Below are 72,089 nucleotides of genomic sequence, written 5' to 3'. Positions count from 1 at the left end.
CAATCCATTAGTAAAGTTCAAAATAGTAGGTGAAAATTATTCTTTGGAACATACCGGAGGCATTTTATAGTATTCCGACGTATCCCGACCAAGCGGCCTTGCATTTGTTGGATAAATATACGTTACAACCTAAGGATCGTATGAAAAGAAAATATATTAGTTCCACAATAAATTAAAAGACTATGCCGCACCAAAGTTCCGGCATGCTCGAACAATGTTCCGACATGCTCGAACTGAACCAAAACCGATGACCAAATTTAAAACTCTTTCCGGCATACACATTTATTTAGAAATCAATGTTGGAAGCATAGGTGCCGGCATGCTCGTTATCTACGGTTCCACGCCGGTACTGTGTTCCAGCGTGGTCCATAATTAATATCCAATGCCTGGATTTAGCTTTGGAAAACACTTCTTCCTGTATGTTTTTTCATAGGTACCGGCATGGTAAGGTTAAAATTGAATGATGCCGGTTAACGTGCCGCATTCATGTATCCTAGTGAATCCACGCCGGAAAACAATGTCATCTCGTTAATTAATCAACTACGCCCGGTTTTTAGCTTTGGACGAAACTGCTTCTGGATGTTTTTCATGCAGTACCGGCATGGTAACCTTAGAATTGAACCATGCTGGTAGCATATTCCGTAAAATATTCCGTGGTAAGTAAAAAATAACTTTTGTACCGGCATAGTTTTTACGTTGAATACTATGCCGGTTTTATTTTCAAAATGAGGGATATCGAGCTGCCGGCATAGACGAAGTATGAATACCATGCCAGTAATGATGCTTCCGGCATTGAATTCATATCACGTCTATGCCGGCACACAGCTTTTTCAGCTGCAAAAATGGTGGATTCAAAGAAAAAAATCAATTTTTCAACATCTTAGAAGCTTTACCTGAGTATTTGGGATGCTTGTATGTTGTGCTAGTTTACTTTCTTGTGTAGGTTCTTCAAAAAGCTCTTCATTCTCATAAAAATCATGATCCAAGGGTGTTGGTTCATCAAAAACTTGCAATTCTGAGTTGTTGTCATTAGTTGAAGATTCAAGATATGCTCCTTGTTATAGTTGAGCTAAAGATTCAGCAGCAACAATTCTCTCTTCACAATCATCCTCCATTCTCACCAAAAAAAGTTCCCTCTCAATTTTTTTCCCTCCTTCTACTCTCACCTCACTCACCCAAATAAAAATAAAAATATACACTAATCAATTCACAAATACTCAAGATTTTTTCTAATTATAATTAAACACTAAACCTGATTAGTGAGGAGTAGATTAGGAATTATATAAAATACTTAGATAAGGGGTGACCCTGATTTGATATTTGGATCCAGTTTTTGTCATTTTCCTCTATCCTTAAATTAGTTTTGATATCCCTCATTTGCGCGTTCTTTATCAATGCCAAAAAGAAGGGTCAAATACCTTTTCAAAAGAAAAGAAAAAGTCTTTCTCCTTTCTTACCTAAAAATTCTCTTAACCACATCCGTAACCAAAATGAGAAGGGAAATAAAAAGGAAAAAATAACATTTCTTTGCGCAACTCTTCCACTATACACCCATTACTCCTTGCCTGCATTTTCCATTTCGAATTCAAAATCATATCAAAAGTCCCACCTAAATCTCCACTTTTGTTTCCATTTTGATTTGTCCCCCACTAAAGCCAAACTAAAAAACTATAAATACAAGAGAAGAAGGGGAAGGAAAGTTCATCAAAAGACATCAGGAAGATCGAAAAACAACACATAGCATCTTCATATCACGAACATATTCTCTTCGCACCACATTCAGAGTTGTAAAAAAGAAAGCGAGCAAAGAAATGGGTACGAATGCAGACAAAAGAAAGGAATCTAATTCCTCTTTGGATCACCAACCATATGTACCTCTTCAATTCTATATATCTTAAGTTTGAGACATTAATTGATGCTTGTGTTAATTAATGTTTTTATTAGTAATGTTCTTCTATTCGTCTAATTAATCAAATATCGCCTTTAAACTTTTAAGAAATTGGCATTAAATTGATGGTACTTTAGTTACTTTCAGCTTATTTGCTGAAGCCAAAAGCCATTGTAAGAAGTCCTCCAAATTTCAACATCATCCTAGGTATAATTATTACCTATTTGTTCCATAAATTAAGTAGTCATGCAGGAACATGATGATTTCCATCTTGTAGTAACACCCTGATTACTATTGTTCCGTTAAGAATTGCGTTTAATTATTAATCGTCCAAGTGGGGTAAATCAAAACGAGGGTATAAAGCGGAATTTTCTCCCACATTAGACCCAAATTCAAAAATAATAATTGGTACATTAACCTCCTGTCCGTTGAGCTAATTTGCAGGTTAATTATTTAATTTCGAAATTTCATCAAATTTCGAATTTTAACGCAGAGTTAATTTAGCTCTAAATGACGGACTAATAGTTGGATTAAAGTATTCACCAGAATTATATTATGCATTGAGTTCTTTGCCATCACATCCGGTTTTGCTCTAAAAACCCTCGCAATTAAGTCTATCGTCGACCTAGACTTTAGATGATCTTTATCATGTTTAGGATTACCCTTAATCCTTTACTATCATGATTAATTTGGAGTCGAACTAGACTCTTAAATAAATGTAGAAGTTGGCCAAATCCCTCTAGACACCTAAAATAATAAGAGTTGGCATAGACTCTTGATCTCTAAATCCATAATCAAAGCTTCGCCCAGCTTATAACTATGTCTCTATTCAAAATAGATCATGCATGAAGATCTATTCTCAATCTTCATTAATTTATGATATCACAAGCCTGATTATGTAATTTTTGGTAAAATAAATTATAAATATTCCTCTTTAATCATTTAATAGAGGACAATCGTATGATTGAGCGGTTGATGGGTGCCTAACACCTTCACATCCCGTACTAGAATCTCCTTACCCAGACTATCTGATAGCAGACGAATGAGCACATAGACATTACTCCTCGTCCATAACCCACAACAATAATAATAATAATAGAGGCCAGCGAGAAAGAGAGATAAAAATCTCTCCGACCCATACTCGACGGACACCCTCTACGGTTTCCACAGTGGCGACTTCACCGGGGATGCTAATAGATTTAGCTTTAAAAAATGATGATTGGGAAATGTTTATAGTTCAATTTTTGTTATATTGATTACCAAAACAAGCTTTACGATTTCAGGTACCCAATCAAAATAAGCAACTTTAACGGAGAAAGGAACTTCTATTCGCAGTTGACGGAGAAAGGGAGGAAGACTAGTTAAGATGCCCTCTTCACAAACCGAGCACGGGGAAACTAGCAATCTCGACGCTCTCACCTCAAAGATAGAACAAATCATTGAGGAAAAACTCGCAAAGTTCTTTAAGAAACTGGAAGATGAGGCCAGAAACAATGTGAACAACAAAAAAGGTTCTAATTCTCATCAACAAACAAACGGTTCTGGACCCGAAGGCGCTCCTCCACCACATGAAGAGCAAAAACAAAATAGGGAATCCAGGTGATGGTAACGAAAATCCACCACCAAACAAATAACACTTGGAATTCGTGATGAAAAGACTGTCGATAATTGAAGATAGTACCGGCGTTGAAAGCGAAGTCTGGTACATTCCACCAAAAGGAAATCTTCTTGAAGGTTTCAAGTTTCCCAAGATGGAAAAATATAATGGTCGGGGACCCCCAGGGTAACACATCATAATATACCTCAAGTACCTAAAGCCCCAAGGGTTAACCGGCGACTGGATGTTAATTTGTTCCACCAAAGCCTGACTGGACTAGCTCTTGATTGGTGTCAACATGTAGAAAAATCAAAAATATCCACATGGCCAATTATGATTAATTCGTTTGTCGAACATTTCACCAAAAGTACGGATCATACTGTAGCCTTACACCTACTTGAGTCCCTCCGACAAGGGACACATGAACGGTTCATCGACTGGATGAGTCGATGGGGTTGGAAAGTTTTCGAAATGTTCGAACGTCCATCTGAGGAAGCACAATTGAAAATGCTAATGAAAAATATTTCGATGTCTTACAAGGTATTTCTCATAATGTTCGCACCCGAAAATATTTCCTATTTTCGAAGAAAATGAGCTAGCATTGAAGACGCGATGAAGGACGATGCATATTCCAGATTTCTTACGGGGCAAAGCTAAACAAAGAAGAAGGAAGTCAACTATGTTAACCCAACCCTTTCCACCTGGACTAATTACATTAAGGCAACAGAGAAAGCACGAGCGACCGAAACGCTTCGTCAAGACAAAAGTCGGCGTGAACGGTACGTCGAGAAAAGATGGAGCAATACTAAGGGTGCACACGGTACGGTTCGGCTCGGTTCTTGACGAGACCGAGTACCTGTACCTCCCTAGCCTCGGTTCCAAAATTTTGGACCGGTACCTGTACCTTGTACCTCGGTTCCGGTACCAGTCGGTACTTTTCCTAACAAAAATATATGTCTTTTTCTCTGACAATCTAAGTACCTGTTTTTACCTGTTTTTCAATATATTAAGTATTACTAATATCTCAAATTCTCATTCAAAGCAACAACTAATAAGTAGCAATATTACTAGCAAACGAAACAAACAATGTCTTGAAAATATGAAAAAAGAAGTGGCAGTAGGCAGTAGTCACAGACACACACACTAAGTCTTGAAAATGAGAAAATCTGAAAAAAGAACAACTAGCAGTGCAGCTAGTGCTGCAGTAGTCTTGAATCTTGATCTTGTAATCCATGTCAGCAGCACTTGGGGTGTCATCAGTATTGATAGGACCAAGTAACGCTGCAAAAACAAATAATAGCAGTTAGTAACTATTAGACTATATCTATCAATGCCAAACACAAGTAATAATGTAATATGTTACCTTCTTCAATTTCAACATCATGTTATCTTGTAATTGCCAAACTAAATTAGCTTATCTATCAACACAAATAGTTAGACCTAACTCACACGAATAAGACATAATACATGTGACCAAGAAACTTGCAAAATAATGCAACTACTCTCTCTTACCTATGTAGAACAAGGTCAAGAAATTGCACCAAGCTCCCACAATGGATAGAACCCACAATCCAGCAATCAACTAATAGAAAGCAACAACCTTAATCAACAAGTTGATAAATACCAGAGCCAAAGCAATTTCCAAATCTGATACAAACTTGTAGACATAATTCTCATGACTACTACTACAATTTCCAAATATGATAACACAATTGAGTTTGGTCCCAAAAGAACAGTCATTTAAAGAAGTTCACATATTCAATAGCATTCAATAAACATAGAGAAAGATATTTACATGTACATATGACAAATGAAACACAAGTATTCTCTGGCACTGAAGATACTACAATGACTGCAACAAAACCACTCATAACATAGAGAAAGATACTAAAACATTGCATTTACTAAAAAAATTAGATGAGCAATTTACTAAAAGTCTAAAACAACTTTATATATCTAAGAAAAATCATTTTGATGAGCAATTTTATCAAACACTATTAGTGCATTCAAAAAATTACAGATTCTTAAACATTGCAAACCCTTAGAAGATTTTGATGCTTAAACATTGCAAACCCAAATGATAAAAGATTTTGATTGCATCCACACCACACCCATCATTAAATCATTCTATTGAACCTAACAGAAACAATCAAGTTTCCCAAAATCAAATCTAAGCAATAAACAAAGAAGAACACATACCCCTCAACTGGATCAGTTCTTCAGGCTTCTCCTCTGAAACTCTACACCCAATATTCTGAAAAAAACAAAAATTAAAAAAAAAAATCCGTCAATCTCAATCACAGGCATACAAAAATTAAAAACAAATTGAACAAAAAAGATGAAACAAATCAGGTGATTAAGAAAGAAAGAAATAAGGAATTTTCAGTAAAGATTACTTACCCCGTGATTAAGATTCTGAAATTGTTCTTCTTATTTTCTTCACACCGGAACTAGAAAACATGCAAAAACTGTAGTACAAAGAGATACGAACTCAGTTTGATGAAGAAACGAAGATTTGAGGGTTTTTTTTTTACTTAACTTTGGTAGAGATTGGGTTAACAGAGAAGAAGTTCTTCTCCTTCTCAGAGAGAGGAGACGAGAAAAAAAAGAAAGAAAGGAAACTGAAACCCTAACCCTAGTATGTTAGTTTATATACCCCCTTTAATCTAACGGCTAATACTGATCCCTTATCCCCTAAATCTAACGGTTTTTATTATTCGGGACTTTCGGTCCGGTACGGCACGGTACTTGTATTGGACCCTGTACCTGTACCTCCAGACCTCGGTTCCTATTTTTTGGACCGGTACCTGTACCTTGTACCTCGGTTCGGTCCAAAACCAGGTACGGTTCCACCGGTTCCGGTTCGGTCTGTCGGTCCGGCTCGGTTCTTGTGCACCCTTAAGCAATACTCGTGTGTTCTCTAAACTAGATGGAGAAATCAGTGATTTCCTTCCCATGTTAGTTAAAGATAAATTGATTCAACTTCGGTATACTTAACCCATGCCTGATCCCAGGCCTCGGAGTTACGACGAATCAAAGACATGCAATTATCATCAGGTCCAGGAGTATGATACTAATTCATGTTGGGTCTCGAAACATCTTATCCAAGATTTATTGGATGAAGGAAAAATAGTCATTGAGGGGGCGTCAAAGCAACCCAATATCCAGCAAAATCCTCTCCCAACGCATCCGGGGAATCAAGGTGTCAACTTCATTGGAACCCACGACACCGAAGAAGGTCGGCCGCTCCCAATACAGAAGGAGAATCCGACAAGCCCAACCCGGGAAACTGAAGAAACAATCCAGGAATGTATGGTTATTACATCCCTAGGGTTGCACTTTCCTAAAAGAAAAAAATTTCCTATGTATAACGGAAGGGGCTCTCCAATTAAGCACCTCAAATCATTTCTATGGTACATGAAACTTAACTGGTAGTGCGTTGGTACGGTATTCAACTAATGACCGCGTCCAGTATGCAACATGGCTGACAACAATCAATGCCTTCTTCGACTATTTTTCAGAGATTCGCCCAGAAGCAATCAATCAAAACCTGGAACATTACTTTGAAGAACAAAGAGAGAAATTCTGGAGGACCAACGCTAGAATGAAGGAGCAATCATACGATGGAAGCATCTGCATGATAATTCCCCACGAAGCTGCAAAGGACGTCGGAACTTCTTCCGACGCCAAAAAAAAAACAACTTGGCAAGAATGGATGATGAGGGTCCACAACTGACGAAGGATGACCCGCAAGAATCCTCGTGGACCCCGAAAGACGGTATTTGTATGTTTAATGCACCTTTAAATTTAAATAAAAATCCAACAACAAAAAAAACTGAAAATTTTGAAAAACTAAAAGATATAGAAAGTGTGATATCATAAATAAAAGAGTTTGAAAACCAATACGATATCTTGGATTTGGAGGATGACATTGCAGGAAATTTCGAGTATGAGGATGAAGAAATGATAACTTGTCTAAAAAATGTTCCTGAAGAAATCCAAAACAACATAGAAAAACATGAAAAGGATCCAGAATTTATTGAAGAAGAAACAATCAACTTGAGGACGGAAGAACAACCACGAAATGTCAAAATCGGGAAAACGTTATCCGCGGATGAAAGGACAGAGATGATCAAGCTACTCACCGAGTTCGGGAACGTCTTTGCCTGGTCTTACGAGGACATGCCCGATTTGGATACTGACTTGGTGGTTCATCGTTTGCCCACTTGTCCTCATGTAAAGCCGGTCAAACAAAAGCTCATGAGACTAAGGTCAGAATGGACCTTAAAAGTCAAAGAAGAAGTGGAGAAGCAGCTCAATGCAGGTTTTCTCAGAACAGTTACTTATACTGAATGACTGGCTAACATTGTACCTTTTCTGAAGAAAGACGGAAAGGTAAGGATGTGTATTGATTACCGCAACTTTAACAAAGCAATCCAAAAGATGATCTCCCATTGCCGCATATTGATATCTTGGTCGACGACGCCTCCGGTCAAGGAAGCCTTTCATTCATAGATGGTTTCTCCGGATATAATCAAATCAGAATGGCAGAAGAAGATATGATCAAAACATCCTTCATCACTCCATGGGGAATATTTTCTTAGGTAGTTATGCCTTTCGGATTGAAAAATGCCGGAGCCACATACCAACGAGCCATGACGACCATCTTCCATGATATGATGCACAAGGAGCTAGAGATTTATGTAGATGACATGGTGGCAAAATCTGCACATCTACCAGTCCTAGTATTTCAGAGAGATCTTGAAGTTGCATTGAGGTCTTCTCTGCAGAGTCTACCCGAAGCTAACCCTAGTTTCATTACTGAAGAGAGTTTAGATGCCATAAAAGTTACTCCAAGTGAAGTTGGTATAACAAGAACTAGCAGTAGGTTGAATAATAGTGAAGGAAAGGCAATCCAAATAGGCGTTCAACTGTTACAATGAGAATGTCAACAGTATCCCTGGTCCCAGATTGGAAGCTAATATATAAACTGAATGTTAGAAAATATCCAGACTTTACAATGATACATTTTGCATTATATGGCACGAAGATACACAATGATATTCAAGATAAAATAGGACAACTTTACAGATTATAAGTAACAAGTTACGCAGTTTCAATCTATAATTTCGCGGTTTAAAATTAAACGGTGTATATGTTATTGAAGGACAAATGCCTAAAAATTTTGGACACAAAATGTAGCAATTACAATGTAAAGAAGCTGTACACTGGTCAGAAAACATCCTCAGGTTTCATCATTAAGACACATTTGTAGCTACTATACAGCAATAACCATCTCTGAGTCTGTGCTGATTAAGCAGGCAAGGGTTCCTCCAATACTGCATTAAAAGATCATAAAGTTAAATTTCTGAGAGAGAGAGTGAGAGAGAGAGAGAGAGACCTTTTCTTCGAGTAGACACTCTGCCTGATGCCTCTTCTCCCCCATCTGCAACCACGACAGGGGTCTTTTTGGGCACATCTGGGAGCGCCAGGTCCTCATCACCGCTAAGTTTCTCCAAGGATGTCGCTGAAGGACCAGGAACTTCTGGCATATCTTGAAGTCCGAGCTGAAAATAAATTATTTTAAAGAGGTTAGAAGAAAATTAAGGTTCTAGGTTTCAATTGAAAATAGGAAGAACAAAAATAGAGATGAAAGTAGATACAGATAATACAGACAGATTGTTATAGTTAAGTGCACAAGCTGGATGTAGATGCAATGTTAGAGAAGGCTAGCTTCGGGCCTTAGGCATATAACACAACTAATCCCATTTAAACTTTGAAGAAACAAGTCTTGTCAAAAGGATGGCTCCGTAACATTATTCCAAGTTCCAACTTAAAAGAAACGAACTTCGAACCTATGTTGACAATAACTACCAATACCAGGTCCCTAACTGTTGGTATATTAGGTCTAGCAGACAACAAAGAGGACACCTGCCAATGGGTTAAAGCCACCTAATCAGATCCTGACATGTAAAAGAACAGTAAAGCTTGTGAAGCCAGTACTGTCAGTAGTTAATATACATACTTCTGTTTCCAAGTTATCAAACTCTGCCAAAACATCTTCTTCGTCTTCAGCTGATAACTTCTCCCCGAGTATCGCATTAATTTCCTACAGAAAAAGGAAAAAAAGTTCTGAGTGCTTTGGGACTAGAGATGATCATGATATAAAGTAATGAATCACATTCTAGCCAAGCCAATACAAACAGGTGAATTATCAACATCTACATAAGGTTAAAGGGAAAATGAGGGTTAACCGGTTAACAAAATTAAGGCTGACTTAGAACGTTATTAACATATTATGCATCCACATCAAACCAGCTGCCACACGTTATTTCACAGTCACTGCACCATTGTCTCAAGCAAATTTCTTATCAGTCCAGAGTTTCTTCCTTGCCTATCTGATATCAAATGTTGCAAACATCTATTTTTGGGTCGTGCTAGCCTTCCTTTACTTGGTGGGTAGTGGTTTTATCAAGTTCAATTTCCAGTTTAGATTTTAGGTGTATTTTCTGCAAGACAACATGAGACTTGCAAGAAGGATTGAATGTGAACAACACAATAAAGGGATAGAGATTTTGGATGAAGTAATTATGTATAAAGCCTAAACTCGAAGCAGACTTAAAGTGGACCTGACTCATCCATCTGGGCAAGCCAGCTGACTGAGATGTTGATTAAAGAAAGAAGACAAACATAACAAACCACACCACAAAGACATCACGTAAGGAAAAAGAAAACCCTAAGCTCGGGCAACACATGATTGTTTAAAAGTATTCTAAAGTTATAAAACTCACATCTTGGTATGTGTGCGCTTCAGCAGTGTCATCCATCAACTTCTGCACATCATCCAAATTGATCTCACCTTGTATAGCTTTGATAGCATTATTTCCTGCTTTCAAGCTCTCAAAGATGGCCTTTTGCTTGCTTGTAAGCTCAATGTCATTCAACTAAACCAAGATCCAAATGAAAAGGTCAAATGTATTGTTTATAGCAAAATATTGTATTCTACGACATAGCAACTTAAGACGAAGTCCAGATTTTACATTTTTGACAACCCCGAAATATTGCAATGCGTTTTGTTTGTGAACTACTTACTTGTTGCTCGACATTCATGATCCAGGTATCAACTTGCTTTAATAATTCTTCCTGGGTCTTTTTCTTCTTTAACGCAAGTAAGGCCCTGTCTTTCTTCTTCTCACGAATTAATTCTCTAGCAGCTTTCATCTCAGCTTCAATCACAGCTTCAAGCTGAAGAAATCACATGAAACAGAAAGATGGAAGAAGTCACACAAAGATATCATTGGTGTTTTCATGTCCTACTTCTCACACAAGAATTCTTCACAAGACTGCTTTATAACTAGAAAAGAAGGGAAGCAATAAAATAGTCCCAGAGTCCAGAAGCCTAGTTCCAGGTTATGGTTTACAATTTAAACAACCCATGAGAAACTCAAACCACAAGCATGATTTTCAAACAACATACTTGGGAAGAAAGAAAAAAAAACAGAAACACACATCATATTTTTATTCATGAGTACTACATGGAAACACTTTTCCAAAACTTCCAAAATACTTGGGCTGAATTATGTGCAACTGTGCTATGGTATGTATGGAAATCCATGTGCTTAAACATATTTGAGAAAGTCACAATGTGTGCAAAGGAAACAGCAAAGCACATTGCTAGCCACATCAATGAGTATTTGGCTATTAAAGAACCAGAGAACAACAACCACCACCATGTGCCATACAACTTTGAACAAGCCCAAAGAAGATTAAATGAATTCAGAATGGACTGGATAAAGCCAGATTTCCTAATTCTAAAAATAAACTGTGCTAGCTACATTAATAATTTGTCAGGTAAAACTGGGATAGGCCTTCTGGTAATTGCAGAGGAGCAAGAAGTTTTTGTATCAGAGGTACTGAATCCCCACAAAATTTGATGGAGATGGCACAAAAAGCTTTTCAATGGGCAACTAAACTAGGAGCAAAATTGGACATTGAACCTTGCTGCAATTGGAAGTGACCTCCCAGATTGTTCTTGTTGGGAAGGCAGTAGACTTAAAAGATCTTATTATTCCCATGTTACCAATTGATGTCTTGATTGAAGTTCCAAAATTGAACTTCCTGTCATTCTTCGGACATTCAAATATAAACCTCCCAACTTCACATGTTATAAGAACACACTTAACACTACCCTATGGTCATCAAACAGGCTCTAAAGTCTTGCCCTAAAACAGTCTCGAACATTTAATAGTTTCAGCTAAATTTAGAAACAAACAAAGTAGAAACAAAGAAGAATTGATTGAGTAAAAACCTGTAGTTGATACTGCCCAAGCTTTCTTCGCTGTGTTTTTAGAGAGAGAATTGCTCTATCAACATCTGTAATTTTCGGTTTCTTCACGAATATATTCCCCATTGCTGTATGATTTATTGTCTTCTTCTTACTAATCTGATGAAGAATTTGATTTTGAACTAGTTTATTCGGAATTTCGGATGAAAATAACAGAAAAAGAAACCCTAAATTGTGAAATTCATTTCTCCCAGACGAAGTAACTTCCAACGTAGCTTCGCTGGAGAAAGAGGGCAGGGGAGAAGAAGAGAAACTATACTGAAAGGATGCGACTTGGTCTCTTAACAAGAAACGACTAATAATCCCTAACCGAGCCTAATCCCAAGACGAGAGAGCTTACACTACAATTTTACAAGGATCGAACAATTATCCGGAGACAAGCCCATATCCACCGAACCAAGTGCAGTAATTCTAGCTAGCTTTGATTGACCGTCTCTTAGGGCAATTCCTATGGTAATGGCCTAACCCATTTTTTTGTTGATCCAGGTGGGTGGGCAAACTGGCTTTCCACTATGGTAAAGCACTGGGCATTAGAGCGTTTGAGACACACGCTAGAGATCTAAGATGAAACGCTGGCGTTGGAAGGACAAGCGTTGAAGCTCAAAGCTTCAATGCGGCGCTTGATCCTAGCACGCTGGCATTTGCAGAAAAAACGCCAACGGATAGTTTTTTTAAAATTCAAAATTTACTTTTTACCTCTATAAATTACCATCAATTTCAAACATCACACCAAAATTCACTTCTCTTGAATTTTATCTTCTAAAATCTATTTCAATGGCTGAAAAAGCGATCACACTTTTTTGCGATGCAAAACTTAAAGCTGTTGTTTCTAAGATATGTGGGAGTTTTAAAAAAGATTGAAAATTGTAAGAGGGAAGTGCAAGTTTTTGAAGTTGCTCCAAGAAAATGTTCCGCTAAAAGGCAAAGAAGAGCTCCGGTTTTGAAAGTTAACAACAAAAAATTGAAAAACAAAGGCGAAACTGTCAAAGAGCGCGTTGAATGGAAGATACGTCAAATGAAGATAAACAGGAGGCCGAAACTTGTACTTGGTTTTTATTGAAGTTGTTCAGTATGTTTTATTTCGATTTTAAAACGTACTAAGTAAACTCCAACTACATTTTATATCTTGTAAAAGAGTTGGCATCAATGAAAATAGTTAGATTTTAAAATAGAGATTTCCACTTCAGATTAAGCGAAATTTATTACAATTTGAACTTGCAAAAAACATCAAACTACATTTCAATAAATTCCAACAAAAACATCAAACTACATCAAATCCAGCGACATTCTCTTCGTAGAGTTCATAGCACTCAAAATGCTTAAACTCTCTTCCGCTTTCTTCAGTAAACTTGGTCTGAGCGATGGTTTTCTGTAAAACAGATAAACAACAAGTGATTACCCTACCAGTGATTACCCTATGAAAAAAATATGCTTTGTATATAGTTATATCATCTTCTTCGATAAACTTGAGCCCACGATTTCTAACAGACATTTCTACAGAGTGAGAGAGATTAAGAGTTTTATAAAAAAAAAAAAAAGATGTGATTCTAGAGATGGGAAGAATGGAATTTATAGGTCGAGAAAGAAGATCGAGTTGTTGGAAGTGTAGGCGTTGGTAGTAAAACCGCGTGGCTTTCCTTTAAGCGCCCGTTTGGATTACCATATGAGTTGGCGTTTGTAGTAAAACCGCCCGTTTGAATTACCAACGCCTATTTTTTTGTTATAAAATATAACACTAAGGGTGGTCTCTCAACCAAACCAACAGATTTATTTCAAACTTAAATCCAAATTGAAGAAGGAGTTATTACACTGCAAGCATTTTGGATATGGAGATCACGAATACAAACATTGTCCACAGAGAATCAGTGGACGCTCAAAGCCCGATTGCAAGACTTTTATGCATTTACGGACTTCTTATGAAGATGACACATATGGAAGGCATTTCTGGGAATGTTCTAAGTGTTTTTTGATGGAGTGGTCTGATTAAAGTTGAAGAACAAATCGATTCACTATGATATTATGTTATTTAGTTTGATGTTTATTTTGTGTTATTACGATTATCTAAAACCATCAACACAATAAGTAATTTAAAAATTTTCTCGATTAAACATTGCACCTTCAATCTCATAAATAATACACATACTGCATTGAACAACCACATCATACATGAGAATAAAAGAAATACATTAGATTAAAATAACTGCTACATAGGCGTCAATTCTTGGCGGTGGTGGAATTCCAAGGGCGATGTAGGGATCGTATATGTTGAGCACTCTGAAAAAGCGGGGATCTAGCAACCTCACCCAATATTTCGATTAGAAATCTGTATGAACTAACTCCAATATACTTTCAAGAGAATCAACTAGACAGTTAGACTCATTCTTAAGAAAGATATATCAAAGAGCTAATATCTCAATTTCTCGATTCAATCCTTACTCAAGCAAACAAAAATCTGCGAGTCTAATTGAATACAAGAGAAATAACTTGGATGGTACCAAAGACCAATATCCAAGGATCAATCAGTTACAATCAACAACCAAAGGTCGTATTTCACAATTGGTCGATACAACGCACAACCTGTGATATTTCTATTATATAACAAAATATAATGCGGAAAAGAAATAACACTGAGACTAGAAGTTTTGTTAACGAGGAAACCGCAAATGCAGAAAAACCCCGGGATCCAGTCCAGATTGAACACACACTGTATTAAGCCGCTACAGACACTAGCCTACTACAAACTAACTTCGGTCTGGACTGTACTTGAACCCAAGTCAATCTTATACTGATCCAAGGTACAGTTCCACTCCTTACGTATCTGATCCCAGCAGGATACTGCGCACTTGATTCCCTTAGCTGATCTCACCTACAAGTAAGAGTTTCTACGACCCAAAGTTGAAGACTTTAATAAACAAATATGTATCACACAGAAAATTATACGATAATAGATAAATCTGTCTCCCACAGAAATGCCTACGAGTTTTGTTTCGTCTTTTGATAAATCAAGGTGAACATGAACCAATCAATAACCCGGACTTATATTCCCGAAGAACAGCCTAGAATTATCGATCACCTCACAATAATCTTAATTGACTAGCGAAACAAGATATTGTGGAATCACAAACGATGAGACGAAGATGTTTGTGACTTCTTTTTTGTATTGCCTATCGGAGATATCAATTTCAAGCAAATCTTACGATTGTACTCGTACGATAGATACAACAAGATCTAATCACACAACTATAATAAAAGTAGTCTGATCTGGCTTCACAATCCCAATGAAGTCTTTCAGTCGTTAACCTACAGGGTCTCGAGAAGAAACATAAGGTTAAAGGAGAATCGACTCTAGCTAACACAACTAGTATCACACAGGAGGTGTGGGAATTAGGTTTCCCAGTTGCTAGAGTTCTCCTTTATATAGTTTTCAAATAAGGGTTTGCAATCAATGTTAGCTTAGTAACAAAACATTCAATATCTACCGTTAAATGAAAACCTGATTAAATTCAAGCTAATATCTTTCAACCGTTATATCGAATCTTAGCTTGTTATACAAAAATGAAATGTATTTCATTTAGGTTTGAGTAACCGTACCTAAACGTGTACACTTAGTTGGTTCACAACAATCAACCAAATGGTTAGCCATATGAGCACTTTCATATCAACCATATTCTTCTTTACCACAACTAGTTCAAATGACTCAAATGAACTAGTTAAAGAGTTGTTCAATTGCTTACATCTTTTGAAGACACAATTGAAACAAAATCGGTTTGATTCACTTGAATAGATTCATGATCATTATAGCCACGGTTTGCAAAGATTGCATTTCTTGTAATGTAAATGTTTAAGTTCATGAACTGGCCGATTTGATAAAGTAACCAGCTTAAGTATACGTACGGGTATACGTACCTAAGCAACCGGATTTGAGTTGGTTTTGGTTTCCAACCTCAGCAGAAATTCTCGGGTAGAAAACTTTCGTCAGTATGCATACGGGTACGCATACTTAAGGTGACTGGTTAAGAGTTTGTCAATTCCCAAACTCAACAGAGATTCACGGACGTGAACTTCCGTCAATACGCATACTTAACCTGTCTCCTTCACCAATTTCGTACACACACATATGCATACACTTGGTTCCCGGTTCATGGATTTATAAACTAATGTGCTAGCACACTATATATGCTTATATCCAAAGATGGTTACATAATCTCAACTCTACACTTCAATCATTGAAACATTCTTAGAGGATGTTATATAGTTGTTATTCACAAACTATTTTTCATCAAAGAGATTTTCAAGATATTGAAATGTCAACATGAATTTCGTCACGAGTAAAGATGAACTTGGCTAAAGCGAAAGATTACCAACACATATTTCGAGAAATGGATAGGCGAGTTAAACTCGGCTCGAAATAGCAAATGTGTATAATTGAAATCTATATACGACTTTTGTCTCAAGAGTAGGAGATAGAGTAGATAGACTTTTGAGAGATAGATAAGTTCAAGTCTCCACATACCTTTTAGTCGATGAAGTTCCACTGGTTCCTTGAGTAGTTCTTCGTCTTCATATGATGATCGCGGTGGAGTCTGGAGCTCAACTACTCTTAATTATCCTAGTACGAGACTTTAGTTATACGTAGACTAGAACTCAAGACATATAGTTTTGACAAACAAGCTTGAGATAACAACGCTTGCGAGTTCGATTGAGCAATGCTCTAACAATCTCTCCCTTTGTCAATTTTAGTGAAAAAACTATCAATACATATGGATTACAAAATAAGTAAAACTTTGTAGCTTCTCGTCCACATGCATGATCTCGTTGGTTCTTCAACATTACTCGAAATCTTAGTCACTTCCAAGTACTCCAATGATTCCAAAGGTTGTAAGTTCAGCATTATCGCTGTAGAAAATATGTATCCATAACAATAAGAAAACACAAGCTCTCAATCATTGTTATACAGTGTCATAGTATTATTACACAGCATCAAAGTTCAATTGTATCACAACTTCGACAACAATATTATGGTGATATGTATCACTCCCCCTTAGTCAATACTTTCATCTCAACATGAAAACCACTCCCCCTTACATAATGATTCGAAAATCATATGTATTTGTAGTGTGAACTACACATTAATTTTCCTCCTTTTTGTCAATAAAATTGGAAAAGGTACGAAAAATAGTGGGATCCTAATGAAATTTCCATGGAGATGCTTCGAGACCAAAGAAAAGAACATATCAACTTGTTTAGATGCAATCATAAAGCCGAAGCTAAATGCATTCATCAAGGAGTTTATAAAGATACAAGATAACCCCTATAATATTCCACAGCCGCACTCCCCACAAAGATATAGAAATTAAGCACAAGTTCAAAAAGAACTGTCCCCCATAAAATTTCATTCCCGAAAGAACAACAAGAGTGACCTTACTTTTTACTAGGAAAGAAGGAATTCTTTGGACTCCAAAAATCACAAAGGAAATGATTTTGTATCCAAAAATCTCAACTAAACTAACCACGAGAACCCATGATTAATTTAATAGGAATACTCAACCAAATTAACTACAAAAGAATTCATAATTAATCTAGTTGGAAATGCTCACATAAGAGAACTTACGGAGCCACACAGTATTTACATAAAATATGGATCATGGAAGATCGATAATGCGGAATAGACAAAGATTCATTCTATTTTCATAACGACATATAATAGACATAATCTTTGTAAACAAAAATTCAACCCATCTTCCATCAATTATTTGCATAATGACACAATAGGTTCAATTTTTGTTTGTCAAAAGTTCATCGATCTTTTATCAATACATGCATATCGACATATGAAAGAGATAACTTTTGACAAAGTATGGGACAATCAAAGTTCACGGACGCAAACACATATCCCATGGAAAATTGCAATATATAAAACCATAAAGATTAATACTGTAAAAATCATCTTCTAAACAACCTCTCGCCTCTCTGATCACCTTAAATAACATGTTAAAGATCGTAAAAACAATGAATATTATATAACGACTGCATTTTTTTTTGAGAGAAAACAAAAAATTAAAAAATAAAATAAAAGGGGAATGTTGTTGAGATCCACAACCACAAATTTAACCCAGTTTGTTGAAGCTGGTAGTGTTCAAATAAAAAAAATATTAAGTTCACGGAAGATTTGTTTTAAGTTGAGAGAACGAAAATCCAAAAGAGGGTGAAAACAAGTGGAAATATGATTAAGAAAGAAAAAGGGGTTATAATTGAGAAAACTTCTAAAGAAAAACAGAGAGGTTTGAGTTTCGAACCCAAAACTAAAATCACCATCCACAGATTACTACTCATAAAATTAGGTCTCTAAAATCTACCATTAAAATCGTGTATAACTCTATTGTGTATTTATAAAATGAAGAGCAATAGTTCATCGAATGTTGCTTTCGATTTAGGATCAGGATCCAAAGTATAATTGAAGCTATAATTGTTTGGATTGGGATTTTATGTTAATTGATTCAGAATTTATCATATATTTGCTGGACCGTAATGACTATATAAACATAAAATTTCGTGAACATTATCATGACCAGTGAGAACCATGAAGACAACCGTGTCATATTAGGCGTTGTTATCTATTACTTAAACATTTTTTAGAGAAAACAGGTGGCGCACTGTCAATGGTTGGGTGACGCAATGTCATGATAAAAATAATAGTAAATAATGGTTATATAAATACGTTTTTATTAACTAATACTTAGATTTGATAACAATTATATAAATGTCCATAATGGTGGATATGGTGGAGTTGATGAGCAATGGAGATGACCAAAACGTTATGGTGTTATGGAAAATGGTGATGGAAGCTATTTCGGTAACAAGAGTGGTGATGGATGGTGTTTTGGGGGTGGTAACTATTGTTGAACAACCTTGGCCGGTTAAAAATAAAATGCACTCATGTCCTTCAACTATGCTAGCGGGTATTTGATTAATATCTTTTTTTCTGTTTTTCCAAATCGAGATAGTTGCATAGTCTTATATGACTTTTTTGCTTGCTCTCACATCATTTTTTTTGCTTTTTTTTTATATGACTTTGAACCTCAATCAAAATAAACGACAAAAAAGGATAATTATGGTTATTTCATTGAACATGGTATGGTTTTAATTTTGGATGTTCTACCGGGCTTTCGACAAGCACAATTGGGGGTGATGGGTTTAATCTCAATTTTTCAATGGATTATGTTATTTTTATGAAGTTCATTTCCCCGAAGATGTATTTTTCATTGTCGCTTTATTCTTTATATTCTCAAACTTTGATCATATTGCTAAATATTTTATCTTAACTTTGTTGTTATGGATTTTAAAATTCTAGGCTTTTGTGTACATGATACCGTGGTTTTAAAACAATACTATTATAAATTATAGAACAATTATTTCTTTTGCGTACATGTTTACTACTATAACTCTATAAGATGGTGCAAATAAGATATTGATAACGCACACATGTTTACAAATATTATTTTGTCATCGAGACTCTTTTCCTACCTTATTAAGAGGTTTTCTCAAGCGAGCTTACATGATTTTAATTTTTCAGGAAACAAGCGCAAAAATAATGCCAATTGATTGTAAGAATTATTGCGCATCCAAGAGATTTATAAGGCATTTCACACTAAAATATCCCTTACTAAATGTTTTGACGCTATTTTTATTCAATGATGGATATAACATAGTCTACTATTATTCAATGTTTTGACGTTATTTATCTAACCATGGTTTCATCATTTTTTATGCAGGGAATAACCTCACATTTGGAAAGTCAAGATCGTAGAATGTATATGAGCTTTGAGGAACTGGAGATCTTATTGAATTCGTAAGAACATAGAATGTGATATTTATTGTTGAGTCTGTACTGGGTTTTAATATTTTTGGACTATATTTAAGGGGGAAAAAGTTAACAAGGATCTGGACATTTTTAAGGCCTACCCAACTATCCAGGACAGATGAACTCAGGCGACGTAATTCGATGTTTTGGTTTTGCACGGACATTAAAATCAGGTATATTCAAAAGTGCAATATCATTTCAAATGACCCATAAAATACCTTTGTAAACTTTAAAACACATAACATTTTTTTATAGAAAGAAAGTGTGAAAATTAATTATGATTAATTCGTGACTTGAGGATACAACTCCAACATATTTGGGAAGATGTAAAAGTGTCAAACATACTAGAAACCAATCATATGTGAGAATATGAAAAAGGATTTGTAGAGTAAAGACCAGAAATATCAATCAATTTTTTCTTTACTTTTGATAAGGAGGGCAGGACGACAAATAATTAGTATTAGTTCTAATATCGGAAAATGATACTATCAAATAACTATCAAATGACTAAAAATGAAAACTATTGTTATTTCATCAAACATGTATGATTTTATTTTGGATTTTCCACCAAATGATACTATCATATTCTTCTTCATTGCCTAAAACAAGTATTCGTACCACTAATACAATTCTTAAGATTAGCAATAAGGAAAAACAAATGAAAAAATAATATAAATAGCAAACAATTTTTTTTTATGAAACATGCAGTCTACATATAAATGAACGTACGTTTTTCGAAAGGCTTATTAGGATTGCCATTGTGTCCACCTCCTTGCCCCTTTAGAATGCCTGTCATTTTCTGGTTCAAGATACCAATGTAAATAAGCAAATATACATGACATTGTACAATTAAAATTTGTTAGATTTAAATAACGTTTACCATGATCGTCATTGTCTCTGCCTCGCCCACCTATCAAATATATTAATTCTATACTATCAAACAACTAAAAAAGAAAACTATTGTTATTTCATCAAATATGGTATGATTTTATTTTGGATTTTCCACAAGACATTCGACAAGGAGGCGATGGGCTTTTTCTCAATCCTTCAATGGATTATGTTATTTTCATGAAGTTTACTTCCCCGATCATGTAATTCCATGCTCTTTTTTTTTTGGTGTTAAACTTTGAATAGTTGGAACCCATTAAAAAAAATGTTGTTGAGTCTCATTGTTTTTCTTATTCATTTTTATTTTTACTCATACCCTCTTGCATTTTTTATCCTGATTATTTTCTCCTTACTGTTTTCCATCTTCATTTTTAGATTGCTCCAAACAAAGTTCCTTAATGCTGGTGGAAATGAATATTGAGAATCATAAGTCATATATTCTGTACCAAATGAGCAACTCATCTTACGGTTAATTAGCACAGTTTTAAAATGATACTACCAAATAGAAATTGTGCATGTGCCGATACGGCACGGGTTAACCCTAGCCTCAATGTAAACTCAGGTCGAATCGATATTAGCTCATGTTTTCGTTGAAAAATAATTGTATTAAACCACAACAGACTTATGTCTTGTTTGTAAAAAAAGTATGTCTCAACCCGTGACGTAACGGCACGGGCAAGGATATGTGTTTCAAATGTATCCATCAATTCATACATGTCGTAATTGTCTGAGAAGAATCGAACCGTCGGTCCAGGTCTAGATGTTTTGAGGAGTTGGTTAATAAACATGTTCTGATCCTCGAATCTTTTAATATTGTGTATGTAAGTCATACAACCCTTTGGGACAAACATAGTTAATCATTAGAGAAAATCCTATGGGCAGTAGAATATTACTTCGTTCACTACTTCAAAAAAATATCATCAAAGGTCATTCACCAAACTTGTAATAAAACTAAAAACACTTAAAATTACTTTAAAATAAATTAGATTAATCTTGCAAAATCTGTTAGCATTGGAATTTAATTTTTTTTTTTTGATATAAATTGTTGGGTTCTCAATTTACATAGATTTGTGTTTATTCATTTTCCTAAAATTTATAATAATATTAAATTCTTGATCAATTTCTTTTCTTGTCTGTTTATCTATTATCCTGAACTATTTCTCAAGCATGCATAATTACACGAAGTTGGGAAGAAATAACAAAAACAGAAATCATGACAAAAAAGGGAATGAAGAGAGATGTGATAAACTGAATCGATTAAAATTAATTCACGCGTAGCCTTGCATAATCCCATGAAGCAGGGGAGAAATAATGACAGAAACAAAAACCATGACACAAAAGGGAATAAAGAGAGATGTGAGGAACTGAACCGATGACAATTAATTCGTGTATAGCCTTGTGTTTGGTAAATTTTTTAATAGGTTTCATTTTTCTTCCTGCCCCCTACCCGGTAAATCTTAAAATCACGACATCTTTTTTGGAAAAATCTGACCTTTAAAAATTGTTTTAATTTAAAAAAAAATGAAAACTAAAATCAAATTAAAACAAAACAAAGGAAAATTAACCAAGAATGACTAAATAATTTACCTATTTTAGGACACCTTTTCTCACCCAACTACCACTACTTCTTCCACCACCACATTATCGTCACCACTCTACCAGTCTCACCAATACCCACCACCATTATCCCCGTTGCCGATCCACCACCACCACCCACCATCACAACCACCATTAGTGCTTAATTTACCTATCTTAGGACCCCTTTTCTCACCCTACTACCACTACTTCTTCTACCACCACATTATCGTCACCACTTCACCAGTCTCACCAATACCCACCACCTTTATCCCCACCACTGCCCACTATCACAACCACCATAAATGCTTACTAATATGGTTAATATCAAATAAATTTATCACGTATCAACAAAAAAATATTCATTTGATTAATTAAAGAAACATTTATTATATTTTTAATGCTTATTTTTCTACTTATTATGGTGTTCTATGTGTGTGTAGGTACTTTTGGAAGGTAACATTTTTGGAGAATCCGGTTCGAAAAATTACTAAAGGAACCCAAAAAATGTTAAAGGCGCTCCAACTTTGGATATGGGCACCCCCAGAATGGTCCCATAAGAGTTGATAAAGGCACCCCCATAATTTTACTGTTTGCAGCCCAAAAATTATTAAAGATTTTTTTTTAATACGATATATTAGAAAACATTTATTATAATTTATGACACAAATTATACGATATATTAAAAATGAACCAACATCATGACCCCAGCCGTTACGATTCCATTTAGTTCGTAAACTCAAATCTTAATGGATCGACAACACTTCATTGGGAACTCATTGGCGTTACTATATGATAACCTACTCCGTAACGGCACAGGCATAGTTTGGACAACTTAGGCTAGATAAAGAGCGGCCAGGATGCATTCTGGGAAAAGTTAAATCCATGGTTGTGGTTTGCTCTAATTAAAATTAATTATTATGAGTGTTTTATTTATTACTGTCTCATTAATCTCTCATAATGAATAATTTATTAAATTTCATCATTAAGCATCCTCTTAATTAATCTAATAAATATGTATTTTTACATTACTAAATAATTTTAAAAAAATTACTATATCAATAGAAATTAGTGGTTAGTAGTGGAAGAAGTAGTGGCTGGTAGAAGTGGTGGTGGTGGAGGCGATAATATCAGTGGTGGTGGAAAAAATATTAGTTTTATGTTGGTGAATAGTCGTGGACAATATTAGTTTTGTATATTTACAACACAATCAACATTATATAGTGAAAGATGTAGTTGGTCATCACAATTGACAAAAAAATATATCATATATTTAGTATGATGCCATACCATTTAAAAAAATGATCATAACCGCCGGATCACCTAAACGTTACCCTTGCTACCTTTAGCACCCGGTTGTATAAATCAAGGTTCTAACCGTTAAAATAAAATTAATTGCAATACAACAGAGTATATAACAATAAAAAATACAATGGAATAAATTAATTAACGATCTGAGTTTGTTCAACCATAATTTTACTCATGATGATTGTGATTTAAAAATTATAAGTACGACAAACGGCCAACGGGAGGTAAGCGGCGGTTGTGGTGGAGAAATAAATGGTATTGTAATGGTGGCGACGGTTGGTGAGTAGCAATAGGCTATGTTAATTTTGTATTGCTAAAAAATAGGTAACATTATAAATTAGAAGTTGGTTGATCGTCTTATTAATAAAATAAAATAAACTCGGTTAAAATACTTGAAAGATCAAAGAAAAACAAAAAAAAAAACACAAAATGTCACGTTATATAATTACTACAAACAATGGCACAAGTCAAAATCAATACAAAAAAAATTACTTATTATCGAGATGTGTCATTACGGTAAGGGTTGTACCCTAGCTATGTATACTTTTCTGCCTATTTCTTTGTACTGTATTATAAAATGAAGCTTTGCTAAGTTAAGAAAGATAAAGACCGGTTCTGATTTTTCCTCCCAATTGGTAAATTCATGGTTTCGTTCGATCCCATGAATACACACTTTAATTGAGAAAAATTCGTTATATATTCTCTTATTCCCATCTCAAAGTCTAAATCAAAATGGAAAAATTTGATCAACTGAAAATTACAAACCTACCTTCCCATAAAGCTGAACAATTTATTCTCTCTCTCACATTCGGTATGATGAGTGGGTTTGAAAACTATAATTACTTACTTTGGAGCAAACAAAAATCAGAAATGAAGTTGGGAAGGGAGATAGATTGCAGAAAGGAAAAAAAAATCCAAGAGTATAGTTCCGCTCAATTTTCTCTCAATCTTCGTCCACCAAAACGTACATCTGTGACCAATCAAAGCATGGATAACTTAGCCTAGATAAAGAGCGGTCATGATGCATTCTGGGAAAAGCTAAATCCATGGTTGTTGTTTTCTCTAATTAAACAAATCATGAATAACTTAGCCTAGATAAAGAGCGGTCATGATGCATTCTGGGAAAATCTAAATCCATGGTTGTGGTTTGCTCTAATTAAAATTAATCATGATGATTGTTCTATTAATAGTGTCTCATTAATCTCTCATAATGAATAATTTATTAAATTTTCATCATTAAGTGTCCTCTTAATTAATCTAATAAATATGTATTTTACAACTGGGAGCACAAATCAAGACCGCTTTTTATCTCTCCTAACTTAGTCAAGATTCATTTTGTAATAACGAAATAGGGAGAAGCAAATACCTAGCTAGGATACAACCGGCACAACACCATAATAAGCAACTTTTTGTGTACTGATTTTGACCAATAAAATTGATATAATATTATAAACACAACAACTGATGATAAGTTAACTTTTCGGATTGGTACGCGAAGAGTCTACAATTTCTTTTTCTCAAAAAAATACATATTGTAGTTGAACCCTATATTACTCGACCATAAAAAGACATGCAAGGGCACTTATTATCAGGTGTGGCCATAAGTTTTGAGGACATAATATTTCAAAAATGAACAAATTGTATGATCGACTTGGAAAGGTAGAGAATGGTCTTACGAATTTTTGCGAATCAGGAAATATATTTCCATAACTAAGAATATTTTCAATACCTGAAAATTTCATAAAATATATTGGCATGTTTAGAAAAATACCAAGATTATATTTTCCATAATTTGATGGAAATATATATTCCTTGATTGTGTTGGTATTCATTGCATTTGGCGGGAATATATTGGGAGACCCATAAACCTATAAATACCTTTACAATATTAATTATAAAATATATATACATATTTGTTAAACTGGATATGGTGCAATAATTACGGAGGTGTAACTGATATTCTAGCGTGATCACAGTTAGAACTGCTTTACAGTATGCTAACAATATAAACGCTGAATGTTAAAACGAAAGAGTGTGCCACATTGACCATCAAATATCTCGAACCCAATCTGTGAATAACAAATAGTGTTCTCAAAGCTTGAGGTTTGTGAATTTTCTAAACAATATTATTGAATCAATGTGGTTGATGTCCTTCTTTTTTTTGGGGGAAATTCTGATGACACAAGCAGAATTTATTTATTTATTTTGATTTTTTTTTTTTGGTTATTAGGTTCAACTTTAATATTAGTAGTATAAATGTTTTATTAATTGGTGTTGTCTCATTAATTGCTCATAATGAATGGTTTATTAAATTTTCATTTCCCTTAATTAATCTAATTAATGCATATTCCATTAATAAACAATAATATATAAAAAAAATTATATCAACGAACATTATTAATGATAATGGAATAAGTAGGGTGGTAGAAGCGGTGGCGGGTGTTAGTGAGTGGTGGATGCGATTGAGTGGTGTAAGAGGTAGCATTAGTGTTCGTGGAATAAATAGTGGCAGTGGATGGTTTCTATGGTGGTGAATATCGGTGAGTAGTAGTGGACGATATTAGTTCTGCGTTTTTACAACATGGATAACATTGTATTGTGAAAGATGTGATCGTTTATTATTATGACGATTGACAAAGGCAGATTCTAAATATTTTACGGATGATAACATATCATATAAGAAATACAATCATGACCGCTGGATCGCTCAATAGTATCTTTGCTTTCTTGAGTACCCGATTGTATAAATCTTGGTTTATAATGTTAAAATAAAACTGATCACAATATAAAAGAGAAAGTTAACAAGAAAAAAATATAATAGAATAAATTAATTGACGACTTGAGTTTGATCAATCAAATTTTATACATGACGTTTATGATTAAAATTAAAAGTAATCCCAACAACCTACGGGGGTTGCGCGACACTGGTAGCGGAGAAATGAGTAGTAGCAGGTGGTTTGTGGTGGTGGAGGGTGTTGGTGAGTAGTAATGGATTATATTAATTCCGTTTTCCATAAAATGGGTAACATTATAAAGTTAAAGACGTGGTTGATCGTCCTGATAATAAAATAAACTTGGCTAAGATACATGAATATTAAAAAAAAAATCGGAATATCACGTTATATAATAATTACAGATGAACGGCATGAGTCAATATCAGTACACAAATAATTACTTATTATTGAGTTGTTCCGTTACGACACAAATTATACCTTATCCATGTATTCATTTATCTCTTTTTTGTTATGAATTGTTTGACTAAGTTAGATGTCTTGATTTTCCCTCCGAATTGATAAATCAACAGTTGCGGTCGATCCCATAAATACATGCTTCAATTGAAAAATAATACATTACATATTCTTTTCTTCCCACCTCAAAAGTCAACATCAAAACGGAGAAATTTGATAAGATGGAAATAACAAACCTATCTTCCCATAAAACTAAACAATTAGTTCTCTATCCCGCACACAGTAGTGGAAAACTCTAATTCCCCACTTTTGAGTAAACGAAAATCAGAAATAAAATTGGGAAGGAGAGAGAGGAAAACACCAAAAACATACTTCTGCTCAATCTTTTTTCCATGTTCTTTCAATCTTCTTCTACTTAAAGACTGACCAATCAAACTACTCTGAAATAACATTTTTTGAGAAAATGCTTTCTTTTTACATTGCTTCACGTAAGAATTTTAGGGGTTCTATCATTTTCTTGAATTTCATTTGTTGTTATTTAACTGAAAGTATACATTTCCAGAGATAGGTTAGTTGATTACAATAATCTCATGGTTAAATTTAAGGAGTGTTTATATTTTTTATTATCCTGATTATGAAAATTTGGCTATCGCGGGGTGTTGGATTTTGGGTTGCAATGTATTCAGAACTTTTTGGTCTAAAAAGTTGAGAATTCTGAAGTGCCTTTTTTTTCCTTTTCTTTATATCATTCTTAAACTTTAGTGGAAATATCATTTTGGTTTCATCTTGATAGAGACGTGGAAACAGAATTTAAAGATTATTTTGGTTACACAGCTATAATCCGGCAATTGGTTGGTATTTATAAAATGATCGTGCATAACGTGTATAGATATGTATCTAGGGTATCTGACATCGCTTAAAGTAGTTCAGTGTTCCACACTGTTGCATATTTCCTTTTCGTGGCTGCTCTTATATCTTAGTCGAGAGGAAAATATAATTGTAGATTAACTTCACTGCGTTTTTTTCCTTCTTTTTTTCACTTTTCAATTTGCTTGCTTGAGTATTTAAGCACTACAATTTTTTGTTTTTGATATTGAATTCTCGTTTTGCATATCTATGTGTTATATTTCAGTATTCAGTGCTCCATCACTGTTTTCTACAATGACAACTAAATTGACTCTTCCAACTGTAACAATTATATTGGTTCTACATAGGATTGGGAAGACTCAGATGGATTTAGTGTGGCTCTAGATGGTAACCATTTTCTTGGTCTTCTTAATAATTTAATAATTTTTTCAGGGTCGACCAATCCAATTATTGTTACCTTTTGTTTAGGAAATCAATGTGTCGCATATTCCTTTCTACAATTTTGAAATGACTTTTGAATTATGTCCACCTAGATAACCCTATGTAAAGAGTGGTCAAGATTTTTCTAGGGAAAAGATAAATCTACGGTCATAATTTGTTTAACTTTAATATTAGTAGTATAAATGTTTTATTAATTGGTGTTGTCTCATTAATTGCTCAGAATGAATGGTTTATTAAATTTTAATTTCCCTTAATTAATCTAATTAATGCATATTCCATTAATAAAAAATAATATATAATAAAAATTAGACATTATTAATGATAGTGGAATAAGTAGGGTGGTAGAAGCGGTGGCGGGTGTTAGTGAGTGGTGGATGCGATTGAGTGGTGTAAGAGGTAACATTAGTGTTCGTGGAAGAAATAGTGGCAACATATGGTTTCTATGGTGGTGGATATCGGTGAGTTGTAATGGACGATATTAGTTCTGTGTTTTTACAACATGGATAACATTGTATTGTGAAAGATTTGATAGTTTATTTTTATGACGATTGACAAAGGCAGATTCTAAATATTTCACGGATGATAACATATCATATAAGAAAAACAATCATGACCGTTGGATCTCCCAAATAGTATCTTGCTTTCTTGAGTACCCCATCGTATAAATCTTGGTTTATAATGTTAAAATAAAACTGATTACAATATATAATAGAAAAATTTAATTGACTACTTGAGTTTGATCAATCAAATTTTATACATGACGTTTATGATTAAAATTAAAAGTAAAAGTAAGCTCAACAACCTACGAGGGTTACGCGGCGCTGGTAGCGGAGAAATGAGTGGTAGCAGGTGTTGGTGAGTAGTAATGGACTATATTAATTCAGTTTTACCACAAAATGGGTAATATTATAAAGTTAAAGACGTGGTTGATCGTCCTAATAATAAAATAAACTTGGATAAGATATATGAATATTAAAAAAAATAATCGGAATGTCACGTTATATATTAATTACAGATGAACGACATGAGTCAATATCAGTACACAAACAATTACTTATTATTGAGTTGTGCCGTTACGACACAGGTTATACCTTATCCATGTATTCATTTATCCCTTTTTTTGTTATGTATTGCTTGACTAAGTTAGAGGTCCTGATTTCCCCTCCCAATTTGTAAATCAACAGTTGTGGTCGGTCCCATGAATACATGCTTTAATTGAAAAATAATACATTACATATTCTATTCTTCATACCTCAAAAGTCAACATCAAAAACGAAGAAATTTGATAAGCTGGAACTAACAAACACATCTTCCCGTAAAACTAAACAATTGATTCTCTATCCCGCACACCGTAGTGGAAAACTTCAATTCCCCACTTTTGAGTGAACGAAAATCAGAAATAAAATTGGGAAGGAGAGAGAGAGAAAACACCAAAAACATACTTCTGGCCAATCTTTTTTCCACATTTTTTCAATCTTCTTCTACCTAAAGACTGACCAATCAAACTACTCTGAAATAACAATTTTTGAGAAAATGCTTTCTCTTTACATTGCTTCATGTAAGAATTTTAGGGGTTTTATCATTTTCTTGAATTTCATTTGTTGTGTATTTAACTGAAAGTATACATTTCCAGAGATAGGTTAGTTGATTACAATAATCTCATGGTTAAAATTAAGGAGTGTTTATATTCTTTATTATCTTGATTATGAAAATTTGGCTATCTCAGGATGTTGGATTTTGGGTTGCAATGTATTCAGAACTTTTTGGTCTAAAAATTGAGAATTTCTTAAGTGCCTTTTTTTCTTTTCTTTTCTATCATTCTTAAACTTTAGTGGAAATATCATTTCGGTTTCATCTTGATAGAGACGTGGAGACAGAATTAAAAGATCATTTTGGTTACACAGCTATAATCTGGCAATTGGTTGGTATTTATAAAATGATCGTGCAACGTATATATATATATATATGTATCTAGGGCATCTGACATCGCTTAATTGGACTTAAAATTAAAGTAGTTCAGTGTTCCACAGTGTTGCATATTTCCTTTTCATAGCTTCTTTTATTGCTTAGTCGAGAGGAAAGTATAATTTTAGATTAACTTCACTGCGTTTTTTTCCTTCTTTTTTTCACTTTTCAATTTGCTTGCTTGAGTATTTAAGAACTGCAATTTTTTGTTTTTGATATTGAATTCTCTTTTTGCATATCTATGTGTTATATTTCAGTATTCAGTGCTCCATCATTGTTTTCTAGAATGACAATTAAATTGACTCTTCTAATTGTAACAATTTTATTGGTTCTACATGGGATTGGGAAGACTCAGATGTATTTAGTGTGGCTCTAGATGATAACCATTTTCTTGGTCTTCTTAATAATTTAATAATTTTTTCAGGGTCGACCAATCCAATTATTGTTACCTTATGTTTAGGAAATCAATGTGTCGCATATGCCTTTCTACAAATTTTGAAATGACTTTGGAATTGTGTCCACCTAGGAAAATAAAATAAAACAAGAATGAACAGTTAAAATTTGGCGTAAGACACAAATAATTACAATCAATGCCATTAAAAGTTTTCTTGATCTTTAGCACGCATCCAACACAATTCTTTCAGATATACATTTCAATCACTCGAGGTTTATGTATGATAATTAAGAAACACAACATCCCTTACATATATTTCTCCTATATTAAATCGAAGTAAGATAATCTCAATGATTTTTCAATCTAATTATATTGTTACAATCATACTATTTGTTGGATAAATGAGTTTAAAAAAATGGCGCAACTCTAATCCAGGAACCATGAGTAAGCAAAGATAAAAAGAGGAACTTCTCTCCTCTAAATAAGATTTCATGTTGTAAAATGACTTCATAATCAGTAATGCTATATATTTTATGCTGGATGAGATAAGCAATATCTGAAATGCGAAAGGGATATGCCAGTTTAGGAATCGACTTTTAAGAATAAAGGAATTTTTTTTATGAGAGACAAGAACCAGGAGTACCACGTTGATTGGGTAATTCAGTAACAACTGATATTTTGATTTAGCGTAAAACCATTGTAAAATATTTTTATTTTCTTTCTCAATTTTGTGCTTTCCCAAGTATCAGGATGAAACAACTATGTTCTCCACTATTTTTATATTCAATGGTACCATCACAAAGATTCAATTGTAATGTAATATCGATTACAAGAGTAAGGAAGTTACTTCCACGTAAAACTTTCCAAAAAAAAAAATTAACATATAATTGTGAATTTCAGTTTCCAAAACCAATTTTTTTCCCACATGAGAAACTATATACATTAAAAAATTTGTGTCAAAGAGATGTTACTTGGGTTAGGCGCGCGTACTGATCCTTTTATTGTATTAGATTTTGGACTTTCAATGTATATTTGAAAATTAGTAATATGAATGTAATATTAATCAATCATTATTTAATCACGATATCTTCCGTTATAGTGTGCATAATGAGAAATTTTTTGAATTTTGAATTGCAATCACTTACATTTTGAATTCTTGTTTCAACGGACTGTCTTCTGGAACCATTTTAGACGTTCCAATTACAACATTCTATTTAGATATCAAGTCATTAAGGGTCTATAAGTGAATTTCATAGACAACTTCTACCAACTTTCAGCTATTTGTTGTGAAATTTTTATGACCTAAAATGGAAGTCCATAGGTGAGTTGAGTTACTTTTTTGACATAAGATAAATGACTTAAAGTTAGTTTCGGTTAAGTATTATTGATTCAGGCGTCAGAATGCTCCGTTTTTCCTGATTCATTTCAAAATTCAGGATGATTTAACTACAAATCTACTATTCTCGATAAATATTCTAACATAATTACTCAGAGTTTTCTATAACACCCGTGCCGTTACGCCACGGGTTAAACTCTAGTACCACCCTAAACCAAAGGGTTACAAAGCAAAGGAAAATGAGTGTTAGTAACCGGATACCAACACTCTATGAGAATCAAAGTAAATATTACACCAGTCTTTCATAATATTAGAAAAACTTACTGGATCAAAGGTTGATAGCAAGAGTCCAGGAAAAAATAATACAAATAACAGCTTTGTTAAAAACGATTCAGTATTACTTCCCTTGTCAGTAAAAATCTAGCATCTTTTACCCCAGATACTTCACATAATGGTTGCTGGAATTATACTACAAATGCCAGTACTTGCCTTGCTATGTTGCACGAGATTCCAAGCATTCTAGGTTATATCCGAAGACATCATACATGCATTACATCCCTGATGGGGTGCATGTCTGTGATGAGAAAATTCGTACGGACAAAACAACAACATATGAAAATCTCAAAATGTTTTGTGAAACTGTAACCAACCTTTTTGGTCAACGTTTTTTACGTCAACCAACGCAAGAGGATGTCTACTGACTGCTAGCTGAAAATAAAAAGAAAGGCTTTCCAGGAATGCTATATAGCTTTGATTTCATGCATTGGATGTGGCATGAAAATTTATACTCTTGGAAAGGTTAGTATAAGGGCCACTACACAAAGCCAACGATGGTTTTGGACGCAACAACTTCGTATGATTGTTGTATATGGTATTTTTTTGGCCTCCAAGGTTGCAACGACATCAATATCTTGCATAAATCACCGTTGTTCGAAAAATTGCACTATGAAATTCTCCAGCTTCTAAATTCACCATCAACGCGAAAATAGCTCAAACATGGGGTATTTTTGGCGAACATAATTTATCCAGCGTCTTCAAGATTACGAGGTACCGCTACATGGGGAATTTTTCCTTGCTCAAAGGTTATTTAACAAAAAACAAATAACGTGTATGAAGGATTTAGAACGGGCATATGGAATTTTAAAGAGAAAATTCCATATAATTTTTGGACCATATCATTTTTTTAAACCAATATAAATGAATAATATTGGAGCATTTTTCGGTTGAACCCACCAAGCTTTGGTATATCAACGTTGGTTGTCATATTTTAGTATTAAAACGCATAAGTCGCTTGATAAGATTACTAGAGTCAACTTTGTTAGGTTAAACTAGGAAGTATAAAAATGTTGAGATACAAAATTATTATTCTAAAGACCTGAAGATTTCGAAGACGTGTCGACAACGACGATAACATCATCCTTCCACTTGAGGTTAGTAATACATGACTTGACTTGTTTACATTTTCTATATTGTAATCTTTCAAGTCGTTTATGATCGAAAATATAACATGTGAAGTTATATATATGTGAAATTCTAATATAATAGACTTGGTCATCATGTTGTGATCAAAATGTCAAGGAACAATATATATCAATAGTGATAAGTGCTTTATATTGGTATATTGAATTACGAAGTATAATGTTTATCTTTTGAACTTCATAATTAAGGCATCAACATAATCTTTATAACTCGTTATTAGATTATATAGTGAACATAAGTTTGATTTCGTACCTAGATAACTATGTTTAATTACATGAGTTTAAGGAAGTAGGCGTACAAACTTGTTTCGTAATCAAAAGGATTGATGGTCTAGTTTTCATTGAATATCTTAAGTTTGGACAGATCCTGGCCTATACGATCCTAGCTTATGTTAGGATTCTAGGTAGAACCGATCCCTACCTATATTGGGAGTCAAGGTAGAACAGATCATAACTTGTTTTAGAAGTCATGGTAAAACCGGCCCCAATAGGAAAAACCTATTTGTGTGATTTGGAAATTGGGTTGAAAAATAGGAAAATTCGACATAATGAGTAATTTGAACATGTGCTGAAATCTTATTTCTCAATTGTTCAAAGATATTCCTTGATACTTAAGGTGAGATCCCAAACCAAAGTAGTAGAGAATCTTTTTGATATTTTAGAATTAATACGTTTTATTTTACCAACAATCAAAAATATCTCTGGAAAGATATATTAGTTGAGTTCTACCTAATATTGAGGTGTCCATGGAGATTTCGGTTATACAATTGGATATTGGTTGGAATTTATAAAAACCAAATTTAGGTGCTTTATTGTATATCTTAAGAACATCTTCGGTTATGAAAATTCCTTGGTGTCTAAACTACTCTGGTCTATAAATAGTGAAGTTTGTTCTTCTTACAAACTTATCATGAGCCAGGAAAACTTCATCTTTTTTGTTTCCGGTGTAGCCAACTAATAGTATTCTCATAATACTATCTTAGAGATGAGAGTAACCTAATTAGGAGAAATCTTTTGCGTTGTTGGTTTAAAGAATTCTTAGGGATCAAGAAGCGTGTACTACTACAGTTGGTGCGAAATTAGAATTGCATTGTTATTTTAATTTTCGATTATCGAATCGATCAAATAACGGTTGTTAACTCTTTATTGCAATAGTTTGATTATTCTTAAGAGCATTCTCTTCTAACAAAAGGTCACTTAAATTAGATCAAGGTATTAACATTGACTTGTGATCATCCATTGTTAACAAACTCTGTTCTGGGCGTCATCGATCATAAGTCGAGAATCAAGTTTGTTATTGTGCAGGTTGAAGACAAAAAGTATTTTTTATTATTGGTTTTATATCTTCGTAATTTACTTCGTGGAAAAATTTGATCGATTGGGATCCGAATAGATCTAATTCATATTTTAATATACTTATTATTGACTAGCTAGTCATATTTATATAGACAATTTATCATCATTTGGTGGTACTTTTCAGTATCTGAATCTGGTAGTTCTGTTTGACTCGATCTGGTTAACTTGTTTAATCCATATTTTGAAAGATCTAAACCCGATAAAGGATTTTAATTGATGTTAAACATAAAAGCCTTTGGAACACTCAACATACATATCTCTGATTAATTTCCTGAGATATGAGAGTTTTTACCGAATAGATTAGTCATTTACTGTTTGGAAGATGATCGAAAGGGTTGAGTGCTTAAAGTCTTCAGATAGACTAAGGAAACTTAAGATAGTGGAATCTATCTTAAAATTCACATGCGTTGGTCAGATTGGTTGTAGGCGCGGGGATATTAAGGAAACTAGGTAACTAGGACAGATTACTTGGTCTCAACCATACGAAGTTGTTAGTGTCTTTGTATACCGACATAATTTTGAGATTGTTCAAAATTGGACTAGGTCAGGGGTTTTTCTACATTTGCGGTTTCCTCGTTGACAAAATCTTGATATGTGCTTTTAATTTACTTTCCAGATTATAATTTGTTTAAGTAATAATTAAAGTAATTTCACAATCACAAACACCTGGGTTGATCCCTATAGTTTAAGGTTCGATTTCGAACTAGAAACTATATACAAGGTTATACCATGTGGTTGCTATCTTCTTGACAGTTTATGTCCATAGTAGATCACGCAAGGTATAAGACTTATACATTGATATCGAAAATATTTTGGTGTACTTGGTACCCTCGTCATTTCAAATAAGATTATGCTCATCTGTATCATTTTGCAGAATATGGTAACTGAGGAATGTTTATGGGATAAAAGTTGATCAAGTTATCCAGATAAGGATTTGAGGAAAGAGGTTCAATCCGTCTGGAATGTGCCAGCAAGAGAGTGTAGAATGGTAGAGATTTCAATTTAGTATTAAGATAGGATCTCACTGCAGACTTGTGGGTTGATTTTAGAAAAAGGAAACCCTCATAGGCTTTGACTTTCTTTCTTTTAATTGAAAATTTAGTTTTCTTTCTTTTAATTGACGGTTTAGTTTTCTTTCTTTTAACGTAAAGTAATTTGTGTAATTTGATTGAACACAAATATTGAAATTAAAATTAAGGATCAAATCGGAAACAAAGCAACACTGAAATTGAAACTCAAACCAAGGATTAAGGATCAAATTGATGGAGTTGTCATTTTCGTAATAGTCTTTTTCTAAGATTGAGGTGGAACTATTAAGGTGATTGAGATTAAAAAATTAAGATTGAGATGAAATCATTAGAAATTTTAGGTGTATAGAGTAGAGAAGGTGTAGTTCTGGAGTTGAAATTGGTTATAATATTTATAAGGAGTGGAATCAGAGCCGTTGGATGAGAGTGATCGTTAATGGCTCGAACAAGAACGGTCGTCTCATGGCCCGGGTAAGATCGATCGTTCCTAGCTGACGTGATTGTCTCAAATTGATATGCTCGGCTCGACCTGAGACGCGTGGACAAACTCTTTAATTTGGGTTTTTTTTTCCATCCATTTTACTCATTTGCAACCTGGCTTGATTGGGGTGTACCCAGATTAATTTGGGTATACCTAATGAGACAAAAACTAGGTCATTTTGAAGTACAAGAAGCCACCCCTTAACCTTGTATTTTCTAAATGGCTAATATGCCCTTATTTAATTAACACTAAAAATTCTGATTAGGTTAATTAATTGAGTTTAGATTACAATTTTCAAATTATGAATTCAGTAGATTAACCCTTTGATTCGTCTTATGAGTTTGATTTCGATCAAAATTTTTGATTTTGAATATGTGAAAGGTCGGCAAGGTCGACGTTTGAACAAGGTGTCGGCTATGTCTCGCCGGCATGGTCGTCGTTTGAATAAGATGCGGACCAAGCTTAGCCGGCATGGTCCTTGGATGAAGAACACGCCGACCTTTCATTAGACGGAAGGGTCTTTGAATGTAGATTATGCCGACTTTCTTGGGCAGCAATCTTACGGTCGTCATGTAAATATTTCCTATAATGATAGTCGGCATGCACATAATTAATAAAACTGTCGGCTGACCTGTATCCGGCATGTTAAGGATTTATAACCTTGCCGACCTCTACTTATACCAAACAAAAAACACAATATGGGAAGATGCGATTCACTTTATTCATGCAATTTTGGTTACTACATTGATTGAAACATAAAAACGAATGCACTTAGCATGTGCATCAAGCATTTAAACCCCTAGGCGACCCTAGTGGACGAGTTATAGTCTCGTGAGGGTTTACATAGAGGTCTACCCACAAAACCTATAAAAAAACTTCTGAAGCTATCAATCTTCCTCCTCCGAAGAAGATACATCATCCAAGTAGCCTGGGTTATCCTCCGGGATTCTTTCGGCCAAGAAGTGATAGATTGCATCGAAAGCGAATGCTTCCCCCTTTTCCTCCAAGTAGCGCGTTGTCACGACTTCGTGCTACAAAAACAAACTTACATTTGTTAGTGGTGTTTCATTGGAAGATAAAACAACATGGGTTACGTAAAACAAACCACAAAAATACTCACAAATTGTGCAATGGACAAGTTGAAGGGGCGAGTGTTAAAAATACGGGGTTGGAGAGCTAAAAAAGCAAGTATGGCATTTTAGATTACTTGGTTCCGATCATGGACTTCTTGAACAATTCTTCCATTAGGATTCCCAAAATCTTGCCTAAATTTGTTGTGTACCCTAGCCCAAAAGTTACGACATCCACACTTACAGAGGATTGCCTTCTAACTCGAGTTTCCGCGTACCAAGCTTTGGTGATTGCCAAATCTTCATTTGAATCAAATGAAGTCATTTTTTTTAGCTATTGGGTGAGTTAGATGGATTATATGATGATATGAGCTTTGGAGAGTATATGGAACTATTTGTATGTTTTTATGTAGAGAGAAGTAGTGTATTTATAGGATGGTGGCCAAATTTGGCCGTTATAGTGCCCAAGTACAAGTCAATCAATGAAATTGTACTTGCAAAAAAATTGAATTTTGAATTCGCCGGCGAGGATTGTTTTCCCCAACATGCCGACTATGTATGGCCGGCAGGGTTGGAAGTTTCTTAGCATGTCGACCTTATGCTGATTTTAGGCATCAGGAGAACATTTTCTTCTGTATATCCGCCGGAAATGTATTTGGTGATTTGCATGCCGGCAACTCTATGGCCGGCAAGGTAGAAATTCTATTACCATGCCGACCTTATGACTTTTAGGTATCAGGAGTTCATGCAATTTTCTGTTAAACCATCGGAACGGTATTTGTTCTTTAGCCTGCCGGCTGTAATGTGGTCGGCAAGGATCATAATTTATAACCATGCCGGCCTTATGATGATTTTAGGCATCAGGAGAAGCTTTTTTCTGCAACAAATAGCCGGCAGGATCGATAACATAAAACCCTGCCGGCGGTATAACAGCCGGCTTGGTATTGATCTGATCACCTTGCAGACCCTGGTATTCAAGTATTTTCTGCTGTCAGGGCCTGCAGTCTGACAGTCCAAAACCTTGTCGTCCCTGGTGCAGTCGGCAATGTAACTTAAAAATAGCATGCCGGGATAGGTATTGAAACTTTACATATCTAAAAAAACCATTTATTCAGCAACTAGAAATCCAACACTTGTTGTCCAAAATACGAAAACATGTCCCATAAACCTTAAAAAAAAATTTGTCCAACCTTTAACCTTCACATTTTTCCAACACGACATAAAGAAATAAAGTAGGAAAGTATTCATTCACGACCACGACCCCGTTTAGGAACACCACCACTACTGCTACCTTCACCACCACCACCACGACCACTACTACTACCTTCACCACCACGATCACTACGAGCCCTCTTTTTATCAGCATTCATCTTGGCTTGTGCTTCTTTCCCGGCTCTTTTTTCCCTCTTTACTTCAGCATCAACTTGCTTGAACAATTCATGGGAATCCTCATTGTCAATATTGCAAGCATAGTCAATGTGCTTGCTTTGCTCTTCAATCGACAAAGGCTCTCCTCGGTCTTTCGCGCAACACCATACCTTCACAAAGGTCTTCAACTGCTCTTTCTATTTTCAATTAAACAACAAACAATTAATAGAATGATTCGATAAATGTAATCTTAAAATAGTAAGAGCAACTCTCAAATACTTACAAAGAACTTAAGACTTGTTGCTGGGTCTTTCGATGCCATCTTCCTCTTACGAGCCAATTCTTCAGCAGTCATTTCCCTAATCACAGTAGGACGAGCCCAACCCAAGTACCACGCCATGTATTTCTCACTAGCTTCACGACCGGTGGTCACCTCGTCCAAAAGACTCACATAGATTTTACGACGACGTTTACTGTCCCAATGTTCTTGAACTGGCGCTGGATCGTAAGCGACGTTAATAGTTTTTTGGGACGTGGTGCATTCATCCATTTTCACAGTAAAGAACGGCTTATCTTCATCGAAATGAGGTTCTTCTTGGACGTAACCCAATTGTCGCATTACTCGATGTGGATCGTACATTGAATATCCTCCATCGCACAACATCAAGGGTCCATAGTATAATCCAACTTCATCTCTCCTTTGGATTAAACCTTTTTTTCTAGCATCTCGATACGGATCAAATATCACATCATCCGCAGTCAATTTGTCGATGACCATTCGGAGTTTGATAAGATTTTGCGGCATTTCCTTATCCTGAGTACCCTTAAAACTGTACCTTTGCCCTCTTGGCTTATCAACCGCAACAGTCTCATCCACTTTGACGTAGGAGTTAGTTTTGAAAAAAGAATGAAAGTGCTCATATATACAAACCTATGCAAACAAAATTTTAGTAAGATAAGAATCTTATCTTACGAGAATTTTGAAAATATAAATGATTTAGACAATACAATTACCTGGAAGAGACATGTGTTTCCGTTAACTTGCTTGGTGAGCGCCCTAGAATCCTTTGTCAACTCATTGTTCAAGAAGGCGACCACCGCAGTATCCCAAGAATATTCACGCACCTTATCTATGGGATCCATTAGTTGCAAATAACTGGCATCGACCAAGCTTCCAGAACTGTCGGGGAAGATACATTTGCCCAGGGTGTAAAGCAAATAAACTGACGCGGTAGCATTGATTCGCACCGGGTGGACCCTTCCTTCATCATCAAAGATTTTCTTGGTCCCAGATATGTGTCCCTCAACATCTTCAGATTAAACTTCTTGGTTAGACGACCGTCTTTCTTCTCAAGCATAGACTCCGCTCAATCTGATTACAACCAAAAATTTTCTGGCTCAATTTGTAAATATCCTTGAAAGAAAAATCATAATCGAAGCCCTCACACACTGCTTTTCCCACAACCTCGAGGCCTAGAATTTGATGAGCATCATCGGGAATTATCGCTATCTCACCGAATGAGAATAACATGGTATTAGTCTCTCCGTAGAACCTCTCACAGAATGCAGATACGGCAACTCTATCATGATCAATATTCGAACTCTCCACCACAGGCCACAACCCGGAGTTCTTGACAGTCACTTTCACCTCCTCACATTCTAGATCAAGATCCCAAGTCTTAGTCACTAAACACGAAGCTTGGCGCCTCAAGAGACGGACGACATGCTTGTGTTCCTAAATACCAAAAAAATAAAATGAAAAGAAATACAAACACTTGACGCAAATTTAAGATAGATATGCACTTGAATAAAAAACAAAGACGGATTGAGAGTACTTACGATAATATTATGGATCGTACATGCCCAAGAGTCTTTGTATCCAAAAAGAACTTCTCCACCATCTCTTGGGGTCCCCCTTGGACGCTCACCTTTTTTCAGTGCAACCATCAAGTGAGGGGCAGGCATGTGGGAATTATCTGTTAGTGATCACCCTCTTCTTCTTTCCTATTTCAGTTGAAACTTGGGTTTGTTCAACATTAGCTTCAGTTTGTTCTCTACCGTCTTCTTCTTCTGCTTCTTCTTGTTCCTCTGCCTCCTCAACAATTTCATCCTCCATATCCTTATCTTTATCTCCATTACCATCATCATCATCATCATCATCATTACCTCCTCCAACATTAGGCATTTCTTCATCACCATCATCATTGTTACCTCCTCTAGCAGCCGGAGTTCTTTCATAAACATCATCATCATCACCTCTTCTACCAGATGGAATTGATTGGTCTTCATCTGGAGTATCATCTGAATCACTAGGTTCCAATGGTGGTCCACAATCATTCGGTACACGGATCTTGAGCGTTCCCGGCACAACGTATGCCCCTCGATGTGTTGAAGTCAAGAGTTTTTCACCAACACGAGGAGGTCTTGAAGGAGGACTAAGAGCTTTCTTCTTTGACTTTTGCAACCTGAACAAGAACGATAAGAAAAAAAAATTACAGGTCGGCAGGGTCGACATATATAACCAATCCGGCGGAACAACGGTCGGAAGGGTCGAATAAAACATATGTGTTGGCTAAACTATAGCCGGCAAGGTATTATTCAAATAACCTGTCGGCTTATAACAAATAGGAACACAGGAGATACAAGGATTTTCCACATTATAGGTCGGCAAGGTCCATTACCCATACATCGCCGGCTGACAAACCGCCGACATGGTTTTTTCTAAATACCATTCCGGTTTTAAGAATTCAAGGCATCAGGAACCAATATATTCAAAACAAGTAGCCGACAGGGTAAAAAATAATAACATGCCGGCTTCGTTTAAAAACTGCCGCCGACAAGGTCTACATTTGAATAACCTGCCGGCCCTGCAAATACCAGTTACAGGTATTCAACAGTCGACACGTTATTCAACCTAAGAGCCTGTAGCGCCCCCTAAGCTAGCAGCTGACTAATCCAAGAGATTAGATAAATAAAGAGGCACTACGAATCTAAATCATTTACTTAAACAATCAATTAAGAAATCTGCTGCAAAACTTATCCCAAAACTAACCCCGCTCAGAATATATATATACATGAACTTCTCTCAAATGATACATATACAATAGTCATTTGGTTTACAGATACAATAAACAACATAATAAACATAACATAAGTTAACTAATTAACGGAGTCAACACTTGTGGCTTTCGCTGCGTAACTCTGATCTGTCTCTGAAAACTGAAAGTGGGAATAATTAACATTTAACTTCTAAGTAATCATAAGCAAGATTAAGAAAAAAAAACAATAATGTTTTCCCAGACATTTAATAGTGACCAAGTCACTGAGATATACAACACAAATATGGACAAGCTCTTTCTTCAAACAATGTATACTATTCGTGCTAACCACACTCATTAGCTATTGATATCACCAAGACCATGATGACCCATAATAAGCATAAAAGCTGAATTCATGTAGGTATAAATATGAAAGAGCATATCCTCACATAAGTAAACAAACATGTATATGGACAAACTCCTTCTTCAAACAATGTATAATATTCGTGCTAACCACACTCATTAGCTATTGATATAACCAAGACCATGATGACCCACTCTAAGCATAAAATCTGATTTCATGTGGATATAAATATGAAGGAGCGTATCCTATATACCACACGTGAAAATTCCCATTTCCCATAACAATTCATATAACAACAAACAATTCAAGTCCTTTCCAAACCATGGAAAGATTAACAGAATCAACAGAATTATCATAATGCAATTTAAATAAAGCATGGAATGCATAGACAGACAACGCATGATTTGTTAAATATAAACTTTTGTAAAAGAAACAACAACGATTACAAAAGAGTCAAATGTATTCCCACCTCTTTTGATGACAAGCCACGCCTACCTCGAGATCCACGATCCACTGGTTCATCCTTTGAATTGATCATTGTTAATACAGACTAACTGATCTGCAATTGCAGGCTTTCACAACTACTTCCAACACAACATTACAACTACTCTTTTTCCATCTCACTTCACCTGCAATAACAGTAGCAAGCCTCCGCTAGAGCTAGTACATATTCACAATGATACTCCAAACCACTACTTACAATCATTAATCATTCATATAACACTTTCACTTCAAAAAGCCTTGCAGACTCTGATTGAACCAGTTCACAAGTTGCAACTGTAACTCAATTCCATATCCACCATCCTCAGCTCTTCACTACCTCAATCATTGGTTCACTCAAAACAATTCCTAAACTTCCACCAACCACTCATATCCCCTGTATCTTCAACCACACTACCATTACAACTTCAAATGCACATCTCAGATCATTCTCAGTTTCATAACCATCCCATAACACCTACAACTTCATATACACAAACAACGCCACCAGCCTCTAGCCACCAACAATAATCTGCAACTCAATCGATAACAACTCCATCCCAATCCATACTAACCCATATACATAACTTGTAATTCAAATGCAAACTTAAGATACTACCCTGAGTTTTCATTAACCAACAAATGCTCAAAACCGGATATAAATAACTCTGTTAAAAAACTGAGAAGGACCTTACCTCAACTAAGTTCTGTTTCAAACCATTGAAACTCAATTTCTTCTTCACTTATGATTCAACAACCCATATCGAAAACTAACAACAACCATTAACTTCCCATCACCTTTACTACTTCTCAGAGAACCCTCAATTAATCCCCCAAATTATCTTTTCTAAATTCGAGTTCTGGACATCAATTCAACTCTCCAGATCGAGCAAACCCATCTTCTAATTCTTCCGTTAAAACCCCAATTTCACCTTCTAAGATCCAGTTAACTCAAGAACCCTAAATCTTGATTCAACCCTTAAAACAACTCCACAGCTTCAATTAAATATCAACCCTCTTAATATTTCATCTTTATCATCCTAACATCATCATCAGTTACACCAAATTTTAAAGACAGAAACCTTAATTCAACTCGCCCGATTCACTATAAAACCCTAACAATCTTTAATCTCTTCCTCTCTAAAAATCACCGAAAATACATCCTTCACCATATGAATAAATTCATCAGTCAATATCTATCTTTACTAGCTCTCAGTTTCATCACTCGACTCTTACAGAGGAAGAACAGAGAAGAGAAAAGAAGAAGAAGAAGAAAGAGAAATGATAAGAGAAAATGGTTTTCTCTTGCGAATGGTTTTGAGATAAGACCAATGGATAAAACTAATACCCATACTTTATTTGATAAGGGGAAGCCTGGGTCGGTTGAATGACATAAAGAGTATTTTACCCTTTACTCAATTATGATGATGTCTTCTTCGTCCAGTATCCGAATGACACGTTCGAGCAGTCCATATCGCGTAACTTTTCAAGATCTATCCAGCGGTACTAGTTTCGTATCTAGGTCGTTGTTAGATTAATTCCTATTAATTAACATTCGTGTTAAACTAATCGAGTTATTAACAGATAAATCATTTCTTGATCGACTCTTGACCGGTCTAATAGCGTTGATGAGCTTGAGGGTCCTTACAGAGCCTTCCGGCCAAACCCTAACTATGAAAATCCGGCAAGGTCGATAACATAATACCTTTCCGGCGTCGCAACTGCCAATTCACAATTTCGATTTTTCTGACCTAATTTGACATGCAAACATCAAATAGAAGTACTAAAGTGAGTTTAAGTAAGCCCTTACTTTCTTAAGCGCACCATTTCTCGTGTTTCAGCGGCTGCGAATTCTCCTTCTTTGACGGTTTTTTTCTTCACTTTCTTTTGAACCAAACTTGCAATTCCAGGGTTATACTCATTGGGTATTCGATTAACTTCTTTCATACGAGTTCCCTTCCGGCGTGGTGGATCCATTGATGAAGATTAATCGGACTTTTCGAGTGGACGAGTTTTGATGGTGGTGGGGGTGATGGAGCCGGTATGGTTGTGGAGGAGAAGAAGAATAGAAGAAGAAGATGAAATGAAAAAATTAAAACTGATTTAGGATAATAGGTTTTTAAAGGGTAAGGGTAATTTTGTAACTTACCCATTAAAACTCCCCCTATAACCCTTAAAAAGAGTCCCTTTAAAATCTGGATATACCCCAATTAATCTGGGTATACTCCCAATCAAGCCAGGATTTGCAATCCCACTTTAGGGGTAAATAGACAAATGTGTTCATTTGCCAGTCTCATCAAATCGGCCCTTACCTATTTCAGTATGGGGTGGGAATAGGCGAATTAGCTCAGCTCATCCCACCAAAATTTGCATTAAATGTCACTTAAATAGGAATTTCTAAAATAGCATCCAAACACAACCCTCGCCTTTCTCCGCTTCCACAACACTGCTACAGTACTACTACTTCTCCGCTGTGACAAATAAGGGTAATTTGGAAAACTGGGGCTCGATGGGAGAAGGAATTGATAAGAACCCTTGCTTGACAATGCACCAGCCGTGGGCATCTCTTCTTGTTTATGGAATCAAACGAATTGATGGAAGATCATGGCCTGCTCCTATCAGAGGTAACTTTAACAGCCCTAATTTTGTTCACATCTAATGGTATATGCACAATTAAGAATCTTGATGCTGTTCGTTTTGATATTGAGAATGATGGCCATGTTAGTATGGTAGTAAATAATGACAACGATTGTGTAGGTAGGCTTTGGATTCATGCTGCTGGTAAGGTTCCGAACCAGAAACAATAAAGGCAATGGAAGATTTTTACAGGGCAATTTATGCAGTAAATGGGGTAACCGACCTTAAATTTCCAGAGTCTTATCCAGTTTCTCAACTTTTAGGTATTTGTAAACTGACTTCTCAAGTGATAATTACTCTTTAAAACTATATTAGATGATCGACAAATTGATGTTTGTAAAATGTGGGTGAATGTACTGCATGGATTTTTATGTTTTCTTAAACTTTGCGTATTTGTAATTCGTCTTACAGGATGTGTTGATGTGGTTGGCTGTGTTAAATGTGAAGAGCTAGTTTGCTGGGACGAGATACCTGAAGGGGTCGGTAGCGAGCTTTACTTATTATCAACTTTCTCATTCTAATATGCAAGTAAAGCACTATTTTAAATTTGTTGCAGCTTAAAGAATTTTGAGCATAATATATGATTGGACCGTTCTTGCAGGTTAGATTGGAAGGGCTAACAAACTTTTGCTGGCTTTGCGACAACCCACAGGTTATCAGTTATTCGTACGCTTAGTTAGGAGTGTACAATTTACCGTAATTTCTTAATCTGATGAGATGATCTCTTACTAATACCTGCATAGATTGGTAATAGATGCGTGGATATCAGCGCATTTATAACTTGGAAAAGAAGGTAAGCAAAGAGAACCGAAAGCCTCTTCTCCATCTTGCAAATGTTTGACTGACCATATATCTTCTTATAATTTTGAAAGATGCACGAAGCAGCAGTTAGAGGTCTTCGCCCCGTGGAGCATCCACTACCTGTGAAATTTCCACTTCCGAATCCACAAGATTCTTTTTCTTTGAAGCCGGGATCACTTGTTTGTCAATTATCCAGCAAAAGAACGTCTGAGATGGATAAAACACCTACTCTCAATGCTGCAATTGCTGGTGCACGTGCAGCAGCCACTCAATTCTCAAAAAAGGACTCAAACTACCGAAAAGCGTTGCTGAAAAAGGATATGAACGATTTAGCACAAACAAGTAACTCGAAGGACGAATCTGAGGCAGCAGATGTTTCTGTCGGGAGACCTCCTCAAATGGATTAGCTGCCGCCGGCTCGTTGGAATGACTTGAACTAGCCGTGTGCATATTAAGGTAAGAATAACATTCTGGTGGAAAGTATATATTGTTGAAAGTTGATATCCATGTTTTTTTCAACTCCCCGTTATACCAGAGAAAGATACTCAGGGTTCCAATAAAATTTAGTATGTTCTAATTCGATATTGAAACTTCTATAATGATTTGCAACATTTTCCATTGCCTTTTCCATGTTAGGTATAGGACCGTTTTTTTTAAGTTAATTATCACTGTAAAGATGAAACTGTGACCGCTAATGTTGTTATTTATGTGCATATGTTAGGTTCCTATGTTTTAAACCACTTTCTGGATTAGCTGGCTTTATGTGGAGCTAGACGGTGACATAGATTAATCCATATAACCAGTGTGAAAGTATTACATTTCAAAGGAAGTAGTTGTGGTAAGTAACCTTTATGTTCCTTATTTCCTGATATTTACTGGAACACAAATGTAACTAACTAGATTTCTGCATGGACGTTATAGGAGTTTGAAATGTGCTTACTATGTTCTGTTCCATATTATCTGAAATTGTAAAGAGTTTGCTTCAGCAATTGCATAGTCCATGTAATCTGAATCATGTCTTTATAGTTAGATTAATCATATTCTCAAACTCTCAGCATGTCGACCAAATACCTTCATGAAACTATTCCACTTAGGGTTTGTGTTTGACATACCTAAGAGGGACTTGTTTAGCTTATTAGAGTTTTACTCCCATTTATGAAATTCTCTCAATTTTGTTTCTGCTTCTGGCTTAGGACTTAGGAGGCTGTTATATGCTGTTTAATTGGAATTTTCAACTGGTTAGGTAGGTCTGGGGTGGCCGTTGGTAGGTCTGATATTGTCTGAGTGGTTATGGTTGTAGCTTATACCTTCATGTGTGCTTCTTTTTGCTTTTGTGCTGGTTGTGCTATAAGTGAAGACGATATTCCATCTGCAGAATTATCACTGATTCATATTGATGATGATCACAATGGGCGGAGGAGGCTTAGATGGAACCAGTGGAAACACACGGTGAGTCCCTAAAGCAGGACCACCTCCTCCTAAGTCTAACACTGTAGCCAGGAGATAGAACCTGTTATTCTTCCTTTACTACCAGCTGATCAAAAAAAAAAAGAAAATTTCCTCCTTTACTTCCATCACCAGATTCACCACCTCCTCCTCAGGGTACTTGCTCGGATAATTTTGCATAGGGTAATGTCACTTGTACCATTTTAAGTATGTCCATATAGAAATGACCAGGCATGTTTTTGCCGACTTGTTTTGCTTTTTTTTTTCTGAATATGTGCCCTCTAATGCTAATTTTGCCGGGAGGAAATCCCGCAGTTCCTCCCGCATGAAACAAAAAAATTGGTGGGCTCCACCACTAAGTCTGACCCCTGCAAATCTCCACGGGCCCACCAGAAGTTTTGTTTCACGCCGGAGGAACTGTGGGATTTCCTCCCGGTAAACGTAGCATCACTCATCTGTGCCTACTTTATTTCAAGTTTACACAAGACAAGACTTTGGAGCTAGAGGTGTAAAACGTACCGGCCCAGCTCAGTCCAGCCCATGAAGTCGCGTGCTTAGCGTGCTGTGCTGGGCTGTGTCAGAAATTCAGACGTGCTGTGCTGTGTTGTGCTAAATGGCGTGCCATGTTGTGCCAGAAAAATAAACATGTTGTGCCGTGCTGGGCTGTGCTAGCACACTTATTTTATGTTCTTCAAAATAAATATTTTTTGAGATATTTTAGTTAGTGCATGTATTACTATAGAAATAAATTAGCATAACAAAAATAAAATATCAGAAATTGGCTAAAACAATGATTTTTTTTGTGAAATATGCATCAAATGTGATGTATTGTGTGGTATTTTTCGCATGACGTGGCGTGCTTTCATCGCGTGTTGTGCTGTGCCGCGTGCTGACACGTGCTGCTATGCCTATTTGTCTGGCACGGCACGTCACATTAAACAAACGTGTTGTGCCCGTGCTGGGCCGGTCACGTGTTGTGCCATGTTGTACTCGAATTTTAACGTGTTGTGATGTGTCATAAACGTGCTGGCCGTTCCCAATTTACACCTCTATTTGGAGCTATCTACTCGCTTTTCTTTTTTTATTAGAAAGTGCTATACTTTCCACCTTCTGGCCTTTCCATTTTGGATGTGCAGAGTGATTGGCCATTGCACTTTTAAAGGTTTTCCACTGACCCGGTTGTATTTCGAGCCGTGTCTATAGGAGTTTTTCCGGCCGGCTAAGTTCTTTCACCTGCCCAAAATTTTAAGAAAATATTCACATTCCAGTCCACAAAAACCTATACTCCATAGAAAGGATGCATGTCGTCCATCTGAGTTCTACTTCAATGTACAACATATAAGCACTTTTATTTTTGATTTGACCACCGTTTCAGTGGAATTATGACTGAACGTATTATCCAAGAGTCCCATCCACTTTAACACAAAAAGTAGAAGCTGCCCTACAGAGAAAAACTGGCCGCCTTGATTGGACTTTGACCTGGCTAGCTAGCTACAAGTTAAATTGACACCGACTCACTCAACTGCTCAAGCTAAAGTAAGGCCCTCAAAGTCAAAAATCATCATGATACGAACCTAATTCCGTGGTACTGAAAGTACATTATCAGATTTTTAGTTTGTTCCTATAAAAGAGACGCAAGAAAGCGTGTAGCTACCATAGATAGTCCCCATTTTCAATTTCTATTGGAATTAATGGATTCTTTAAGTTCAATCTTGATCAGTAGAAGAACAAGTATTGGTCTTCCATTGATGATGTTGTTTGTGTTAATGTGTGCTGCAGTAGAGATCAGAGGAGAAGTCACCCGTAGTGGTCATTCATATCCTACTCGAAAATTGATGACTGTTGTCGCTGATAACCATAAATATGGATCTACCGTACTGGAGGCCGAGATGGGACGGGCAAGGACGTTGCGTCAACGTGTCTTTAGGAACCGGTTTCCTCCTCCAGTGGCAAATCAGGTTCCACGGTTCAAGTCTCCTCCTCCTGCTGCTCCAATACCATGGTCCGCTCCTCCACCCCCACCTCCACCTCCACCTCCACCTCCACCTCCTCCTCCTTATATATAAAAAGAGGATAAATAATGGAATTTTTCTGGTATGTAAAACTCCGAGAATCTATGTAAATTATGTTAGTAATATAATCAATGATATTACGTAGATTTCTATGAATCAAGCACATTCAGCACGCAATGGTTCACATTACAATTTATTGGTTATTGTGAGGGCCTTGCGTTCACCATAAATTTTGTACGCAATCGATTATTTACCAAATCAAAATATACTGTACATGAGCCAAAAAAAATTTACAGTAAAATCGAGTTATACAAGAAGTACAGTATGGTTTAGAGGTATGGCTACAATTTGTGTTGGTCAATGGAGGTACTGTATATCATATATCGACTTGGTATGAGGCGAGTCCATCTGGAAACATCAACTCTACCCGACCGGAAACTAAACGTTTCCAATTTGAGCACTGACAGCCAAAAATCCTAACAAAATTTCGAGAGGGTGCTTCCCTACCAGCAATGTAGAAATTAACATTTAATTTTATTTTTACTGGGCTTTGGACGTTCTAGTCTCAAGCCTAGTACTAGGAGGTCCAAATTCATTTAATTCGAAACGAGTTGATCCTTTCGTTAACGATTCAGTCCAAATCTAGTTTTTTTGAAGACGAAAATGCCCATCATAGTAGATATGACAAGTTCTTCGGGATCCAGTTTCTCCATTCCAACGTTCGAGAGAGCTCTCAAATGAAGGAAAAAAAAAATCCTTAAACCTAATCTTCTCGATGTGAAGGAAAAAAAAATCCTTAAACCTAATACTGGAAATTCAATACCGAAATATAAATTTGAGAATCAAATGAATAAATTCTCGTTTTAATTCCATTTAAATAACTTGAATCGTCATCAACAGTAGCTTTCCTTGAAGATTAATTTGAGGGGAAAAGCTGTTTTGCTTCAATTTGAACGAGTTAATTCGAATATTTTAACAACCAAAGTGATTTGAAAGATAAGTATAATCTGTTCTTATTATTTAATTTGATGTAAATGTTAATTTATTGATTTCAGGATTATTTTTTTTTATTTCAAAAACCTAATTACCTCGATTTTAGTTCGTATATCGTATTCAATTTATGAATCAACGTATGGATCCAAATTCTTTACTCACAACATCTTATCACGAGTTTATTTTTACCAGAAGATTAATTTATTACGCTGGTGTGGATGATACTCGTCTAATAAGTTTTTTTGTTCCCAGGATTAACTCCATTATTTAGATTGAGGAATACACAGAAGCGTTTAGGAAATGTCGCATGTTGAAGCTACATGTATATCTATTTAGATGAAAAATCAAAAGGAAGAACTCAAAAGGAATACAAAGAAGCGTTTAGGAAATGTCGCATGTCGTTAGGTGATTTCTCTCAGTATCATCAATTTCTGCATTTTTGTTTATGTAATGTTGTTTGTTGTTTGAATTTTTTTCATCCATGCTGAAACTACATGTATGTCTATTTAGATGAAAAATAAAAAGGAAGAACTCGACACAATCACGGGTAATTTTATTCTACCTTGATTCTTGCATATTTGTTGTGGGTCTTAAACAACAACTGGGTAGATATAACAAATTAGGAATAGTTGGGCAGAACGAGTACTTGCAGTGAGCGAAACTGAAAAGAGAGTCGAGAAATGTCAATTTGTTAGCTTCTTGTTATATCCATTTCGTTGTTTGAAACAAAAATTGGTAGAGGGAATGAATAATCAGTAACCATGAAGTTAGTGATGAGTTATGTGGATTAAACGCTTGTCATCTGTGGTAGCTAGGTCTTTGAATTCAGTAACTTGGAAGCTATAAAATAGCTTTTAATATGAATCCATTACACAAAATTGGTTAAAAAGATCAAAATCAACAATTCCTGGGTGAAATGGACAGTTAGATTTTGATATTGTTTAAATGGACAAAAATGTAAAAATAGGCAGGATGTAACCAGTTTCATCGTGCCCATTTTCAAATATTTTTTCTTATTTTTAATTTACAAAGGATGTATCCAGTTTCATCCTTACTATTTTTTTTTTGGCCATTTCACCCAAATTATTTTTTACTCGTCCATTTAAACCGTGATTAAAAAATATTTGGACAAATGACCCATTTTCCGAATAAATTCTAATGTATTTAGTAATTTTGTAGTCTTGAGCACTAATGCTTGTGGGGAAAAAAATGATCTGTTACTCGTATGTTGTATATTCTTGAGCACTATGATTAATATAAAGTTGGGACTTGATATGAATGTTTAAGTGTGAAATAATTTGCGTCAAACTGAATTGGTTGTCGAGTGAGGACACCATAAATTCTCTTACTCATTACTGAGTTCTTTAAAGGGCTGATTTCTAAAAATAATGAAGTGTCGGACTAGCTGTTAAAATCGAGTCTGCAGTGAGTCTGCAGTTTCAACTAGATAGAGTCTGCGGTTTCAATGCTTAATCATTGCAGGATGACCAAGTGGTGTTGGACTAGCTGCTAAAATCGATGTTCATTTGGGGAGGGCCAAGTGGTGTTAGACTGTTGGTAAGCTTGCAGTTTCTATAAGTTAGGTGTACTAACTTGTACACCAGTTATACACGGTGTACATAAAAGTGCACAGTTGTTTAGTCATGGCACAAAAGCATGGTTGGATAGTTTCAAGGCTCTTAGACATTTTTCCTAACCATACTTGAGCATATTTGCTTTCTTTGTGGAGTGGATGTTAAGATTTACGCATAGACGTCTGTTCAGTTTATATGATTTTCCAACACAGATAAAAATGTTTGAGAAGTTTTACTGTATTTACTTTTTTTTCACCCAGATTTCATCTGTTTTAGTGAAACGTCCAACACTTTTTTAAGATGCGACTATTTAAATCAAAGGAGTACTGATATTTCTTAATCGTCTTACCTAAAACATAGGGGCCCATCCACATGTATTTTTTTGAAGTGATATACATCTGATTCCATCCACGGTCCAGTTCTATTTCCTAAGTAGGAGATACAAAAGCATTGAAGTCTATCCTTGTTTGCAAACCGCAAAATAAGGAGACTGATTCTCTTTAATTGAGAATGTTGTGTGACTAATTGGCCGATAGATGGAAAGAACTGCATTTGCATATGGTTTATGAGCATGAAAAAACCATCTCTCTACAGTTTTCTATCCTTGTCTTCATGGAGATTTCATAGCATTGCGCCTGATTTTATGTTCTTTCATGATTTTATGGCATTTTTTGTGAATACATATGTTGGATTTGTTGAGTTTTTGTAGGGGGTGCACCATTGTACAATCTCAATAATATATGTAACGTGTGTTTGTGTATGGATGTTGGATTAATGACAAGTGTACATGCTTCACCATACTGACGCACTGTAGAAAGGCTTATGCTGCACAGATTGACTTGATAAGCTTATGCAACAACTGCATAGATTTTTTTTTCTTTGAGTGTAGTATCCTATTTCTGTACTTTTATAGATGTGTACATAGTTGTACACCATTGTTCATTCTCATGGATGTATGTCATGTTTAGTTGTATGGACGTTGGATTTGCTAGGATTTCTGTAAAGGTGTAGATGTTTGTACAATAGTATATGTTTTTGGTATTATAGCATGTACACTTTAACGTACAACATATATATTTTTTATTTATGTGTTTGTAATATGTAGGGTATCAACCATGTCGGAGAAGGTTGTGTATGCTATTCTGAACCATTATGCGCGTTCAGTCATATTTCGGTAGATGTGTGCATATTTTCTTCACTGAAATTCTCTGTGATGAATGCAGTGATTGTTTTGTTTGAATAAATGCGCTACTTTGTTATTTTTTGTAGATTGTACGTACTTGTACGCTGATGTTCTCTATGCGTGGCCTGTTCTGTAGACCCAAATAGATTGTGTCTCTTTGAGTCAGTAACTGGCTAACTTTTTTACTTTGATTGTTTTCTTGCTTTGTTTCTTATATGGTTATTGGTGAAAGGATAATCCCTTCTTTTTCAACCCGCGATTTCTCATGTTTTATCGTTTTATCCTCAATACAGGCTGACTGCTAAACCAACCTCTGTAAATTTGGCTATTATCTAACTAGAGCTTGGCGTGGTTTGATATTTTTATCGTTCTGTATAGACTAGAGTGGTAGTCTGACTATCATTGATATTGGATTTTCTGGATTTTTACAGACGTGTACATAAATCTACACCACTGTAAATTAAAAAAGAAAGAAAAAAGAAATGAATATTATAGTCATATGGGTACTCATTTGGTAGCTTTCGGAAAGAGATTTCCGAATATATAAAGTTTGTGAATTTTGGACAAACGATTCGAAAGATAAATTGTATTTAATTTTGTTTTTATATTATTTGAAATAACTGACATCATCATGAGTCACGTTGGATTAAACTGTTAATACTTGGACTAAATTGTAAATCAGAAAGGTTATTATGTACTTTTCATAAAAAAGATTAATTTATACTTAATTAAATGGGTCAGGACTAACTAGTATATTTGGATGGGATTTTGGACTAAACCATATTTTTCCCTCCAGCAATTTTAGCATTGGTCACGGCTTGAGTCGGCTGCAGCAGAATAATGCCACTAATCTTACTGCGTTCGTTACATTTTGACCGGGACCAGCACTTCTTAGTTCTTGTTATTTCAACTGTGCCCTTTATACACGTGTCATTCTAAACCTAACAAAAAAAAACAAAAATGTAAGTCAACTTAACGCGTGGGACTTTACAACCATGGTCTTGAGGCCGTCCGTTTTCCAGTCTGACCCTAAAACCCTGTATAGTATGTTGTCCGGTTGAAGATCATTCACCACTCCAACAACAACTTTACACAAAATACCACAATTTCAGATGTACAATCTTTTTTTATATTGATTTCAAATTTTTATGTCTTACTATTTTCAGCTAGATAATTTTCTCTTCTTTTTTTATCGCAAATTTCTAATGCATTAAGAAAACAGACTTAAGGGATTAGTAGCCGTGATTACAGGCGAAGCAGAACCATCTAAGGTAGGGTTCATCACTTGCCTCATATTAGATATATTTACAGATATATTTACTGTGAGAGCAATATTAATGCAAGAAGGAGGGGAGATATCCCAATTTAAATTGCAACTGAAATGTTTAGCATTCGTTGCTATAAGTCTGCTACTCTATTTGCCGAGCTATAAAAGAAAAAGAAGCCTTGAAAATTTGCACAGTCACAAGTTTTCTGTCTGATTTCGTCCATGATATCTTGATTTTTCCAAGAGATGGAATATTGTTTCCCATTGAGGTATTAGAAAAGATTTATGCGGTCTCCTTCAATACTCAAGTGGGTGAGGTGAAGCTCTTTTGCCCATTGTGCTGCCTGAAGCATCCATAAAGCCTTTGCTTCTTACGGCGTTGTTGCATTGATTGAATCTGTTTTTCCTTGTTTAAATTCACCTGCATCATCTCTAAGAATTAAAGCAAAACCTGATGATTTATTAGATGAAATCCAAGTTGCATCCACATTTATTTTATGATGTTGTTTCTCAAGAAATTTCCAGATTTCTTTATTTTTCTGTGTAGACTTTTCTTTTGTCGGATTTTGAACTCTATTCTTAGAACCATCCTGCCAAAACTGAATATGTCTTTGATTGTCTGAAGCTAATTGGTCAGCTGATCTGTGTTCCCCTTGGAAGGCTCTATTGCATATTTCTTTCCATTAGAACTAGATTTTAGTCAAAATGATTTCTAAGTTTACAAATGTTGATTATAGTGACATCATTATTAAAGGAGAACTGCACTGGACTAGATACAAATGACCATACTGATTTGGCAAAGTTACGATAAAGAAAAGGTGTCTTATGGTTTCATCTTCATCAAAGCCAAACATACATTCAACATCTTTCAGAATCCTAGCCCTTTTAAAATTAGTAGAAACTAATTTCTGTAAACATTTTCATGTAATAATTTTTATCCTCTGAGAAATATCTAATTATTATAAGTCTTTCTAAAAAGTATCAGGCATATTAAGATTATTGGAACTGATTCCGTTTTCAGTTAGTTTTAAATATATAGATTTCACAGTGAATTCCCCTGAGTTAGTCAAACATCATCTCAATCTATCAAAATTAGGTGAATTTGTCTTACTCGGGAGTATCCTAACTTTACATATTCTTTCAGCAATGTTGAAGTCAAACATAGAAGTAATCAAAGGAATATTTCACTTTTTAGTAATTGGATCCATGAGATCAATCACAAGTGTTAAATGGTTGTTATTTGTATTGAATAAAATGGACGTCTAGACTTGGTATCCATTTATCCTCCCATATACTTATACTGCTGTCATCTCCTACCTCCCAGATACTATTTTGTTCTACCAGAGTTATTCCTTTGCTAATACCTTTCTGCATCCAAGAACTAGTTTGAGAAGGTTTAGCCCAAAAGCAGATTTTTTCCAGAAGTATTTAGGTTTTAATTGAGATGCCCAGAGTGAATCTGGTTCAGTTAGAAGATGCCAAGCTAGTTTTGCTATCAGATCTAGATTAGTGTTACGTGCACCTCTAAAACCTAACTCCCCTTTATGCATAGGATTGCAAGGACAAGTATAGGCTTTAGGATAATATATTTTGGAGTTGGTTTCTTTTCCCCACCAGAAGTCTCTTTGTATCGTATCAATTTTGTTAGATATCTTTTTTGGAAGGACAAAACAACTCATTTGGAAATTTACCATACTTGATAGGACTGATTTTTTTAAAACCATTTTACTAGTTTGTGGTAGTACTTTTCATTTTTCCCCTTTGAGACCGACCTGTATTTCATTTATTCCACTATCAAAAGTTTCAATCTTGCCTTTGTCTATATAGAAAGGTGCACCTAGGTAAGAATCCTTTAAATCAATTTTCTTTTCTTTTTATTATTTTAAGGAGCTTAGACATCATCTTTTGGTGTTTTGGATGAACTTTCTTACTAAAAGAAACCCCTGATTTATCAAAATTGATGAGCTACCATGAAGCTTTACTAAAGATTTTAATAGAATGTAAAATGTTTTTACATTCATTTAAATCAGCTTTTATCAAAAAAAGACGGTCGTCAACGAAAAAGAGATGAGAAATTAGACTACTTTTAGGAGTTAATTTGACCCCATGAATTAGTTTTAGATTCACGAGTAAGGAGAAGTCTGGAAAAAAAAACTCCATACAAGTGATGAACTGATAAGGAGATAGTGGATCTCCTTGTCTTAGACCCCTTGTGAATTTAAAGAACTCCCCTGGAGAGCCATTTAACAAGATATCAATAGAAGAGGTTGAGATACACTGGTTTATGAGATTACAGAAGTGTTAGAGAATAGCTCGGTTGAACTCACCAAGCGTTGGTATGTCAAGTTTTTTGTCATATTTTAGTATAAAAACTCATTTAGAGTCACTTGATTGAATACTAGAGTCTTTGTTTAGGTTAGACTAGAAAGTCTAAGAACGTTGAGACATACATGTATTACTCTGAAGACCTGAAGAATGAGAAGAAGTAAGGACTACAACGACGACATCATCCTTCCACTTGAGGTTAGTAATATTAACTTAAACTTGTTTCAATTCCTGAAGTATCTTTAAAGTCGTGATATATTGAATACATAACATGGGAAGCTGTATATATTGTATATGTTGTATATTACACTCTAGTAGAGAGACATGATCATAATAGTATGACCATAGTATTAAGGAATTAGACTACCAAGTATAACGCTTATCTTTTGAACTTCGTAGATATGACATCGACATAATCTTGTATATAGTTTTATTATTACGTGTACGGGTATATGATGAAGACTCCATCCTAAGAAACAACATTGTACATTTGTTTAAAGGAAGTACATTCATGACTTGTTTCATGAATCGAAAGGGAAATCAATAGGTTTATTAGTCTTTCTATTCATTGTATATTCTTTGATGACCAATATGTGTGAGTTAGTAGAACCGATCTAACTCCAGTTATGTATCTTGGTATAACCGATCACAATACCTAGAATTATGGTTTTGTATGACCGATCCTGGTAATTGGTGTAACCGATCCTAAGTAATCACCATGAGATGGTATGACCGATCCTTGTAATTGGTGTGACCGATTATGGTAATTGGTGTGACCGGTCATAAGTGGTAGTATGACCGATCCTTGTAATTGGTATAACCGATCCTAGTGACCGGTGTGACCGATCACAAGTAGATACCATGTATAGGTACAAATGATCCTAGTGATTGGTATAACCGATCCAAACCACTGTATGTGATTTGGTAGGACCGATCACAACTAACCATTGCGACTTGGTATGACCGATCACATAATAGTCTTGGAAGTCTGGTAGAACCAATTCTAAACTTGTTTGGAAGTGTGGTAGAACCGATTCCAAGATGGAAATCCATGTAAATAAGAAATAAGGATTTTGCAGTGAAAATATGTCAACACACTTTGAACAAGAGCAGTAACTCTTATCATTTATTGTTCAAAGATATTCCTTGGTACTCAAGGTGATCATGTGCCGAAATAAATTAATAATCATCTAATTAAGGGTTTTGGTTTTATATGCTTTAATTACCAGCAATTAATGCATAGCTCTAGAGAATAAAAATTAGTAATGTGCATTTACTAATTGGAGATTTTCTATTAGAGATTTCGGAAAATATTGGACCAAAATTTATTGGAATTAGGAAAACCGTATTTGGGCATTCAATACATATCTTGCGAATATTCTCGGTTTTGGAGATTCCTTGGTGTCCAAACATCCTTGGTCTATGAATACCTAAGCTTGCATTTCTTGCAAACTATCCTAAGAGCCAGGAAAACTTCATTTATTGTTGTTTCTGGTGGAGCCGTCTATTCAGAGAGGAAAGTATCCTAATTAGGTGAAATCTCTTATGACCGCTCGTTTAAAGACTTCCGTGGAATCAAGAATCTCTACGAGTACCATTGGTGGGAAACTAGATAATTGCAGTGTTATTAATTTTTGATTTGATTTCACTGACTAACGTTTATTAAAACTTTCATTGCACCTAGTTTGTTTATTCTTGAGAATCTTCTCTTCTGATATAAAACTCACTCATACTATATCAAAGTATCGACGGGATCTTTAGAAGAGTTTTTAGATCTAAAGATATCTTGCGATAATCCATTGTTAATATACTTCATTATGTGTATGATTTATCACAAGAGGATTCAAGTATTGTTGTGAAGGTATTTAAAGGCAATAGAAGATTTGGATACGAAGAATAATTCTTATTATTTTTTGTATCTTGTGGATTTAGTGCACAAACCTTGATCGGCTGGGATCCAACTAGAATCAGTTTATCTTTGATAGATCTGATTGATTAGTTGTGTGAGATCGGCATTCTCTATATTTCTCTTTGAGATTTATGTCGATTGAATGCAAATCTAGACTTGATTATTTCAGTAGTTATTGGATAGATTGATCTAACCATACAAATGAGTTTATTAGATTGTACATAAGAGCCTTTATCAACGAATCATCTTATCTTTAGCAAGATTTATTAGAGTGGTTACCAAACAGATTCTTCCTTTGCTGTTTGGAATACGTACGATCCAAAGGACTTGTTATTCACGTGCGTGACTCTAGAAGTCGAAGGCGCAAGGAGACTGATGGAACTAAGTAGATAGGGGTAGTCTGCTTGGTCTCAATTATACGAAGTTGGTATTTGATTTTGTATAACGGCTTAATTCTGAGAGTAACTAAAAACTGGACTAGGTCCCGTGGTTTTTTTGCATTTGCAGTTTTCTCGTTAACAAAATCTTGTTGTGTCTTTTACTTTGTTTTCTGCATTATAATTGTTATTATAAATAAGTAAAATACACAAGTACGTTAACTCTGTAATACATGATATTGATCCTATAGAGTTTCGTTTATTTCCGAACCTATTATCAAGTGCACACTTTGTTTTAGTATCGCCTCGATCATGTATCCATAGACAATCACACAAGTTATCTTGTTGTTGTATTGTCTCGTGCTCATATCCATAGACGATCACACGAAGTGTGAACCGAATTGCCGTATTGTCTCGACTCTTTCCATAGACGATCACATTCGGTGGAGGACTTATAGGTTGAAACAAAAAGATTATGGTGTATTTGGGCATCCTCGTCTTCTCAATTGGTGTCAGAGAAGGCAAACACGAAAAGATCTAACAATCTTTGTTTTGTGGAAGACACGAATGAAGTATATAATACTCTTGTTCCTAAATTTCTTAGGAATAAGGATTTTGTCTATGTATGTCTCTGTTGACTTGCATAATCCCTTGGCTATCATAGAATTGTATCTCATGGTATTGGATACTAACTAGTTTAGTAACACTCATACATTTTTCTATGTGACATGTTTTATCTTGAAAATGCATAAGATTCCACTTGAGATTTTTCTAAGTATAAACCATGACTATTTGTTCTTAAAAAATATGGGATTTTAAATATATTTTGGATTAGTTACCAAAATATATATATGTACATTTTCATATCTAAAACTGTCAATGAATCGCTGATTAGGTTGCGATTTCGGAATCCTTTTAACTATGTAGAGGATGTTTTTTCAGTTAATAATTATATTAAAAAAGGATTGCTTCATACACCCCATAACTGTTTTGATGAAGCAAGTGATCTTTTAAAATACTACCGGACTTATGATTCTAAAGATAATTTTTATAAATATCTTGTTATATTCGAATTTGTCATTGTATACTCTATTGGAAAATTCTTAAGTGAGTTTCAAAAGATATTATCAAATTGTGGTAATTATAGAGTTGACAAATATTTGGACATGAATATAGAATTGATCCATGTTAAAGGTCCAGTCCAAGAAAAATCGATTGTCCAAAAGAAAGACATATATCCGAAATGGGATTTGTTTTCCCACAAACTATGGTTTCCGATTTTTGAAGGATTTCTAAAACTAGTTATTTTCGAAAATTAATAACTTCACTCCCTATAAAAGTAGATTATTTTGTGTTGTTTTTACAAACTTCCTGGGAGAAAATTGTTTCGAACCGAAACTAGGGTTTTTCACATATTTCAGATCTTTGGAAAAATGGTAAAAAGGAAATCAAGAGGAAAAACATCTGAAAACAACAACTTGGAGTTGAATCCATATATTCCTTTTGGTGAAATTGAAAAACTCAAGTTTTCTCACTTGATCAAAGACAAACATGAACTTACAAACTTTGTGGATAGTACATGTTTTGATAAATATCAAGCCCTAAAAGGATTTAATTTCAATCCTGAGAAAATATTTGACTCAGTTGTTTCAGAATGTGAATATGTGAAGTTTGTTCAAGACCGAAACTGGGGAAATTTGTTTGGTTTCGAAAAATACCCACGTGATATGGTAAGAATCTTCTATGCTAATATTAATAATATTGATTATGAGAATCTTACCTTTAGCACTCTTGTTGGATATACTTTTCACCATGTCAATAGAAAGATGATTTCAAAGATCATTAAGTACAATGTATAAGGCAATCACTTGATTATTAGTTTTGAAAATGATCACGATAACATTTCAAAATGAATCATTAGAAAATCTGTTGACTGGAAGAATGAAAGATTGCTAACCAAAGAGGTGCCCTTTTACTTAAGGGTTTTCGGTAAACTTGCAATAAAAACTCTTTTTGCTTGCACAAGAGATACATCACAATGGGACAAGGAATTTGCTGAGTTTGTGTACTTTTTTCTTGGAGGTGACCTGCAAACCGATCTGTGTGGAATGATATTAAATCAAATGATCAGGATTTCTGAATCCATCAACACCACAGCGTCTCAAAGAAATCTTGTACTTCTCTGTCTCATCACCAACATTTGTGAAAACATAATGAGGAACAATTTTAAAGATGAGAAATTCACTAAAACTATCTCTCACGGAATTGTCAAGCAAATGAGTAGAATCCAAAAAGGAAGAATTACTGTGGCTTCAACTGCTCAGATCTACATCAACGAAGATCTTATGTTTCATATCTTACGTCTAGGTAGATAATTAAGCTGTATTCATAAACAGCTAGCCATTGCTGCTCGAAATAATGATCCAGAAACTCTTCAAGGCATCTTAAAGATTAATGCAGAGTTTTTGAAAAGCGAAGAAGACCAAGAGTCTGAACTAGAAAATGAATGTACCTAGCAGTAAACAGATAAGGAGTGACCTTTCTTCTTATTTAAGAAACATAGACTAATCAATTTTTGATTTAATTCATGAATTGTATAAAGTCTATTTTGAACAAAACTATCAATATTATTATATATGAATGAACTTTTATTATTTTATAAGTTTTATTTCATGTGATAGTTTCCGAATACATAGCCTGTGTATGAATGATTATATTTTTGCTATGTGATTTCGGTTTATGAGATGTCTGATTTCGGTTTTTAGTAACCTTAATATTCGATCTCATATGGTGTGTCCCTTATGATTTGTGTGGCTTTTTGACTTAGCCCATGTTGGTAGGCTTTATCAAAGGATCATAAGGTGTTCCGATTCAAACTCATATGTGAAAAGTCATAATATGTTGAATCAATTTATGTTTACATAAGTTGTGTTCAGCATAACATGTGTGTTTCGAGTTTTCAACTTTTGCTATTGGCACGCATTAGTTAAAACCGATTCAACCTTTCTTTGGTAAAGGTTGTTTTTGTTGTTGTTCTTTTGTTCTTGCGAGAGGATGAGAACACACAAGGGGGAGTTCTTATTTGAATTTGCGCTTAATGATATATCTTTCTGGGGAGATGTGGATGCGGAAATTTAGGTAGCCATTTTAACTGTTAGTTAATCGTTTTTCCTGTTTACGAAAATCCTGTTTATATTGCATATATTTTTCTTTGGCTTAACAAAATTTCGGTACAATTGATATGTTTCATTATTGTGTATGGATTGTTTATGTGATTCAATTGTTTCCAGTTAAGAAAAATTGTGTCAATTTATTTAGCTTACTGTTTGGTATCTTCTTTATTGTTGGGTATCAAGTGTTTTTGATTAACGAAATTCGGTGCAATTGCGGTGCTGTAATGTATATATTTGTTTCAATTGCTTCCGGTTAAGGAAAATAATTTTGCAAGTCAATTTATTTTTGTTTGTATCTATTGTTTTTTTCTTAAAAAAATACGGGATCTTTTGTTTAGTCAATTTGATTTCGGATAAGAAAAACTAAGTTAATTCTGATTTTTGTTAGACTTATCAATTGGAGGATTCGGTTAATCGAATGCCTTGACAAGAAAAGCTAGTTAACTAACATAGTGTTTGTCTTGTCTAAAGGGAAAGGTCTAAGTTATTATCTGAATAATTAGAGCCTGATGAGAAAAGTAAAGTTAATTCTGATCTTTATTTTGGTCTTATCGAAACAATCGATTGTACATAAACAATCGGTTCACCAATAGAATTAAGTTTCTTAGTCGATTTGTTGGACTATAGGGAAAATTGCTTTGGGAAATTGTTTCCTTGATAACATATTAAAACTAAATTACTTTTGTAGTTTCGGTTTTAATATCAGTTATCTAAAATGGTATGTGAAACCTTTGTATTTTACTCTTATAGGTTGTGCAAGTCTTTTAGATTTGTAAGATCCTTTCGGTTTGTCCTTTATTTGCTTTAACCTTTGTCATTTTGTGTCAAAAAGGGGGAGAAATATATGGAGTAAACAAGTGATTTTTGATCACTAGGAAAGGACATTTGTCCTTAAACATTATATCTAACGAAAGAGTGATGCATTGACTAAGGGGGAGAAACATATCATATTGTTGTGCAGTAATTATTACTACAAAAGGGGAATAACAAAGATGTTCAGATTGAATATTTACCTAACTTTCCTTTAGGGGGAGTAAAAGCTTTTATTATTCAAATGTCAACATCGACATTTATTGATTAAATACATGCAGGTTATTGCGCTATTGAAACTTAGAATCAAGCGTATGAAGAATGAGTTATTTTGTAATTCATTTTGCTTCATATGTAAAATAAGAGTTTTGTCACTAAAATTGACAAAGGGGGAGATTGTTGAAGCATAACTCGGTTGAATTCACCAAGCATTGGTATGTCAAATTTGGTTATCATATTTTAGGATCAAAACTCATCAAAAGTCGCTTGATTAAATACTAAAGTCAACTTCGTTTAGGTTAGACTATAAAGTCTAGGAATGTTGAGACATACAATTATTACTCCGAAGACCTGAAGAATGAGAAGAAGTAAGGACTAAAACGATGACATCATCCTTCCACTTGAGGTTAGTAATATTGACTTGAGCTTGTTTCAATTCCTAACGTATCTTTCGAGTCGTGCTATATTGAAAACATAACATACGAAGCTGTATATATTGTATATTATACTCTAGTGGAGATACATGGTCATACTGGTATTAAGGAATTAGACTACGAAGTATAACGCTTATCTTTTGAACTTTGTAGATATGATATCGACTTAATCTTTTATATAGTGTTGTTAAAACACTGCTCGGTCGAACTCGCATGCGTTTCTATCTCAAGCATGTTTGTCAATGTTAGTGATCAAAACTATAAGTCTTGATTTCTAGCCTATTTATGGATGTCTCGGACTAGGATATAGATTGTGTAGTTGATCTTAGTTTTCACGGTGTTCATCATTTGAAGACGAAGAACTACTAAGGGGAGCTTGTGGAACTTCATCGACTAAAAGTATGTGGAGACTTAAACTCATCTATCACTTGGAAAGTCTATTTCTACTCTATCTCATATATTGAGACATAAGTCGTATTACGATATAGTTTTCTATATACACATTTGAGATTTCGAGCTGAGTTTATCTCGCTTACATATTTCTCGAAATATGTGTTGGCAAGCTTTCGCTTCGACCAAGTTCATCTTATATCATGTGACAATTTCCGAGTAACATCTTACATGGTTTGTGTGATACAATCATTTGGTGTTGCCTTGGAATGTTTCGTAATAATTATTTCAATAACTTGAAAATTGCTTTGATGCTAATCATGTTTGAAAACGTCTATTGTCATCCTCTAAGAAAGTTTCAATGATTGAAATAATAGTTTAGGAGACTTACTATTATTGGATATGTCATGTTGTGCACTCTTGCACATATATAATCCATGTTCGGGAACCATAGTATGCACACCCGTTCACGTACCTGTTGGTTTATGAAATCCGGGAACCTAAGTATGCGTACCCGTTTGCGTACTGGCGTACATGTTCATGTCCGAGAATTTCTACTGAGATTTGAAGTTCGCGTACCCGTTTGCATACTGGCGGAACTCAATCTTGGTCCGAGTATTTCAAGTATGCATACCCGTTTGCATACTTGAAGGTTAAATTTCTAAAATCGATTTTAAACATGAACATAAACATTTATATAATAAGGAATGCAAACTTTGCAAACCGTGGCTATAATGTTCATGATTGATTCGAGTGAATCAAACCGATTTTACTTCAATTGTGTTCTTGTATAATTCTATGAGAATATAACAATTGAACAACTCTTTAACTAGTTTCATTTGAGTCATTTGAACTAGTTATAGTTAAGATAAATAAGGTTGATATGAGAGTAATCATATAGCTTACCTCAGTTAACTATTTGTGAACCAACATGGTGTACACGTTTAGGTACTGATAGGTGTCTAAAACACCTAATTTACTATGTAGTAATTATGCTTTCTTTGCTATTTTTTCTTGTGAATTTTGTATTTTACGTTTGTTTTGAGTGTTTTAGGTATTCCGGAGTCGCACGGAGGAAAATAAGAAGAAATCACCCAATTTGAGAAAAAAGGGCAAACTTGCCATTTCATGGGAGAACACTATCTGGAGCCCAGTCGAGGTTAAGGGGCATCTCTGATTTGGGAAGTATTAAGACAGGCCACTGTTGTCTCAGGTCGACCCATGGTAATACCCAGGTCCGGACCCAACTCTTATACCCTAACCCTAATCGAGAAGACACTTTCTTTCCCAAATTATTAGTATCTGAAATTGAGAAAGAAAAGCAGTTGCGATGTTGTTGTCCGAGAAATTGGAAGGGAAATCAAAGAACAGAGAGCTGAGAGTTTTGGTGGAACGAAACAGGGAGAAGAAGATGGGTCTGATGTTGGAATCAGAAATAGGATTTGTACTGGTGATGAAGACACGGAGAAGAGATGAGCGATTGAAGTCTGTAGATGGGGTTTCGAATTGGATCTGTGAAATCGAGAAGAAGGGTGGTGGTGGATTGACATGATAAGAAGACGATGGATATGCAACAGATTCAAGATGGGTTTGTAGTGTTGGTTAAAATGTGTGATTGAAGGTGGTGATCAAATGGGTCAGGTTGAGAAGATGGGTTTTGAAATTCAAGGAAGGCAGGGAAGAATTGATGCCGCTGATGTTCATGGGAGGTGGTACTGAAATTTCAGGAAAGAAAATGGGTTCTGTTGCCGTTGATAAATAAAGAAGATGATTAAGCTTCTGTTGCCATTGAATCGAGAAGAAGAAAGGATTTGAAGGTGATGCAGAGATGCTGGTGGTGCTGAAGATATAGAGCAAGAGCTCAAAATAGAACTCAGAAGAATGGGTTCTCAAAACTGTGTTAAATGAATGATAAAATGTGTGCAGGGAAGTGAAGAAAGGAAGGCCTGAAATTAGCCGGGAAATCCCAGAAAACAGCCGAAACTCTGTCGGATTTTAATGCCGACGATGCGACTCATACCGGCTGATGACCGATCCTTCTCAGCAGCTCAGCCAGTAAGACCGAGTAAGAAAATCTAACTCGGCTGACTCCCCTTCCTTGACTCAGTTGACTAACAGAAGACCGTTAGATTGACAGTTAAAAAATAACGGTACCGGATGGAATATTCCTTCAGCGGAAAAGAATCTCAGGTTGCCGGTAGTGACTTTTATGGCCGGATTTCGTACCAGGGATTTCTCCGGCAACCCAAAGTTACATATTTTTGTGTGGATTCTCTCATGGGATTGAAGATTTAGAATTGGAATTGGACGAAGAGTTGGGCTTGAATTTGGAAGGAGAAGGTGGAAGAGTTTTACAAAGACAAGGATTTGGAAGTTGAGCTACAAAAGGAAAGGGATTCTATTCCTAAGAGGATTGCTAGGAAATTGAAGCCTATAAATAGAGAAGTTCTCTACACAACTTATATACACCTCTGCACACACAACACTTGTATTTTTGCTTGCTTTCAAAATTCTTCTTTTAATTATTTGTGTGAACTTCAAAAATTCTCCTTTTAATTATTTGTGTGAATTTCAAAAATATGAGTAGCTAATTTTCTTATTGATTGAGGATGAATTCCTACTTCTTAACATGTTTTGAGTTTTGTTTTTAAATCTACTTTGAAGTTTTTCACATGATTATCGTTTGTTTTTACTAATAGGAATGTTTATACATTCATGGTTGATTGATAGATTGTTTAGGTGGCCAGCTAAATTTATTTTTTAATTGATCTAAAACTAGTGAAAGTTAGGGGATAAGTAATCGTTTCTTGACTCTTTACACAAGTAGCAAACACGAGACCTTGCGGAGGGATTCCGTGGAACAATTGTGTGTGAAAACTACGTTAGCAAGTAGACCTTGAACTAAGAGTCTAACTACTAATATCAAACTAATAAATTCATAAATCTTAATGCGTTTAACTAAATTACATCATGAGTGAGCTACTACTAGGTGGTTTGGTGAATAGAATCTGGTAGTCGAGAACTTCCGTATCCGGTGATACTAGGGATTTAGCACTGATCTAGCTGCTTTACCTACGGTTGGTGATAATCTATGACTAATAAAAAGTGGAAAAGAACATAACTTGAACCATTGTTTTGCAACGAAGAAGGATTCCTTGATCTAATCTCTCTTATTGATTTCAACTTAAACTTTTAATTGCTTTATTTACTTTCTTTTGTTTTTAAAATCTAAAACCAATCCCCCCTTTTTGTGACAACTAAACAACTAAAACCTCTTGCTCCTCGTGGGAACGAACTTGACTACACTATATTACTTGTTAATTAGGTGGGAAAATATTAATTAATTTTTTGTGGTTACGACACGCATCAGGTACGGTTACATAAACCTAAATGAGTGTACATTTCATTTGTGTGTAACAAGCTACGTTCGATCTAACGATTGAAAGATATTAGCTTGGTTGAATCGAGTTTTTCATCTGACGGTGAATATTGAATGCTTTGTTACCAAGGTAACTTGGATTGCAAACCCTGATTTGAAAACTATATAAAGGAGAACTCTAGCAACTAGGAAACCTAATCCCCACACCTCATGTGTGTTACTAGTTGCATAACTAGAGTCGATTCTCATTTAACCTTAGGTTTCTATCGAGACCCTGTAGGTTAACGACTTCAAAAACTTCATTGGGATTGTGAAGACAGACCTAACTATTTTCATTATAGTTGCGTGTTCTGATCTTGTCTGATTCTATCGAATTGAGTACAATTGAAATAATTTACTCGAGATTAATTTCTTCGATAGGCAAGATAAAAGTAATCACAAACGTCTTCGTCTCATCGTTTGTGATTCCACAATATCTTGTTTCGCTAGTAGATTAATATTATTATGAGGTGATTGATAATACTAGGCTGTTCTTCAGGAATATAAGTCTGGTTTATCAATTGGTTCCTGTTCACCTTGATTTATCAAAAAACGGAACAAAAACTCTTGGGTATTTATGTGGGAGACAGATTTATTTAATCTACAGAATTTTTTATGTGAGACAGATTTGTTTATCAAGTCTTCGACTTTGGGTCGTAGCAACTCTTGGTTGTGGGTGAGATCACCTAAGGGAATCAAGTGCGTAATATTCTGTTGGGATCAGAGACGTAAGGAACGCAACTGTACCTTTAATCAGTGTGAGATTGATTAGGGTTCAACTACAGTCCAGTCCGAAGTTAATTGGTAGTAGGCTAGAGTTTGTAGCGGCTTAATACAGTATGGCATTCAATCAGGACTAGGTCATGGGGTTTTTCTGCATTTGCGGTTTCCTCGTTAACAAAACTTATTTCTTTTCCGCATTATATTTTGTTATATAATTGAAATATCACAGGTTGTGCGTTAAGATCGATCAATTAGAATATCCAACCATTGGTTGTTGATTTACATTGATTGACACTTGTACATTGGTCTTTGGTACCGTTCAAGTAACTCCTCGTATATTTAATCAGGCTCGCAAATTTTTATTTGTTGATTGCGAATTAAATTAAGAGTTAGAGATATTAAACTCTTTGATATACTTTACTCTAGATTGAGTCTGACTGTCTAGTTGATTCTCTCGGAAAGTGTATTGGAGTAAGTCCTCTCAGATTTCCAAACGAATTTTTGGGTGTGGTTGTTAGACCCTCGCATTTTCAATTAGTATCAGACAAGAGAAACACATTAAAGACCTCATAAGTCTGTATTTGTAGCGATCTTATATGGACTGAAGTGCTATCTATATAAACGTACTACCAATCTTCGATGGCTCAAATTATTTGTGGTGGAAAATTGCTATGCGTGCTTTTCTTCAAGCGCGTGATTTTCAATCATGGGTTTATGTAGTTAATGGTTATGATGCTCTCGTTGTGGAAATAGGAAATGAAACCGTTCCAAAGAATATTGGTGCATATGACGCTGCCGAGATACTTGCTGCAAAGCGAAACTCCGACGGTTTGAATGCCATCATACATGCCATTACCCCAGATCTTCAGCACCATGTGACTACGTGCACTCGGTCTAAAGATGCTTGGACACCGAAAAAAACATTTTTGGTTTCATGGGTAATAAAACATTTTTAAACTGGAGAGAGAAACACCGAAAAGAACGCTCTATGAAAAACCTTTCATGGCAAATCTTTCTTCTTCTTCTCTTCCTCAACAATCTGTGAAATCTACACTTATTTGTCCTTGGTATTTCCTTGATCTTTCTAATGATACAAACCATGTTGTGACAACAAAAGACACTATTATAAACCCTAATAATATCATCATAAACCCTATTGGTAATGTTTCTACTTCTGAGAAGGCTAATAATAAGTCTTACGCTAGTATGGTTTCGTCTTTTAAATCGTTAGGTTTTGATTCATCCAATCTTGCTAAACCCTGCTTTAATGGATCTCATGTTTCAATTCAACTAGGAGTGCAAGATTGTAAGAATTGCCTAATTGGAAGGCTGGTTTTGCCTAAGGGTACAGCTCCAACGAAGATCCCTGAGATTCATGACAAGCTAAAGAAACTATGGAATCTTAAACCTTGGTTTATTTCTCCATTAGGTAAAGGTTTCTTCTGCTTTAAGTTTTCTTGTGAGGAAAATGTCACATATGTTCGTTCTGCAAGAGCATGCAATATTAAGCCTGGAATTTTTCATTTTCGCAAATGGATCCCAGATTTTAATCCCTATAAGCAACATCAAACCCTAGCTCAGGTTTGGGTCTGCATCTATGATTTAAGTTATGAATACTGGAGATCTAAAACTTTATTTGAGATCTCAAGTGCCTTAGGTGATCCTTTATACATTGATAAGAAGTTTTGGTTTATGTGCGAGAGTTTTGGTAGAGATTGATCTAGCAAAGCCATTACTTTATGGAGTTCTTGTAGAGAGAAATGGTTATTCTTTTTTTGCCTCGGTCGACTATGAAAAAATTCCCTATTATTTCTCCTTTTGTAAGACAATAGATCATGACGAAGGTTCCTGTAAGAAGAAGAAGCAAAAAGAAGTTATTGTTAATGAATCGAACAAAGATGCTGCTAATAATAAGAAAACTCAGTATGTCCCTAAAAAGACTATTTCAACAAATACGGGTGATACTAATGGCGTAGTTCCATCAAGTACTCTCCCTGTAGTTCCTGAGTTATCTACTGGCTTTGTCGAGGTTGCACAGTCAAGTGGTACAGAGGCTCCCTAGCCTCTGGAAATGATGATAAATCTGTCTCAGAGGTGGAAATTACTAATGGAACAATCGAAGTAACTATGCCATGTAATAGTGAGACTAGCTCAGGAGTTGATGTTTTGAATGGTGCTGTTGTTGATACTCCACCAGATAATACTGTTGTGAATTTAGATGTTTTTACATCTCACCAGCAGGAAGATGGTGATATAAGCGTTGATACTCTTGAGGATGGGAATGCCGATGATCCCCCTTTTGAAGAAGTCCTTACTAAATCTCAGAAAAAACGCGCTCGTGAAAAGCCAAAAAAGATGATTTGGCAGAATCACAATCTAAACCTTGGAATATGCGTCCAAGGAGTGGTATAAGATTTTCTCAATAAGAACGAATTTGCGTGGCTTTGGTAACACTGACACGCAACTTGTCTTTTCCAATCATTGTCGTAAATGTTCTCCGGATTTTTTGTATTTATTGCTGAACCCTGGGTTGATTTTTATTCTATTTCTAATAGCTTCTGGTCTAACCTTGACATGAAGTTGGTTGCAGTTAATGATAGAGGTGCTCAGCAGTCGAATTTTTGGTTTCTGTGTGCTATACATATTAATGTCGCTGTGGTATCAAATTCCATGCAGATGATTTCTTGCAAAGCAAGTTTGGGTGACATGAATTATTACGTTGCTGGTGTGTATGCTTCCACTTCTTATCTCACTCGTAGAGACGTGTGGTTTGGTCTGACGGATTTGATGGCCAATCTTTCTGGTGCTTGGTGCATTATTGGAGACTTTAATGCTGTTTTGGGTGCTCATGAGAAGTATAGTGGTCCTCCCCCTACTAAAGCTTCTTGAGACGGCTTCTTGGCCTTTTCGGAGACTAATGATCTTCATCATCTCGATACTGGAGGTTCTTCCTACACCTGGACTAATAGTCGTAAAGGCAGACATCATACGGAGCTTCGTCTAGACAGAGTTATTTGTAATGAGAAATGGATTATATCTTGGGATTCTTCGGTGTGCAGTACTCTTGCTCGTGTCAAATCCGATCATCATCCTCTACTATTTGAGGCTTATAAGGGTGATAGGACTTTTGCTTATTCTTTCAAATTCATGAGTGCTTGGCTGAATCACCCTGGCTTAAGAGATATTGTTTTAAATGCATGGCAACAACAATTCTTTGGTTGTCCTATGTATGTGCTTATTCAAAAGCTGAAGTTTCTGAAGTCAGTGTTAAAAATTTGGAATAAAGAGGTCTTTAGGGATATTCAACTAAATGTTAACAATGCTACTCGTGCTCTCGAAAGTATTCAACAAAGAATTGCTGACGAGGGCTACTCTGATGAGCTGCATTTTGTAGAAGTTGAAGTTTCTAACAAACTAGTTGATGCTCTTACAATTCAGAAAGATTTTTGGAGAGATAAATCTAGACTCAACTGGGTGAAGGATGGTGATGCTTGCACTAAAGTTTTTCATACGTATGCAAAGATTAGGGCTGCCACTAACAAATTGACTCATCTTAAGGCTGACGGAGATTTATTAATTTCTCATCAGGAGGACTCTAATCATGTGGTTTCTTATTTCTAGGATTTGTATGCTAGTGACACGGTGAATCCTTCCACTGACTTCATCTCCAGAAATATTCAAAGATCGGTGTCTCAAGCTGACAACAATTACCTCACTGCCATGACTGATATGCTTGAAATTAAAGCTGTCATAGATGACATGAACGCTAATGGAGCTCCTGGACCTGATGGTTTTAGTGGTATCTTCTTCACTTCTTTATGGAATATAGTTGGTAATGATGTGACTAACTCGGTACAATTTTTCTTCCAAAATGGATGGCTTATTCCTAATACTAATCCTAGTCATGTTATCATCATCCCTAAAGAGCCAGGAGCTGATGTGATTGAAAATTTTCGTCCCATTGCGCTGGGCAACTTCCATTTTAAAATTATTGGTAAGATTTTGTCCAATCGTCTGAGTCCTATTGCTTCTAGAATTATTTATCCGCAACAAAGAGCTTTTCTTAAAGACACGAGTGTATTC

At 35.3% G+C, this 72,089-nt stretch overlaps 4 protein-coding genes and 1 long non-coding RNA gene across 9 annotated transcripts; 2 read left to right on the top strand and 3 right to left on the bottom strand.

Moving 5' to 3' along the window:
* Nucleotides 1–4,467: 4,467 nt before the first annotated feature.
* Nucleotides 4,468–6,101, bottom strand: LOC113345368. The gene is made up of 5 exons (XR_003358107.1): nt 5,886–6,101; nt 5,685–5,739; nt 4,998–5,067; nt 4,849–4,903; nt 4,468–4,766 (listed from the first exon to the last, which is right to left on the bottom strand). It is a non-coding gene; the product is annotated as an uncharacterized LOC113345368 (long non-coding RNA).
* A 2,447-nt stretch (nt 6,102–8,548) lies between these two features.
* On the bottom strand, nt 8,549–12,117 carry LOC113345328 (vacuolar protein sorting-associated protein 20 homolog 2-like). Of its 2 annotated transcripts, XM_026589116.1 has the most exons (6): nt 11,794–12,116; nt 10,578–10,730; nt 10,277–10,429; nt 9,511–9,594; nt 8,887–9,052; nt 8,549–8,824 (listed from the first exon to the last, which is right to left on the bottom strand). In XM_026589116.1, exons 1-6 carry the CDS (start codon nt 11,893–11,895, stop codon nt 8,799–8,801), a joined length of 684 nt encoding a protein of 227 aa, XP_026444901.1. In that variant the 5' UTR covers nt 11,896–12,116; the 3' UTR covers nt 8,549–8,798. The 2 variants fall into 2 exon arrangements, with proteins under 2 accessions (XP_026444901.1, XP_026444900.1); XM_026589115.1 differs by having other exon boundaries at nt 8,549–9,052; nt 11,794–12,117.
* Nucleotides 12,118–38,156: 26,039 nt separating this feature from the next.
* LOC113345294 lies at nt 38,157–43,613 on the bottom strand. Of its 2 annotated transcripts, XM_026589080.1 has the most exons (5): nt 42,305–43,613; nt 40,273–40,898; nt 39,448–40,168; nt 38,717–39,364; nt 38,157–38,630 (listed from the first exon to the last, which is right to left on the bottom strand). In XM_026589080.1, the coding sequence occupies exons 3-5, from the start codon at nt 39,574–39,576 to the stop codon at nt 38,310–38,312; spliced, it is 1,098 nt and encodes a 365-aa protein (XP_026444865.1). In that variant the 5' UTR covers nt 39,577–40,168; nt 40,273–40,898; nt 42,305–43,613; the 3' UTR covers nt 38,157–38,309. The 2 variants fall into 2 exon arrangements, 1 of the variants encoding a protein (XP_026444865.1); XR_003358062.1 differs by lacking the exons at nt 38,157–38,630; nt 38,717–39,364; nt 39,448–40,168; nt 40,273–40,898 and adding an exon at nt 41,607–41,652.
* Nucleotides 43,614–44,808: 1,195 nt separating this feature from the next.
* Nucleotides 44,809–47,252, top strand: LOC113345167. Of its 3 annotated transcripts, XR_003358032.1 has the most exons (8): nt 44,831–44,939; nt 45,073–45,215; nt 45,364–45,431; nt 45,554–45,604; nt 45,707–45,745; nt 45,825–46,209; nt 46,475–46,591; nt 47,129–47,252. XR_003358032.1 is itself a non-coding variant. In XM_026588985.1 (7 exons), exons 2-6 carry the CDS (start codon nt 45,128–45,130, stop codon nt 46,158–46,160), a joined length of 582 nt encoding a protein of 193 aa, XP_026444770.1. In that variant the 5' UTR covers nt 44,809–44,939; nt 45,077–45,127; the 3' UTR covers nt 46,161–46,209; nt 46,475–46,812. The 3 variants fall into 3 exon arrangements, 2 of the variants coding, with proteins under 2 accessions (XP_026444770.1, XP_026444769.1); XM_026588985.1 differs by lacking the exon at nt 47,129–47,252 and having other exon boundaries at nt 44,809–44,939; nt 45,077–45,215; nt 46,475–46,812; XM_026588984.1 differs by lacking the exon at nt 47,129–47,252 and having other exon boundaries at nt 46,475–46,812.
* A 1,638-nt stretch (nt 47,253–48,890) lies between these two features.
* On the top strand, nt 48,891–49,265 carry LOC113345481 (arp2/3 complex-activating protein rickA-like). The gene has a single exon (XM_026589254.1). The coding sequence runs from the start codon at nt 48,891–48,893 to the stop codon at nt 49,263–49,265; it is 375 nt and encodes a 124-aa protein (XP_026445039.1).
* The last annotated feature ends 22,824 nt before the right edge of the window (nt 49,266–72,089 follow it).

This window comes from Papaver somniferum, unplaced genomic scaffold, assembly GCF_003573695.1.
Source record: "Papaver somniferum cultivar HN1 unplaced genomic scaffold, ASM357369v1 unplaced-scaffold_81, whole genome shotgun sequence".
NCBI lineage: Eukaryota > Viridiplantae > Streptophyta > Magnoliopsida > Ranunculales > Papaveraceae > Papaver > Papaver somniferum.
The sequence above is the reverse complement of the archived record's forward strand: the minus strand, read 5'-3'. Positions and strand labels throughout refer to the sequence as shown.

Excerpts from the sequence above, each read along its gene's own strand:
- LOC113345328 (XM_026589115.1), bottom strand. The coding sequence starts at position 11,895 with ATGGGGAATATATTCGTGAAGAAACCGAAAATTACAGATGTTGATAGA. Across the intron at positions 10,430-10,577 it reads TCATGAATGTCGAGCAACAA|TTGAATGACATTGAGCTTAC; the intron begins GTAAGTAGTTCA and ends ATCTTGGTTTAG. Across the intron at positions 9,053-9,510 it reads TTGATAACTTGGAAACAGAA|CTCGGACTTCAAGATATGCC; the intron begins GTATGTATATTA and ends ATTTATTTTCAG.
- LOC113345294 (XM_026589080.1), bottom strand. The coding sequence starts at position 39,576 with ATGGATCCCATAGATAAGGTGCGTGAATATTCTTGGGATACTGCGGTG. Across the intron at positions 39,365-39,447 it reads GAAACACATGTCTCTTCCAG|GTTTGTATATATGAGCACTT; the intron begins GTAATTGTATTG and ends TTGTTTGCATAG. Across the intron at positions 38,631-38,716 it reads CAACAAGTCTTAAGTTCTTT|AAAGAGCAGTTGAAGACCTT; the intron begins GTAAGTATTTGA and ends AATTGAAAATAG.
- LOC113345167 (XM_026588985.1), top strand. The coding sequence starts at position 45,128 with ATGGAAGATTTTTACAGGGCAATTTATGCAGTAAATGGGGTAACCGAC. Across the intron at positions 45,605-45,706 it reads GGCTTTGCGACAACCCACAG|ATGCGTGGATATCAGCGCAT; the intron begins GTTATCAGTTAT and ends GATTGGTAATAG. Across the intron at positions 45,746-45,824 it reads TTTATAACTTGGAAAAGAAG|ATGCACGAAGCAGCAGTTAG; the intron begins GTAAGCAAAGAG and ends TAATTTTGAAAG.
- LOC113345481 (XM_026589254.1), top strand. The coding sequence starts at position 48,891 with ATGGATTCTTTAAGTTCAATCTTGATCAGTAGAAGAACAAGTATTGGT.